This window comes from Chrysoperla carnea, chromosome 5 (genome assembly GCF_905475395.1).
Source record: "Chrysoperla carnea chromosome 5, inChrCarn1.1, whole genome shotgun sequence".
Taxonomy (NCBI): Eukaryota; Metazoa; Arthropoda; class Insecta; order Neuroptera; family Chrysopidae; genus Chrysoperla; species Chrysoperla carnea.
Window position 1 is genome coordinate 60433251 of NC_058341.1, and position 72089 is coordinate 60505339.

Genomic DNA, 72089 nt, shown 5'->3' on the forward strand with positions numbered 1-72089 from the left:
CTTTAAAAGTCAATTAAATGGCAAAAATCATTTTTTTTTTATTAACTAAATAATCCATTTCAAGCATACATTTATTTCTTTATTTTTATACTATATTCGAAGAAAAAATTTTATTGGTAGTACTTTTTAAGGCACTGAAGTTGTGACAACAGGGTATAATTTGATTCATGTAATTATTCATTTCCAACTCTACCCGCTTAGACATCAATTAAAGATAAAATAAACAATGATTAAAATTAGTTTGCAAAGCAAAAATAAAAACAATATTTAAAAAAATTTGAAACTCGGAATTTACAACCTTGGTGATTTTGAGCCATATACGGTTAGATAAATACACTGTCTTAAGTTGGCAGAATTAAAGTGTTAGCTAAGAAGTGAAATTTACAAAATTAAAAAACCCTCGGAAAATTTTTCGGGTACGGAACCATAAACTCGCACTTGAAAAATATCTTAGAACACTCTCCATCAATTTACCTTTCAAACGAAACGAACAGAATTAAAATCGGTTCATTCGTTTAGGCGCTACGATGCCACAGACAGACAGACAGACCCACACACACACATATCGGTCAAACTTATTACACCTCTTTTTTTTGGTTCGAGGGTTAAAAAAGGATCATTGGAATAAACAACTTCTGCTGCTTAATAATGATCAAAGTTCAAAATACAATATTGGCAAAAATACAATCCTCTGAAAACATATATTTGGCGTAACATTCGACTAAGAAGAAAATTGCTGGAAATAACCCAATCCCAATATATATATTATACAAGTGAAAGTAAGGTTGTTTGTTTATTTGTTTGTTACGCTTTCAAGCAAAGTTACTGAATTGATTTGAATGAAACTTTACAATAATATATCTCATAGATCAGAATAACACATGAGCTACAATTTATAAAGATAAATAAAAAATATTAAATTATTATTTTTGATATGTCACTACGCCATCTATGCCCATGATTGTCAAGCATAAAGTAAAGATTTCTGTAAAAATTATCAATGAGATACAAATTACGGCCATCTGTCCAAACGGGGTTTAGTGACAAGCTTAATGTCTATTGATACATGCTCAGAAAAGCTTATAGATTAATATTCCGGATGTTGGCCTATTGGCCCAATTTTTGTATACAACCCCCCTTCTTCATAGAAGTAGGTAAATGTCAAGTTTTTGTACCAAGTAAAGCTACCAAGGTTTTTTGGTCATTTAACTTCAAAAAGAATACTTGGGATTTTTCGTTAAGTTCACTGTTTTCGAGGTATTAACAGTCTAATGTTTGAAAAAACTCTAAACAGGCCATTTTCAAAGAAAACCAATCCTAAAAAGTTTTTAATCCTAATCTTTGAACATCTTTTAGAAAATTTCTGGAGAGTAATTACGAATTATTTCATTCTAGAGGCTCATTTTTCAATTCATACATAGATGTTTAATTCCCATTAAGAACAATTTGAAAGACACAGTTACTAAACACATATACTGTTCTTCTTTAGAATCAAAAATTCAGGCTTTAGAATTAAACAATCTGTAATTACTCTTCAGAACTTTATAAAAGATGTTCAAAGATCATTTTAGGATTTTAACAAGCTCAAAAATTTAATCTTTTAGCATTGTTTTTCAGCTTTGAAAATGACTTTTATGGAATTTTACAAACGTAAAACTGTTCATAAATTGAAAACGGTGAACTTTACTTGCTTTATAGATTTTTTGATCATGTATTTATAGAAAGAATGCGGTCCTCATATTTTGCACACTCAACTCTATCCAGCGCCTGCTCTAACAGTAGAGTTGCCTAAATTGTACTATTTTGCTAGACTTATCACAAGCAAAATAATATAGGTTAGACCAAAATTTGTTTATTTTGAAAAGACTAATTTTTATTTCTTTGTATTTTTTATCTCTTGCAGTTTGTAACACTCAAAACTTCCTATTAATCTTGTTTCATTAAAAAGATAATTAAAGAAACAAAAACCACGGCTCATGGGCTTCGATTCTCGTTGGAATTTCATATCTAGAGAATGTATCAAAATTTTTCTGACTTTTGTCTGTTAACTTTGCATTGGTAACTTTAAAGACGTTAAACAAATTTGTATAACATCTTTAAAATCAAATTGTGTTTAGAATTCACGCATGACATAACTTTACATATTGGATATTATTTGATAACAAGCCACTTGTATATGTATTTCTTTATGAACTCATTTTATTTAAATATGCTGAGAAAAGCTTTTTCTTTAACATATTTTTACATAAAATTATTTAGCTTTTGGCTTTTTAAAACATATTTTCCTTGAACTGTAAATATTTTATATTTTGAATGTTGTAGAAACGTTATGGAATTTAAAAATATAACGGTTTAAGAAATGCATAAGATATATCAAATTAGATCTTGCAATTATTGCCTCCACCCCCGACCCCATTCTTGCGGAGTATCCGCGTCGTAGTATAGTGGCCCCCCCCACACACACACTCAACATGGTTGACAACATAGTTAACAATCAAAGTGAACTTGTTTATCACACACGTACCAACCACTTAGACAACTTTAGTATCAACATAAATTTTTACAAAGATTTCGTTCTATCTTTGAATGTTAAAAGATATTTCACAGACTTTAGTCGCAGAAACAAAACACTAACAACAGTCAAAGTTCAAAAAATTTGAACAATAAGCCGGATTTAAATGCGCTTTGCGGTATTCGATTCGTTAGAGCGTCGTAAAATTTTGTGCCCTTAATTGATTTATAAGAAATTAAAAATATGAAATTTGCATAAATAATATGCATTTTAAATTAACCCTTAATAATTCCAAACTTGTTACTCGGAGGTTTTTGGGGTCGCTGAACATGAATATAACGTCATAATTGGTCTCCGAAGTACCTGGTGTTCAGGATAAACAGTATCCTCGTCGTCTCCTGGAGTTTTCCGGAAAATCGTTACATAATCGGTCCAATCTCGTTACTCAGGTGTTTTTGGGGTAGCTGAACATAAATATCTCGACAGAATCGGGCATCAGGTACATGGTGGCTTAGAAATTTTGTTCTATTGATAGAACTTTTGTTCTACCTCTAACGTTTAAACATAAGCAAAACTCATAATTTTAACATTTGTGAAAACTCCATAAATTTTTTAAGCATCATATCTCAAACACTATTCGACATACAGAGCTGTGTGTTGGTTTCAATCGTTCAAATTTAATATACTTTCAAAATGATAGTAGCAACGAAAACCAAAAGATCGTAGTTTTATAATTAAACTGCAAAAACTGAAAAAATCCCGCAAATTTTTGTTTGCTGGCAAAACGTAGTATCATACTCCCCTAAGGGCTTCAAATAACAAATAAAAAAAAGTAATTTTACATCGTGTTTTGCGATTTTAATGTAGAATTTTCATTCAATTTGAATGTTTAAGAAGCAGGTGACTTTCATAATTGATTAAAATCTATAAATTAGTGTCGTATTCTATGTTTTTATTGCACCTAATAATCAAAGACACATCTTCCAACGGACTAGTATTTTGTTTTTGCGGTCTCAATCTTTGCTGACATTCCACGAGGATTTTTTACACCTCAGCTTAATTCCTGTTTTTATACCATGTATATGATTTATACATAGTATATTAAGTTTAGTCTCAAGTTTGTAACGCTTAAAAATATTGATTCTACGAAAAAAATTTTGGTTTAGATGTTCATAGAATCACCTAATTAGTCCATTTCCGGTTGTCCGTCCGTCCGTCCGTCCGTCTGTGGACACGATAACTCAAAAACGAAAAAAGATATCGAGCTGAAATTTTTACAGCGTACTCAGGACGTAAAAAGTGAGGTCAAGTTCGTAAATGAGCAACATAGGTCAATTGGGTCTTGGGTCCGTAGGACCCATCTTGTAAACCGTTAGAGATAGAACAAATGTTTAAATGTAAAAAATGTTCCTTATCAAAAAATAAACAACTTTTGTTTGAAACATTTTTTTGTAAACATCACTGTTTACCCATGAGGGCGTGTTTACCCACGAGGGGTGAAAATTTTGTAGTATGTATTAATATGGGAATATCAGTTATGTGTGTGTGGCTATTTAAGAGTGGAAATCTTTCTTAATTTACATGACGTCAAAAAACAAACGATTGCGTCATCAAAACTATCTATACATGGTATTTCAACAATTAACTCAGTCAATTGTTTGTTTTCACTTGTTATATTTTATTTCAAATCAAATTTTGATGTGCATAAATTTTTATTTGTAAATTTTTGTTTATTAAAAATTATATGTAGGCATTTGATGGTAAAAATCACTCCGATATGACTGGATAATTTACTATTTTTATGATAACTTGTTTTACGGAAAAACGTTGCCACATCGATCTTAGATATTATGAGAGTCATTCTTCGTCTCCTAACCTTGCATCGCTTTCATGCGGTTTTAAAGAGGTCAAATAACATGGAGGCTTAAAAGCGTAGGAAACGCAATAAGTGAATTATTGACCGCTAAAAAAGTGACCGAAAAAAGGTCCATCTTCCCTCTTTGTCTCGCAACCTGTGCAAAGCACGAATATTAATATTTTGAATTATTGCGTATAAAGACACGTGCATTTCATCTGTGTATTTCATAGAGGTAATATAAGACAGACGATACGCGTACTTTTTTTAGGTCTCCCTCTATCGATCAACCGTTTGGATGGCCACATTACGGTTCTATGTTATTACTTCCATCGGTTTTCGATAGTAATCAACCATGATCATTTTTTTATGTCACGATAAGGAATTTTAGTTGTTAATCCTATCAAACTGTAAATATCAATCATGTATTATTTTTTTAATCGACTTCAAACAAAAAAGGAGGAGGTTATCAATTCGAATGTATTTTTTTTAATGTGTGTTACCTCAGAACTTTTGACTGGGTGAACCGATTTTGATGATTCTTTATTTGTTTGAAAGCTGGTGCTTCCCGTGTGGTTCTTTTCGATTTGTGACAACGGCATCCTTGAGAAAACCATAAAAGTCTTAAATTTGCATTAAGTATGCACGACAAGAGGACGAATAACTCTATATCACGCTAACCGATTTTGATGATTCTTTTTTTAGTGACAAATTAGCTAGTGTACTTCAGATTAACTAAAAATCACTTCCCGTGTGGTTCCATTTCATTTTGGTTCAGTTCTGACAACGGCATCCTTGAGAAAATCATAAAAGTCTTAAAATTGCATTAAGTATGCACGACAAGAGGACGAATAACTCAATATCACGCCAACCGATTTCGATGATTCTTTTTTTAGTGACAAATTAGTTATTGTAATTAAAGAGAATTGAAAAAAATACACTCGAACCAGGACTCGAACCCGGACTTCTTGGATTCATGTCAAGCGCCCTACCAATTAGGCTATTCGAGTTCTAGACACGAATGCAATTTTTTCAACTCAATGAATTTTTTACTTTGTTTATCCACCTTATTTATTATTATTACTTATTATTGTTGTTCACATTTAGTTATTGTACCTCAGATTAACTAAAAATCACAAAATAAAAAAACTTTTAACAAAAAGAAAACCGACTTCAAAAGAAAATTTTTTCCAAAATAAATTAATAAGCACTAAAAAGTAAAAAAATAACGATAATATAATGTAGTTAAAATTATTATTATTTTTGTAGTCGGTGTCAGCTAAGAAAAAAGTTCTGTCACAGTTTTTTCCTTGGCTGACACCGTCTCCAAAAATAACAATAATTTTAACTACATTATATTACCGTTATTTTTTTACTTTTTAATGCATATTATTTTTTTTGGAAAAGTTTTTCTTTTGAAGTCGGTTTTCTTTTTGTTAAAAGTTTTTTTTTATTGTTTTAATTGTGATCGAATTTTTCACATTTTTATTGATGTATGACATGGGCATGTTGTTAATTTTATTTAAAATGCTGAATTGATTTTTCATAATTAATTTTAAATTCACTTTTGTTTTATGTCAATCCATTTTTCGGTGTAAATGTCAAATTAATAGAATGGTTATTTTAAAAATCATCAGAATTTCAATAGAAGGGGATGGGAGGGAGCGTTAATTAGAATGTGTAAGCAGAATTCTCTTTGTTAATTTGTTTTATTTTTATTATTTTTATACAAAATGCCTTTTTAAAAAATCTGAAATACACTTTTTTCAGCCTTTTGTTTTAATCTCTATCCAAGTTCTTCTTTCAATCCAGAGAAGATTTGCTATTTGTCATACTTTCCCCGGAAATATAGACGTATGTACGACTTATAGACTTATTTTTGAATATGTCTGTTATCTATCTGCCTATACAAGGTGTCCCAAAATAGTGTGTACAATGTCTTACGGGTTCCGAAAATACACAGATATAAACTTAGGTATTATCAAAATAAAAAGAGTAAAACAATTTACTAAACAAGTCTGTGAATAAGGCCTTTAGTCCAATAACATTTGCAAAAGTCAAATTTAATGCTGAAACCCACATGTTATGATGCTGACTATTCGGAAGTGAAATTCGGTGTCATGACTCCTTACGGCTGCACTTTTTGTGCGATTACGATATCTGTGACGCCACGATTTGAGAACAGAATATTGTCAAACAAACCTAAATAAAGCGGAAATGAAGAATAAAAATTTTCGTATTTTGGCTTGGTTTTCGAGATAAAGAAGCCTAAAAATAGAAATTTTTGTCATTTAATTCGCCATTTTTTAAATTTAATTCATCATCATTCTAGCTTGTTGTCTTGGGGATAAAGAAATTTTATTTTATCAAAACCACCAAAAAATTATATTAATAAAATCAATTTAAAACGGCTATTAAATTACTACGGGAGCATTTTCTTGCCGATATTAAATTCATTGAATTCTGTAACGAGGAGCTATGGCCGAATGCCGCTACGGGGGTCAAGCGGGGAACCCTTGCGAGCAAAGTGACTTAAATAATAGTGCATTTGGAAACATTCCATTGACAAACATATCTTAAAATTATTTATTCAACACAATAGTACAATATTTAATACACTTTTTGGCAAATAAACTTCTTTATTATGCATTATATTTGAAACTTAAATTACATCTTGATGAACTACCCAAAATCTATGTCATCAATGTGCGCGAATAATACAAAATGAACTTCTATCCACAGATTATAATTTATTACATAAATAGATAGGCAACTCTGCTGTACATGAAATGTTGTCCAAAAGTGGCCCTGGAGTAAGGCACTTACAGTGAACTATTTAAAAAAAAAAATTGGCGGGAATTAGGTACTATTTGAATTATTTCTATTCAGTTTATCTTTCTTTTTTTTTTTTTATAATTTTTTTGTATTTATTTGTCTTCTAATTAATAAAATAAAGTGAAGTTTTTAAAAAAAATATAATAATAACAATTTATTGCAATATTTGAAACAAAATAGCATTTATTTTAATATGAACATTATTAATAACAATTAATTATTAGTTTGATGTAAGTTAAAAGCAATGTTAAACCATTTTATTTCGTTATTAGTCAACTATAATCACAAATAAACACTACCTAAATGTAATCAACACGATTAACAAGACCTAAGCGCTAAAATAAACATACCAAAACAAATCGGAAAATAATATAAACACACCTAAAACCACTAAATTACATTAATTAGTTAGTGAATAGGGGCATAATGAAAACGACCAAAATACTTAAATAATGTCACTATACAAATAATCCACAAAATGTTTCCACAAAAACAACCGTTGAAATGGATAAGTTATTATCAAAACTAATGGAACGAATATAACGTGTAGATCTCTCTACGCGTTAAGATCGACACGAATATAACGTGTAGAGCCTCCAGGAGAAAGGCACCTTCAGAGAACCAAAATAGTAAAAATTTTACAGGAAGTTGCAGATCTGTTTTAAATTAAAAACTATAATCTGTGCTTTTATCTTGTTTATTTGTTTAGAAAAAAAATTACAGTTTGTAACCATGCATTAACCATGGGAACCAGTGTAATATTCACTTAATGACTGAATTTGGAAATTAAACTATCATATTAGAAATGAAAAATGCTTGAAAATAAAATTCGAATAAATAGAAAACGAAAAAAATCACAAAATTGTATCCTTTATTTTCGTTTTATTAATAATTCGAAATTATTTTGTAGTTGGAATTTTTGGTGGTTTTTTAACGTTAATTATTGGTTACCACAAAAACCTACTAAATTTAAAAAAAAAAAAATGCTGTGATATGAGATTTCAAGCTGTATTTTAGGCTTCGTTTGCTCGTATACCAAGCGTTATATCGAAAATTGTTTTCTTCCTTTTCGCTTTATTAGGCTGTAAATGTCCAAATTTCACCTTCAAATTGTGGTGCTACGGATATCGTAATCGTGCCGATATTATAAACTGTCGTTCACTTCACCGTACTGGATAAAAACAAGAAAAGAGGTGATGAACTTCGAACGGCTGAGCAGATTTTCTTGAAATATAGCTAAGAACATTCTCGGTTAACTTACTTTTCAATTAAACAAAAAATCAAAATCGATTCATCAGTTAAGGAGCTACGATTAGCATAAACGTATCGATCAGACTTGATTTTGTGTGGGAGGTTTCTTAAAAGTTAAAATTTAATATTATTTCTATTAGAATAATCACAATATTCCCAAAATAATTATTAACCTTAGATGAATGAACCTGATGTCGTATTATGTAAGTACCTATTATTGGGAGGAATGTATTAACAAATATTTTAATAGATCAAGATTACAATAACAAATATATATTATCGATACACTCTGAGCAATACTTAATGTTGTGAACACTGACTGTTCTACTTAAATAAAATTAATTATGTAAAACTATTTTGTTAAACTTTCAATATAAATTATTCATGTTAAAATTTGTTTAATAACAATTAGCTATTATAGTATATCTACATATATTAAATTGTATATTTAATATTATTATACACTGAGCGACAAAAAAACCAAATCGCTGTATTTTTTTCTTTAAGAATCGATTATAAAAGGTATTATATACATGTGTTGAAGCTGCGAGTTGTATGACGCTTGGAGAGTGGGAGTTTCTTAGCCGAATAGATGAATGAATTACAACAGATAAGCCACGATACTTTTGTAATTTAATATAATACCTATAATACCTCTTACTTAGATGCATTGCTTAACGCATGTACTCTGTCATACTCGCGATATAAATATGCCTAGATGTAAATCGACCATTCTGTATAAGGCGGCTGGTATGAAAAAGATATGAAGAGTATAATCTAGTGATCGAATGACCTCGTTACGTTTGCTGTGCATAACTTCTATACTTGTTTGCTTTCAACAAAGCATTTATTTTTTAAAACTGACAATAATCTGACGGACACAGCACGCATGTGCACAACACTTAAGGAGTAAACACAATTTTTTTTTACAAGTTTTTATTTTACTTCACTATATTGTGTATACAACCTGGCAAGAGAGAGAGTTTTTATGGACGTTCTTATGTATGACACAAAGAGGGAATGTGTACTGCGTATGATGCGCCTGAAATCATTTCAGTTGATCTATAATTGTATATGTGACTCATCACTTGTACACATACGATTCATCACACATAGTACACATCCCCTCTTTGTTTTATACATAAGAACGTCCATAAAACTCATCTTCCTGCATATATTATAAATGGCTAACGAGATAGTTCCCAAGTAGCATAAGTCCTGAAGTTAAGGAATCAATATTTTACTCACTTCCACTGAAGCTTTCGGGCTGAAATTTGGAACACACTTTTGGTTCTCGTGGCAATGCAATTTATGTTATGATCTGATTTACCCATCACTTCCATCATATTTGATATACATACGTTTTTAATTTTAAATTAATAATTTAAAAAAAAATAATTTTTTAGGAATAATCTTTTATTGTACTAAAAGCTAAAAAATAATTTTTCTTATGGTTAACTGAAATACATGTCTATTTGCAAAATGCTTGAGGTGCTCCAAATCATTCTTGATATTTTTAATTGAGCGCGTCCAGTTTTTGTATGATTGACCCATAAAAAAAATTAGTTGCTAACAGGAATTTTATGTCAATCGTGTAGATTTCCGTATACGCAGATTCAAAATTTGATTATTCGAAAAGTATCGAATAGTGATTTGGTATTGTGACAACCGGTGGCTTTAATAGAACTATGATCGAGGCTGAAACTATAAGTGTCAGTAGCCGTTGAATAAATAGATGGATATTAAGAAACCATCGTAATTTACAAAAATAGTGTACAAATGTAGGAATAAATTGTCAATAAAAAAATAGCTTACTCTTTTAATAGCCTAATAATTCGTATAGCTGTCATATTGACTGCTTGTCTTCATTAGAGAATTTTCTATAAATTAAATCAAAACATTTGGTACAATAAATGAATCTGTATTGAAAATTCTTTGCTGGTTTGCAGTTTTTTTGCATTGGGTTCAGAAAATTATCCTACAAAAAGTCTATGGCTCAAAAAACTAATTTTCACAACCTTTTTCCTCGAATATCTCAGGGCGCGTACAAGTAAAATTTGTGTCTATCTATCAAAATGAACGTTTGTACAAAAATTTAAGCTAACTTATTCGGTTAGATTCCGAGGTTCACCACTTTTTACACCATGTACATATGAAATATAACAAGGTATACTAAGTTTAGTCCCAAGTTTGTAACGCTTCAAAATATTATTGCTATGAACGAAATTTTGGTATAGGTGTTCCTAAATCACCTAATTAGTTCATTTCCGGTTATCTGTCTGTCTGTCTGTCTGTCTGTCCGTCTGTCATCACGATAACTCAAAAACGAAAAAAGATGTCAAGTTGAAATTTTTACAGCGTACTCAGTTCGTACAAAGTGAATTGGAGTTCGTAAATGAGCAACATAGGTCATTAGGGTCTGGGGTCCGCAGGACCCATCTTGTAAACCGTTAGCGATAGAAAAAAAAGTGTATGTAAATGTTTCTTATAAAATAATTAACAACTTTTGTTGGAAACATTTTTTCAAAAACATCACTGTTTACCCGTGACGGCGCAAAATAGGTTCGATTATTGTATAGTATGTATTATATAAGAATATTAGTTAGGTGTGTGTGGCATGTATGTATGAGTGGCTATCTCTCTTTATTGAGATGGCGTGAAAAAACAAATTATTCCGCAATCAAAACTGTCTATGCATGGTATTTCAACAATTAACTAACTGAATTGTTTGTTTTCACTTCTTTTGACTTAGATGATCGGGTTAATAAAGGAATTATTTGTTTATCCTATTTTCTTTGTTGGTCACGTTACTAAGATAACAAAGTACAATGATGGACCCTTTGGAGTCCTTATACACAAAATGGTATGTATTTTAATTAAAAATGTATATACATAATATTAAATATAGCTCTCAAATGTAAAACAAAAGCTTTAAAGTTCGTTATGCTTTAGTTCGTTAGTGTAGAAAAGATAGTACTTGTTAAAGCTAAACTCCTCTAACTATAATAAAAAGTTGTTTTATTTGCATTAATTAGTTAGCTAGTCAGAGGACTGAAATATAATATTCAAACAGTGTTGAAACGGTTTTTTTATTTGAAAATTTTTTATATGCAATTAAAAAATTAATGCTTATTTTATTTATTTACTAGCTATACCCTGCCACGCTTCGCAAAATACATTCAGTATCTAGTAAATTTTTTTATAATTTGATAAACCTAATTGATAGAGCTTAAATGGCCGAGCGGTCTAAGGCGCTAGTTTTAGGACGTTGGACTGTTTAGACTTAGGTTGCGGGTTCGAATCCAGGCAGCGGCAGTGTGAACAATTTATAAAAAATGGGAGTGTAGAATTGATCACAGTGTCGTCGCTTGGAAAAGAACGAAGTAACCGATTCCACCCACATCAAAAATGTAATTGTAAATATGTTTGTAATTGTATAAATAAAGATTAACAAATGATGATGTGGGTGGCCTCTGTTATAAGGCATGCGTCACAAAAACGGAGGTTAAACCCCCATTATTATTTTCAATTTGATAAACCCATGATAAAAGAGTTCACAACTTTTAAAAAGCTGAATTGATTTAAATGTAATTTACAATTTTTGAATATACACATCATGCTCTTTTATTTGATACCCCACTTGGGTATATTAAAAAATATTCGATTGTTCATCCCCACTTTCGCGCCCCACCTTTCCAAACCCCCGACGGTTAAAAATAGATAAAAACAATCCTTGAATCGGATTTTACATTTTGTCTAACTTTGAGTTCAATCGACGCAGAACTTTTTAAGTTTTTAAAGCACACCCAAACGAACATAACATTTTTATATATACGGTTTTTAGTTTTATGTATTATACCTAGTGTTCCCTTTACATCTAGGCATAGGTCTACCACGAGTATGACAAAATACATGCGCTAAGCAATGTTATAGACATGTGTTGAAGCTTCGGTACGGGTTGAGATAGTTGTAAGACGCTTGGACTTGTAAGACATACTTTTGCAGTTTCATATAACATCTATAATACCTCTTCCTTAGATACATTGCTTAACGCATGTACTCTGTCATACTCGTGGTACGTCTATGCCTAGATGTAAATTGGAACAGAAAATTGAATACCAATATTGATGCTTAAAATATAAATTGGAAGATCATGTGTGTCCATAAGAGGACAGAACAATTGAGTAGATACTTTATAAAACCGTAACTATTAAGAGTTTTGTATCAAATGTTCATTCTATGATATTTGATTTTGTAAGAAAATTCTTTTATACTGTAATTTTCTTTAGAAATATGTTAAAAATTCAAGTTTCTATCTTCAATGGTTTGCCAATTTCAGCCGATTCGAACTTACATTAATAGCTTTGTACCCATTGTTTCCAATTTTTCGTACAACGATAAAATATAGTCTCAGATTTTCGATCTGATATATATATATATATATATATATATATATATATATATATATATATATATATATATATATATATATATTTTCTCTCAGGGGTCTACTGATTTTCTCTCAGGGGTCTCTACAACGCTTTTCCAGATGTACCTCAGTTTTAAATTGGTCGATTTAGCTCTTGTATCAAGTTTTTAAATTGCACCAAAATTATGTGCAATTATATGCACGTCAAGAGTATGTGAGAATAGTGAAATGATATATAATTTTTGTCTAATACTAAATCAGCGAGGATTTCACACATACAGTACTCAGTATGTGATTACTTAACAACACTTCTACTTCAGTTGTTTCTATTACGACCACTATAGCTGACTTGCCCACAAAATGTTTTCCATTTTCCCTTTCCTGAAAATTACCGTCTAAATGTGTAATTATTTTCAATTTTTCATTGAAATTGTATGTGTTGAATAATTTTCAACTTTTTTAGACTTATTTTAAACATTTAATTCTAGTAGATATCAATTAAGGATCTAATCAGATGATTTTATAAACACTTATAGCACAATTTTATTTGTAGCGTCCATATTTTTAAGCGATACAGAGTAAGTTTAATATACTGTTATATATTCGTAAAAAAGTAGTAAAAACAAGTGAAAACAAATTACTGATTGAGTTAATTGTTGAAATACCATGTATAGACTGTGTTGACTACTCTGTTACACTACACATACATACATGTCATACATATATAACTTATATACCCAAATAATACATACTATACAATTTACGCCTAATTTGCGCCCTCACTGGTAAACAGTGATGCTTACGAAAAAAAGTTTCAAACAAAAGTTGTTTTTAATTTTTGATAAGGAACATTTTTTACACTAAAACTTTTGTTCTATCTCTAATGGTTTATAAGATGGGTCCTACGGATGGGCCCTAAGACCCAATTGACCTATGTTGTTCATTAACGAACTCGACCTCACTTTTTCAGCTTGATATCTATTTTCGTTTTTGAGTAATCATAATGACAGACGGCCACAGACGACAGACAGAAGACAGACAGACAATCGGAAATGGACTAATTAGGTGATTTTAGGAACACCTATACCAAAATTTTTTTCATAGTATCAATATTTTTAAGAGTTACAAACTTGGGACTAAACTTAGTATACCTTGGTATATTTTATATACATAAAAATACGAGATTCAATACAAAACTTTTTTTTGACTAAAGTTTTACTAAGTTATTGTTCTTTTATAATTTTTATGTTAAACAACTTTTTTGGGGAATATATAATAACTTCAGATTGTTTCTCTACGTACAAAGGCCTCCACATATATGAATAAATACAATGTTAATTTCATTTTTAAATTTTATGATTCTGTTTTAGTTTTTATTTCAAGTATACATATAAAATTTATTTATTTATAAGGTATATATTTTTAAGCTTACTTTTAATTTTTTTATAACGACCTTCGTACCTCAAGATTAATTATTTTATAACGACCTGCTTACTCAGGATTAATTTTAGTGTTCAAGCTGAGCACAAATTGACATACAATGTGATGAAGTGACATACGGCATTTTATGCAGATGGAGGTCCGTGGGTTATGTAGGCTTATGCATGGTAGGTTTTTGCAGGGTTATATAGGTATATCTTTATAGTTGGTTTATTTTTGTGATTTATTTGATTTCTTTTCTCTACGAGTTGTAATTTTTTCCGGGGAAAACGCATCCCAAAAAATGCACTATTCTTGAGGCTTGTTTTTGGGGAAAAAAATTAAAACTTACACTTGCTGCTAAAATATCATAATTGAAGAAGTCCAGGCGAAGAGATTAAGCTCCAAAAAATCGCTCTACTATAATCCCTTTACCAAGAGAAAAGTTTTTTCAAAAGGTGTTTTTTACCAAAAAATTCGATATTTAGAACAATTAAAAAAAAAAACCAAAGGTTTGTGAACTTATTACTCATAACTTCGAAAAAGAAAAAAAGTTATAAGCAAATTTAAAAACGACTATTTCTCGGCACCTACGCATCCAAATCGTGCTTACAAGACGCTAATGCATAAATGAAATTTTCACAAAATAAAATCATATTTTTTGTAATGATTATTACATAAATGATGAAAACATTATGTGAAAATTCATTTTAATAATAAAATAAAAAGATATATATATCTTATATACCGATTGTAAGCTATCTCGATAGTCATATAAAATGTATGCAATAAGAAGAGATTTTATGGACGTTCTTATGTATAAAACAAAGGAAATGTGTACTGTGTGTTATGGTGTGCTATGGTTATGTGTTACTATGTGTGATAAGTATTGTATGTGTATAACTTCGAGTGATGAGCCTGACCGACTGGGCTCATGTATACACATATACATTCCTTCTGTGACTTATAAATAAGATCGTCCGTAAGAACTCTTCTTACTTCATATAATATAAATGGCTAACGATATGATTTAATAACAGAATATTTCAGCACGCAGTGTCTAAACACTGCGTATATTTCAATAAATACTTTCAACGATTCCACAAAAACTTGCATTCCCACATTGCATTTGTCTCTTTCTGAATTATTGTTGACTAAAAGTTGTATTTTGACTTACGAAAATATTCTAAATACAAATTTAATTTTCGTAAATCTCTGAAAACTAATTTGCTCACTTAATTGCTTAGAGGGCTATTGAATTTAGCTCTGAAACTTCTACTTTATTATTCCAAAGAAATAGATGATTGTCAATATATGAGCCACATCTGATAATCTTGAGGTGGTAAAAAGTTTTGGAGAAAATCTTTCAACCTTTTCAATCTCTTAATATTTTATCTGACGTGGTTTGGATGCCATTAGGCACAATAAACTTATAATTTAAAGCCACCTACCGATTGGCAACTTTTTATCACTTAGGCAATCGAAGAAACTTTCTGCAAATGAAATTGCGTACAGCGCATGGCGTTTTCGACTTCCGCATCTTAATTCTCCGACTTAATTACATTGACCTAGTCCTCCGACTTAATAACATTGACTTCTATTAATCTTTTTTTTTTCAAAAATGAGAAAAGAAGAAAAAACTATAAAATATAGATAAAAATTATCAGTAGGTATTCAGAAATTATTTAATTATAAGTCTTTTAAATAGTCATTAGGTTGTTTAGTGTCTCTAAGTTTAAAATTTTGAATAATAATAATATATTTTTCATACAATGAGTAAAGTGTATGAACATCCTTTAGCTAATAATCAAGCTATTAAAAATTTTCAAAAATATTTACAAATAAAATCAGTTCAGCCAAATCCAGACTATGGTAAGATTTTTGTTTTTTAATTGTTCGAAATAATGATTCTATTGAGCATATTTTTTTCTTATCGTTACGGCATAATTATAATTTGGTTTTAGTTTTCAATGGGAATATTTAACTGGGGAATTTCTGAAACCATTTTAACTAGTTTCGGCATTACTTGTGTACAAGTTTATGTATCTTCAAAACATCATTAGCCAAGAATGTTGAAATTTTGTTATATCTAGTTGTTAATCTCCTTTTCTATATCCTTACTAATATTATAAATGCGAAAGTAACTCTGTCTGTCTGTCTGTCTGTCTGTTACTCTTTCACGCTTAAACGGCTGAACGGATTTTGATGAAATTTGGTATGGTGATAGATGATAACCTAGAAATGGTCATAGGCTATAAATAATCACGCCATCGTTCTTAGGGGGTAGGCAGTAGGCAGATAACTAAATTGAGTTAGTGATTTTTAGTCGTTTTTGTTGGGACTTTTGCTCTTTCACGTCTAAACGGATGAACAGATTTTGATGAAATTTAGTAAGGTAATAGATGGTTGCCTAAAAACGGATATAAGATCAATACCATCAAGGATTGTTTTTATCTATTTTTAACCATCGGGGTGTAAAGATGGAGTGAGAAAGTGGGGATTAATATTCGAATATTTTCAAATATACCCCAGTGGGGGTATCAAATAAAAGAACATGACGTGTACTTTACAAAACTGTCACCCCTACGCAAGGAGAAGGGGGAGGCGGTGAAAGTAGGGATGTTGCCCAGCAAAGCGGGTAGTTCACAGCTAGTCATTTTATAAATAGAGGCATAAAAAATTTTTGATTTTCAGATTTCAATTCAAATTTATAATTGTTGACTATTCTCGAGTGCCATTTTTTCTAGTTTATAACACAAATTATAATTTATTACACAAATAGATAGGTTACTCTTCTGAACATGAAATGTTGTCCAAAAAGTTCCCTGGAGTAAGGCACTTCCAGTGAACAGTGAAATTTACAAAATTTAAGAAATCCCCGACAAATAGCGGCCAAACTTAAAACACGCTTATTTTTTAGTTCGGTGGTTAAATAATGGTGGGAATTTGGAATTATTTGAATTTTTTCTATTCAGTTTATCATTTTTTAATTTTTTTGTATTTAATTGCCTTCTAATAAAATAAAGTGAGGTTTTATTAATAAAATAACAAGAATTAATGACATAATAATTTATTGCAATATTTGAAACAAATTAGCATTTATTAACATATTTAAAATTATCTAATATATAAAATTTCCATGTCACAATGTAAGTTACCGTACTCCTCCGAAACGGCTTTACCGATTTTTACCAAATTTAATATGCGAATTCAGTAGGACTGAGAATCGGCTACTATCTATTTTCCATACCTTTAAATGTGTTGTTCACCCATAAAATTTCTTTTTTTAATTTTTTGACGAAATTGTAAATAAAGTATAGGTACTTTCATTGTTTATAACGCATTCGATTATAAGTACATCCTCGAACACTTATAGTAGATAGTTATTTTTATTGAACTAAAAAAATGTTTCCTAGAAATAATATACATGGCAAAACAACGTTTGCCGGGTCAGCTAGTATACTATAACTTAATGCAATTTCTAACCAATTTAGTTCGTTAAAAGTCAATAATAATCACAAATAAACACGACCTGAAGATAATCAACACGATTGACAAGACCTTAACATGGACTAAACCCAATTACACTAATTAGTGAATGAACAGGGGCACAATTATGACGACCTAAACACTTAAGTAAAGTCACTACACAAATGGACCAAAAAAAGTTAATCAATGCAATCAATTGAGAAGAAAAGTTTCTTAACATTAAGGGTTTATTAAATATTTTTTAGGGTCGTGTGTTGACTTTCTTACTGAACAAGCAAAAGAACTTGGTTTACCCATAAAAATTTATGAATTTGTCAAAGGAAAACCCATTGTTGTGATTTCATGGACAGGAATAAATCCCGATCTTCCCAGCATTATTTTAAATGGTCATATGGATGTTGTACCAGTTGTAGAGGTATGTTTTGTTAGTCCGCTAAATGCCATTAAAAACAATTTAAATCACTTCGGTCAACATGTTAAAAAAGGTAATTAAAAAAACAGTGCCGGAAAAATAGCGACGAAAAAAATAGACCGGCAAAAATGGACTTGTAAAAAATAGACACGGCAAAAATAGTGACGGGAAAAATAGTCACGGAAAAAATTGCGAAGGAAATATAGACCCGGAAAAATAGCGACAGAAAAAATAAACCCGGAAAAATGAACCGAAAAGAATAGATCCAAAAAAATAGATTCAAAAAAGAATCCAGAAAAAACATCTGAAAAAAGTAACTGGCAAGAATGCATTCGATATCTAGTAATGAGTGTTAAAACATTTAAAAACCGAAAAAAAGATATTTTGGGTTTTTTCGGCATAACTCTGGATTGGGACCACTTACTGTACTGAAACTTTGCAGGATGACTGTTTAGAATCACATATAATGAATTTTGAACTAGCAGACAGTTTTCAGCACCGCCACTTAGTAGCGGAGCCTTACAGGGCGACTAAGCATGACCTACTATCATATTTAAGGCTCAGTAGGCTGTAACTATGACCATCAGTTAATCATATCGCCAACTCATTAAGTTGTTTAAAAATCTAGAATTTTGTCCTTTGATTTTTATAAAACCAATTATTTATATATTTTTCTTCAGATTTCTGTTTCAAATTTTGTAATTTTCCAATGCCAATTGCCAAAAGTCTGTTCGCTATCGGATATCAAGACTACAAGGACTTTCATTCTATACAATATAAACTATATAATTTCACAATTTCATACACAGTTGTACTTTTACAGTGAACTGACTTTTACCATTTGTACTTTTAGAGTGAATGGAAGTATGACCCTTTTGCTGCAGAAATTGATAAAAATGGTAATATATATGCTCGGGGTGCTCAAGATATGAAATGTGTTAGTATCCAATATTTAGAAGCAATTCGATACTTAAAGCAAAATGGTGTGAAATTACGCCGAACTGTACATATATCATTTGTCCCAGGTAAACTAATAAAAAATAAGACAATGTGTTTCTACTGTTGCTATCGCTCTATAAGTTTTAATTCCTTTTGCAGACGAAGAAATTTTTAGCGCTGATGGAATGGCACTTTTTGCAAAATCACAAGAATTTAAAGATTTAAATGTTGGCTTTGGGTTAGATGAATGTGGACCAACACCTAACAATGAGTACGTAGTGACAAATGGTGAACGAGTTAGCTGGAGTAGGTATCGTTGATTATAAATTAGTTGTGTTTAATGTTAACAATTAATTTACAGTTAATAGTAGCTAGTCTTAGTAAAATTGTAAATTTGCAGTTAATAATAACTAGTTTTTGCAGTCAATTTTGATTGAAGTATAATTATAACTATTAAAAGCAGTCTTTTAGCTACGAGTATTCTTTAATCTTTAATTAATGTAAAATTGCTGCTATGATTATTCGAATTCCAAAATATCCAATATATAGGGCGTTCTGTTATTGACTGAAGATCGTTGGCCTACAGAATAAGCTCATAAAGACATATATTTGTGGTTAAATCTTTTGACAATATTCTGAAATAAATAACGCTTTAATATTAAGACATGGAAATTGAATAATTTAAGCATGTTTTACGTAGCATTGGAAATTGTTTGCCATGGTAATACTGGTCACGGTTTAATGCTGATACCAAATACCGCTGCAGAAAAAGTACAATACTTATTAAATAAGTTTCTTGGATACAGAGAAGAATCAAGAAAAAAAATGAAACATCATCTTTATGATTTGGGAAATGTAACCTCAGTGAATTTAACAAACATTGAAGTAAGATTTTCACAAAAGTAATTTTTTCAATTAAGAAATATATTTCTGTGGTTATTGAGTAGTTTGCAACAAAAATAACATGTACTTAAACATGAAAAAATCCCTAATTTTAAAACAATATTGAAAAAGCAAAGGTCAATTCGAAATTTTAAATTAATTTCTTTCCCAACAATATAAAAAGAACGGTTATTATATCTCACAACTGTTTATCAAAGTTAATTTTTTTTATTAAGAAATATAATTCCGACGTATTTGAGTTGTTTGTAATAAATACCATGTAAACATGTAAAAATTCCCTAATTCAAGCTAATCGAAAAGGCAAAGGAGGTTTCCAAATTTCGAATTTCTAACCATAAATACCTATTACAAAAACTACATAAATATATAATATATACATTATATTTTCAAAGGGTGGAGTTCAATCAAATGTCATACCATCAAAAATTACAATGTTATTCGATTGCCGTGTAACTCCAAATGATGCGGTGATATTTGACGCACTAGTTAAACAATGGTGTCAAGAAGCTGGTGGTGATTCAGTTACGTATAAATACATATGCAAAGATCCTGTTCTTCCAGTCACTAAAACTGATGATTCAAATCCATTTTGGAAAGCTTTTGAAAATATTTTTAAAAAAAGGTATGCTCTTATACATCTCTGATAAAAAATTAAAATTTGAAAAAGATAAAAAATTAATTATATTTTCTTATGTTTTAGAAACAATAAACTGTTTGTTGGTATTTTACCTGGAGCTTCAGATGCGCGATTTTTAAGAGAAGTTTGTATATATTTTCCATTTTATTGTTTCTAGTTATATCGAGTGTTAAATAAGTAATAAGACGGCTCTACTTTCCCGAAAAGAACTTTTTAAATGGTGCAAACAAAGGCTTCAGGGACCAAACAAAGTTTAAGGGCATATTCGATTTCCAAATTTTAAATAGAAACTTTTATAAAAACGTGATTTTTTGTCTCTATTTTGCATCTGAGGAAAGGAGAGGACCTTTAGAGGTTGTTGAAAAGGTTGCATCCTGGACCGTCAATTTGTTTAAGGGAAAAAATACATAATTTTATCTAACCGCGCACTTAAGTGGATCTTAGGTTACTATTGCAAATAACAAGTTTTGGATGTTTTTCGAACGGAATTCTGGGCTTTATCTTACGTTACTTCTGTACACAAATAGTTTTGGATATTTATCGAAAGACTTTAATTTCGAAGAATGTCAGGCTTGGAAAACCGTACTCAACTAGCGTTATCTGTAGATTGTTTTGACGTTCTTGACAACCAAAACTCAAATTTTTGCTCCTATTTCACTGGTTATCCGAATGAGCATTCTAGAAAATAGCTGTCGATCAAATTGTTTAATATTTTGATTGCACACGCCTCGACCTTTTATCTGTTTCTTCGGTAAAATAAATGTATTTTTTGTTTGTAGATTGGTATTCCAGTACTTGGTATGTCTCCTATGCCAGAAACACCATTTTTATTACATAATCATAACGAATTTCTTAACGCACAAACATTTCTAGATGGAATAGAGATTTATAAAGAACTTATATCAGCAATAGCAAACGTGGAATAAAGAGATGTTTTACATGTTTTAAATGAATCCTGAAGTATAATGCACTAAATGCTAGATTCTAAGAATATAATTCCGAAATGGTTGTGACCGTAAAATGAAAATTAATTATAAAAATGTGTAAGGTTATAAGCAGTTAAATATAAACTAAATAATGTAAATAAAACATAAAATTGTATTCTTTTAAAAATTCCTTATAAATAAATACCTTTCTGGATCTTCTGTGAAACTTGGTTAACTGGGACCTAGATAAGTGAGAAACCTCCATAACTGGAACTCATAAGGAGGTCCCAACAATTTGGCATTGAATTACCCCTGTAAGTGCGACGAAGCAAATCTATATCTGGGATTCGTTCTTTCGATTTTATCATCATAGTTACCTCTATAACTAGGACAGCGAGTGAATTTTATATGTAATAATCTGTGTAACTGAGAACTGAGATACCATCGTTTTGTTTGTTTACTTACTTACTCTTATTTTCTTTCTACCCGCAAAGTCCACACTAATTTTGAGCGTCAATGACCTTCAGTATTACTTTTGCGTTACTATCATATATTGTAAAATGCCGAAACGAAGACTCAAATCGTTATCAGTACGTGAAAAATTGAAGTTTATATCCGTTTATCAATGTGGGAAGACACGCGATGAAGTCTGTGTTGAACTTAATGTGCAAAATCTACACTTTATAGAATCATTCAGAATAAAGATAAAATTAAATCACAATGTTCTGAAGGGCAAGGGAAACTAAAACACGTACGTTTATCAGAATATTTTGAACTGAACAGTGTTTGCTAACAAGGGTCAAGCAACTTCATAGCAAAAACGTTTCAAGATTAGTATCTATAGGGCTAAATTTTTCAAATCTCTATCATTTATAGTTTTGGAGAAAATGTCCACAAAATTTTGTATTAATTTACGCCCTCACGGGTAAACAGTCACGTTTACGAAAAAATGTGTCAAACAAAAGTTGTTTATTTTTTTATAAGGAACATTTTTACATTTAAACTATTGTTCTATCTCTAACTGTTTACAAGACGCAATTGAGTTATGTTTCTCATTTACGAACTAAATTTCACTTTTACATCCTGAGCACGCTAAAAAATTCAACGACATATTTTGAAATGGACTAATTAGGTGATTTTATGAACACCTGTACCCAAATTTTGTTCGTAGCATTAATATTTGTAAGCTTTACAAACTTGGCTCTAAACTTGGTATACCTTGATAAATATTTCACACATACAGGATATAAATCAAATTTCAGTGTACTGTAAAAGTGTCCGATCAACCTTAAGTGTGCTAAAAAGAAATATGTAGGTTAGGTTAGGTTAGGTTAGGTTATATAGGCTGTCCATGAAGGACACACTTAGGCTATAGAGCCCATTGTGATACCATATATGTGTTTTACCACATTCGCTGATAATTTCATTTATCTGCTCCTCAATTTCAGAGGCTGAATGCACCTCCTTCAGGGATTTACCATGCACTACACCAGCCCATCACAACAATTAATTAAATTAATTTTGTTGCGACGGCGGGAATCGAACCCGCTACCCTAACCATACGCCTTAACCAACTAGAGCTAATAGGGCGACAAACAAATATGTAAATGACAAAAAATATTTGCAGTGATCACCAGTGGGTAGATTACCGTTCAAGTCAACCTTTTAGTCACTAGATAGAACTATTTATAGTTCTTTTAAGAACTGATAATAGAAAATAGGAATCAAAGAAAAAAAACTAGAACTGGCAGTATTTTTGTTACTACTTGAAAATAATTGTTGCGGGCGCCGATTGTGTATGCATTGTTTTTAAATAAATATTGTATCAAATGGAAAAACGCAATCAATGATTCCACAAGATCTTTTACTCCTCTATTGCAGGTATGTTTTTTCTTCCGATTTGGATTAAAAACTTGATTGTATCAAAACTCGTTTCAATGTATTAATGCAATGAATAAACCGGAAAAAAGTGTCGATAGGGGAAAAGTTGCGAAACAGCACTGATGTTAATGAAACATTTTGTAACGTGTATATAGGACTCTAATTAACATTCACCCAACTTAATCTAGTAGAGGAGGGGGAGTGGCATTTGCAGCCCAAAATTTTTTGGAAATGCTTATTTTGGCTTAAAATTATCATCTAGTAAGTATTTTTGGTCGCTGAATACGAATTTTATATTAAATTACAGGGATTCTGTCACGTGCTCCGATAATCGTGCCATTTTTGGCTAAGAATTTCACTCATTTGGCACCAAAAAAAATATTAAATATTAACTTTGGAAATATTAAATTTTACATTAACACAATTATGTTAAGGTAGTAGTGTTTCTAGAGACTATGTTCAGAAAACAAATTTAATTTTTAGTTATTGGCAAAAATGGCACAATTTACGGAAGACGTGACTAAATCCAACATGTGATTCGTAATTAGCGATTAAAAATACACTCTAGAGCACACTTTGGACGATTTTACACTTTTTGGGCCAATTGGGAATTTTCAGTCCAAAATGGCATGATTTTCGGAGTACGTGACAAAGTCCGTGTTTTCTGACATCGGATTCGTTATCAGCGACCAAAAAATACTTACTAAACAACAATTTTAAACCAAAATAAGCATTTCAGAAAAATTTTGGTTACATATGTCCTCCTATGACTAGGTTAAGTTGGTTGAATGTTCCTCGGGTTTCTATAAGCACGTTATAAAAAATTTCCTTAATACGTAGATTCCAAAAAATATACATAAAAATAAAGCCGATAATATTAAGAAGATAAAAGGGTGGTAAAAATTTTTCAAGAAAATATTTTATCTCTCTAATATTCTTTATTTTATCAGAGGTAGTGTATGACATAAGGCATAATAAACCAACAACTTAAAGCCAGCTTCTGATTGTTCTATTTACTTTTTATCTATAATAGTTTCGACGAAAACCTCTGATAACATGAACTGCGTTCGGATCATGGTATTTTCTATAATTCTACACATTTTGAAATTTAAAACCGCAATCTTTCAAGAGTACAAAATTTTCTTTCTTAATTACATTAACTAACACTTATTATTTTTTATAAAAATGAGAAAAGAAGGCAAAACTAAATAAAGATAAAAATTATCAGTTTATATTTGAATATTATTTAATTATAAATGTTATGAATAGTCATTTATTTGTTTCTATGTAATTTTAGTGTCTCTAATTTTAAAATTTGAATAATAAAAATAATTTATTTTCCATACAATGAGTAAAGTGCATGAACATCCTTTAGCTAATAATCCAGCTATTAAAAATTTTCGAAAATACTTACAAATCAAATCAGTTCAACCAAATCCTGACTATGGTAAGATTTTTTTGTTTTTTACTTAACTACAACAATAAAAAACAGAATTACGTATTAAGCAGACCTTATGTGTTTATGGACGTGTTCTCAAATTGTGCCTAAACGACTTCATTAATTTTAATGTTTTTTTGAATCGCTGAATTTTTCTCGATAGCGCGGACGTTATACAGTAGGTTTTATTTTAAAAACAATACGGCTTTCGTGTGAAAGATAAATCTAATTAAAAAATGAGCAAAATATGTCATATTTTGTTACAAACGAAAGGTGTCTGGGGAATGTCTGGCAGTATAGTGTAACGTTTGTGCGATCGTTATGGAAGTTATCTGGCAAACGACATGTTCAGTTTTTACTCACTTTAAACTGTCTTACAGCAGTTTTCGGAAGTTCGCCCAAGATTGATTCCAAATTACCATCAGTCTGCTTCTATTTTTCCATTAAAGTACATGTTGATAAAGAAACTGTCTGCCACTATTTTTCCCGGTTTATAAAAAATGAATACTCTGACTTACCGTCGCTTCCAGACGATTAGGGCTCACTTTTTTCCCAGATATCTACACCACCCCCTATCTTGAAAATGGCCGTTCTCCCATGTATGGCCCATGAGAGAAAATATTTCATGCCCCAGGAGCTTATTTACCGTGCGGCATAAAATTATAGTTCATGGATTTTTTTGACGGGCCATATCCAAGAATATCTTGAAGAGTATATACAAATAATAATCCCGTGTCACGATATTCGTTCAGACGATATCAAGTTCCGAAACCACTCGACCGATTTCAATGAAATTTTGTAGATGTGTCTTTTGGGCCAAACTTAAAAGATAGGGTAGTTTTTATCTGGATTAGTGAATGCAATTTTTTTGTATTGAGAACTGATGGTTTTTTATAGAGAAAAGGTTGAATTCACTCCTAAGTTCTATAATTTTTCAACAGATGGCGTTGAGTGTTATACAATTTCTCTCGTTTTTTTTTTTTTTTTTTAGTTTTGTGTATGCATTTAATAGACAACACTATGTTACAATTTCAAAGATTTTTGGCCAAAACGGTTTTTTTTAAATGGAGGCACTTTTCCCGTTTAATTTTTGTAAGAATTTTGTGTTTTTACATTCAGTACGTGATATTGAACATATTTTAATAAAAAAATAACTCCAGAAATAATGCAGAAAAAAATATCTCTGCAGTCTGAATTATGTTAATGATTAACGTATTTGTGGCACTGTGACGGAATTTATGTCAAATCCACCAAGCTTATGAAGAAACTATTAGAAAAAAATCTGTTGATTTTTATAAAACGAATATTTTTAAATTTGCACTTTTCTTCTATTTGCTTCGGTTTAAAAGATATATTTTTAGCTTTCTGATTCGAGTTTTCTGGTCAAACACATATTAATTATTAATTAAGTCCATGTGCAATTTGTTATCAAATATGAATTATCTTAGAAACGAAAATGTTAATTTGTGTTCTTATCAATACATAGTATAAAATGTACCTATCATGTTCATATGTATGCTTAGATTTTTAAAACCACCCCACGGATTGTAATGCAATTTTTCTAATAGATAGAGTGATTTAAGAGGAAGGTTTTATTATACATATAATACATGCATAATATAGTAGAGTAAGGAGTTGAAAGAGATGTGCTCATGGATTGTTTTTATCTATTTTAACCTTCGGGGGATGGAAGAATAATCGAATATTTTCAAATATACTCAAGTGGGGTATCAAATAAAAGAACATGATGCCTACATTCCAAAACTGTAACCTCAACGCAAGGTGATATGGAGGGAGAGGTGAAAGTTGGGATGTTGCCTAGCAAAGCGGGCAGTTCACAGCTAGTTTATAAATGTAAAGATAAAAAAGTTTCAGCCTCATATTGAAAGATAAAAATGATTTATGTTTGAAACTGAGCGTAAGCAAAAGGCTCATAATGTGAGTGTTAATTGACGCGTTAATTGAAATATGTAATTCTTGGATATCCCTGAATCCATTTTGTCTAGTTGATAGCGCCCAAGGAAGCTATGCGGTTTTAATTTTTTACTATTACTATAAAGTAATAGTTAAAATAAAGTTATTGTTTTTTAAAAGTTAAGTTTCAAATATTTTTGAGGTATTAAATATTTTTTAGGTTCGTGTGTTGTGTTTTTTACCGAACAAGCAAAAGAACTTGGTTTACCAATAAAAGTCTATGAATTTGTCAAAGGAAAACCCATTATTGTGATTTCATGGATAGGAATAAATCCCAATTTACCCAGCATTCTTTTAAATGGTCATATGGATGTTGTACCAGTTGTAGAGGTATGTTTTGTTAGTCCGCTATATGCCATTAAATAAATTTAACGAAGTAATTCACTTCTACTTCTTCTATCAATTCCAATGGTCGCAATGGATGCATTTTATCGTTAATCGATTTTATAATTCAAAGGTGTTTTTTTTGCAAGTGTCGAAATACAATATTTCGTTACCCGTATATTTAGCGATTCTGATCTATGTTATTTAAAAAATTTATAAAACAACTATGCTATTCATAAAACATATAGGGTGATTCGTAAATTATTACAATTAATGAGTATATTATTGAACTAATTTTATGGCATAAAGTTCATATAAACATATGTTCGCAAACTATCATTGCTAATTTCAAATACCACCAGGAAAAAAAGTGCTGGTACATCAAAAAATGCCTCTAGATATATATACACTTGGATGCATCAATGCGTCAAGATGAATATAAATAGCAAATTTTACAGAAACATTTAGCGGTATATCACAGATAAAAACGGCTTTTTGCTGAAAACTTTACCATCTTGCATCTTGGAAACAAAGTGATACCAGCGGACATAAGTTCATAAAAATGGCTTAAGTCTTCCTTTCTCTTCTATATCATCTTTTAAAAATATAGTGAAAGTCAATTTATTTATGGAATATAACGGACTATTTGCATGTTTAAAAAATTACCAATATATCGACCTGTGCATTTCAACAAACTGCTATGCAAAAATCCACATGTAACTATTTCCCTCACCTAGGCTTCGTTAGAATAATCTAGACAACTTGCATGTGTCTTGATACTATAACCTTATGAGGTACAATTTCAACCTAAGAGAGCCTTAAACAAAAGGCCCTTCTGAGAATATTTCAAAAAATTAAGAACCTCGAACATGATCCACGCTACACACTATTTTGACCATCGGTCAGAACAATTTCAAAAGGTGAAATTGAATTGCTTTTATTGTAAAAATAGGCGGGGGAAGTGCCTCTATTTTAAGGAAAACCTTTTTAGGCTATATCTCCATAACCGTGCACAGGCTAAAAGTGATAATAACCTTTATTATAATTAACAATAAATAATTTGTCTACTTACATGCAAAAGCAGCGACCACTCCTTAAAATTTTTTTTAAGAAAAAAAAATTGACTAAAAAGAAATATTTTTAAATGGAGGCACTTTTCCCGCTTAATTTTTGTAAGGATTTTGTGTTTTTACATTCAGTACGTGATATTGAACGTATTTTAATAAAAAAATAACTCCTGTAGTTTAATGCAGAAAAAAATTCTCTGTAGTCTGAATATTAATGATTAACGTATTTGTGGCACTGTGACTGGGAATTTATGTCAAATCCACCAAGCTTATGAAGAAACTATTAAAAAAAAAAAGCTGTTGATTTTTATACAACGAATATTGTTAAATTGGCACTTTTCTTCTCTTTGTTTCGGTTTAAAAGATATATTTTTAGCTTTTTCTGGTCAAACACAGATTGCTCAAAATCTCTTTGCTATCGGAGACTGCAACCATAATTTTACTCAGTATAATATAAGGCATAAAATTTCAAAATCAAGAACTGATTCCATTGATATAGCCAATATTCCATGTACTGTGTGTGGAGTTCTCTCGGGGTCTCAGAAATTTTTTGTAATTTTATTATTTGTTTTAGAAATAAATCACAGCCATAGATTTTTTCTGATCATTTTTTGTTGATAGTTGATTTTTAATAAATAATATTTTAGCGAAAATAATACACGAATAGCAGCGGTGCTATTTTTGTTAATTTGATATTCATTTAATTACACACAGTTGTACTTTTACAGTGAACTGACTTTTACCATTTGTAATTTTAGAGTGAATGGAAGTACGACCCTTTTGCTGCAGAAATTGATAAAAATGGTAATATATATGCTCGGGGTGCTCAAGATATGAAATGTGTTAGTATCCAATATTTAGAAGCAATTCGATACTTAAAGCAAAATGGTGTCAAATTACGCCGAACTGTACACATATCATTTGTCCCAGGTAAATTATCAGAAAATAAGCCATTTTTCTACGGTTAATTCTCGGACTACAAGTATAGAGTTTTTTATTATTGATTTTTTTTTTGCAGACGAAGAACTTCATAGCGCTGATGGAATGGCACTTTTTGTAAAATCAAAAGAATTTAAAGATTTAAATGTTGGCTTTAGTTTAGATGAGGGTGGGCCAACACCTAACAAGGAGTATGTAGTGACAAATGGAGAACGAGTTTGTTGGAGTAGGTATCGTTGATTGTAATACTGCAGTTATAACTTGCATTATCAGTCAATTTGTTACTTTATGTTATTTAAATAATTTGCTGCTATGTCTAATCTAATCCAAAATAGCTAATGCCGAAATAATAAGCAAATACTAACAAAACTATGCAGGGTATATAAATATTATCAAATATTTTTTGTATTTTATAAATACGTATTTCGAATACCAAGTAATCATCATCAGTATGAATTATCTAATCGTAGAACCATGATAGAAACGAATTCTTACAAAGAGTGTTTTTTTCTGAGTCTTTTGTATTAAGATCAACTTAAGTAATATAAATTTGGAATAATTTAAGTATTTTTTACGCAGCATTGGAAATAGTTTGCCATGGTAATACTGGTCACGGTTTAATGCTGATACCAAATACCGCTGCAGAAAAAGTACAATACTTATTAAATAAGTTCCTGGGATACAGGGAGGAATCAAGAAAAAAAATGAAACATCCTCATCCTTTTTATGATTTGGGAAATGTAACGTCAGTGAATTTAACAAATATTAAAGTAAGATATTCACAAAGTTAATTTGTTCAATTAAGAAATATATTTCTGATGTTATTTAATTGTTTATAATGAATAACATATAAACTTAGAAGACTTGCCTAATTTTAAACCAATTGAAAAAGCAAAGGCGTATTCAAAATTTTACTATTTTCCCATCTCAATAACGGTTATCTTTAGGTATCAATTTTGTGATCCCAAGCGATTGAGAAGCTGAGATATTGATGATATGGACTTAGGAAAAAATAGACCGGAAAAAAAGGACCAGAAAAAAACCCGAAAAAAACTAATGTAATAGTGTGTCCCATTTTTGAACCCAACCGCCAAAAACTTCAGAATAACCAAATCAAACCCCTCTATAGCCAACAAACTCAACCCAACCAACTCGTAACTACAACAATACTTCGAGTCTATACAATTTTCGGTCTATTGTTTCCGATTAGGAATAATATATTTAAATAACAGAAGGACTTTATAAATCTATGACCGACAGAGTAAGTGACTCCTACCAAAATTAAATATCCAAGTATGTTATAGTACATGTTAAAAATTTGGTTCCTGTATTCAGTGACTTCACGTTTACACGAATATTGAAATTGAAATAACACGCTGAATAAACAGCATTATTGCTCGTTGAAAACTATGTTTATTAATTCTTCATATAATATTTCTAAAGGGTGGAGTTCAATCAAATGTCATACCATCAAAAATTACAATGGAATTCGATTGCCGTGTAACTCCAAATGATGCGGTCACATTTGACGCACTAGTTAAACAATGGTGTCAAGAAGCTGGTGGTGATTCAGTTACGTATAAATACATATCTAAAGATCCTGTTCTTCCAATCACTAAAACTGATGATTCAAATCCTTTTTGGAAAGCTTTTGAAAATGTTTTTAAAAAAAGGTATGCTTTTATACATCCTTGAAATAAGTAATTTAAATTTGAAAAAGATAAAAATTTATTATATTTATTTTTATTTTAGGAATGACAAATTGATTCTTAGTATTTGTCCTGCAGCTTCAGATGGGCGATTTTTAAGAGGAGTTTGTATATATTTTCTTTTCTATTGTTTTTATAGTAATATCAGGTGTTACATAAGTAACAAGACGGTTAGGCTTTTCCCGAAGAGCACTTTTTAAATTTTTGCAAACAAAGGTTCAAGAGTCAAAAAAATGTATTTAGAGGGGGACCCTGTATAAAGCTTAAAAGTCTTGGATACTACTGCACATAAAAAGTTTTGTATATTTATCGAAAGGCTATAATTTCCGAGAATGATAGCTGGCTTGGAAAATAGCTAGTTATCATTGGAATCTGCTAGTTTCGCGACCGACACGAAAACCGGGTTTCGTACCTTATCCTTCTAGCTTGATCTGAAAGCATTATGGAAAAGATATTACGAAAAACAACTGTCGGTCAAACTGTTTAGTAGTTTGATAACATATTCTATATAGTCTTCACCTCTTATCTGTTTGTTTGGTAACATAAATGTATTTTTTGTTTATAGATTGGTATTCCAGTACTTGGCACGTCTCCTATGCCAGGGACACCATTTTTATTACATGATCATAACGAATTTCTTAACGCACAAACATTCCTAGACGGAATAGAGCTTTATAAAGAACTTATACCAGCAATAGCAAACGTGGAATAAAGATATGATTTTTATTTATTTAATGAATTCTGTAAAATGAAAAATAATTATAAAAATGTTTATAATAGTAAACAGTTAAAACTAATAAAAAAATGTAAAATTGTATTCTTTTATTTATTCCTAAACCTTTCTGGATCAATTTAATTAAATTTTTGTAAATCACATTTTTCTATGAAATTTTTTTGGGGGAAGTGGAATAGATAAGCTAGAAGTATGTCTTAGACAATATTTTGCACTGCGATCAGTTTGATCTTTTATATCTCTTTTGCTTCAAAGGTGCTCCAAGAGTGGTACCAGCCCCCTCCCTTATACGATCTGGCGAATATTGTAACTTTAAATTGCCTGTATAATTCATTTGCTGTCAGCATATGAGCAAGCACCATCCCTAAAATAGGATCATTTCCGATCTAATCATAAGTTTTTAAGTACCAACTACGCATGTTTCAAATTTTAGTCGGAAAGTTCCAACCTTTGCATCAATTGCAATGTATTTATGTAGCGGGGGCAAGTTGAGAAGTGCCTCAATTGTCATGGTTTCTATGCGATATATACAAATTGTATTACTGCTACACGCTAGTTTTTGTATTGTAGTCAGTTTTGTCTTGCTTATTTTTTTGAGAAGGTAGATACAAGACCTAGTAAAACAAAAATGTAAGAGTAGATGAGGTCATTGTTTTTCGAAATATTTCGTTCCACAATCAATATCCAACTACAATAATTTTTAAATATGAAGAAGATAAATAATTAAAGATAGGCCTTCTTTTATTTGATTAACTGGGCCTCCTGAAAGAGAAATATACTAATGAATATCTGAACGGAAGTTAAACAATCAAAGCCACTGCCTAATTTGATAAAGAAAGTAACTTCAAAAATTTAAGATACAAAGTTTTTTACGGGAAAGTCTCTTTTTAAGTTTTCGAAAAAAATTATGTCTTATATTTTTACCAGGGCCGAAAGTAGAGCTGAAAAGCCTGTAGGACAAAAGCAAATTTAGGGATCCCATCCAAAAATCATTGGTTACAATAATATTGTGGGAATTGCAAATTAAAAATATAAGAATTTAATCGATAGAAAAATATTTCTTCACATCGTTTATTAAATTGTGTCAACCCTAGTTGCTCAGTTGGTTAAAGCGTAATCAATTCCGTACTAGGTTTGTCTAGGGTAGCGGGTTCGATTCCCGCTGTCATAACAAAAAATTATTTTCATTTATGGTTGTGTTGGGCTTGTGTAGTGCATGGTATATGCCACGGTCATATATACAGGTCTGTTAACTTCATATACCATTACATAGAGTGGAGCGTATAGTTGAACCGTAAAGTAGTTCCCGCGTGGAACACTGGTGGCGCATGAGTAGTCGTTTGCATTTGGTATACTTTATTTCGTATTGATAACGCAAACTTCGACAAGCACGCCATCTGCAGTCTAGATCAAGAAGCTCCAGTAGCGATACGCGTATCGGTCACAGGTTTGGGCAACGAGTTGTTAGACCTGTATATACGACCGTGGTATATGCAAACGCTAGGGGCGCTAAATTTAAATTTAATCTACAGTATCGATGGCAAATAATTATGTCCACCAAAATACAAAAATTAAAATAATTATTTTGAAATTTTTTTTTAAAATTATTTTGTTATAACTAGACTGTTGTTTTGGCTTTGATTTTTACAAATATTTAGAAATAATATAAATCATCTGGCAAGAGATAGTAACAGTAACAATGTCCGGGGTTTTAACATTCATTCTTTAAACTGTTCAAAAAAATTTCCCTGCAAAATACAATAATCTAGAACAGGACGAACGAAAGAGCATTAGAGTTTTATGGCATGAATATTTCTGAGATCCCTAGTATTTCCCAGAATGAATCATAATGTTTTTGAAGCTTTTATAGTGTGATGCGAATGAAAGCTTGGTATCAAATATAACATTCAAATCTTTTACTGTAGACGTTCTGTTTAATGCTGAGTTTTGATGGTATCTATGGAACATGATAGAGGAGTTTTTATACATGTGTAAATAAAAACGTATTCAAATTTCAGCTTTGCACAAGCACATTAATTTCACTACTTGTTTCACATTTTCGAAAGTTTACGGAGAGATGACGCATCAGCACAATGTCCGCCAAATTGCGATTTTCTTAATAAGGTCGTACTAAAATGTGTATTTAGAAAATTTTTGGCCTTATTCACAGATTGCAGTATGTACTTAATTGCTACGTTCTCTTGAGGTGGAATCCATAAGGACTAAGGTAAATTCGGCAATGTCTCTCAGACTACAATTGTTTTCATACATAAACAAACAAAAAACAGATATTATCCAATGACAAGTATATAAAACTGTGGACGCTTTTTTAATGGAAAAAATAACATCTTATAAATTAATGAATTACATACTTAAGTAAATCAAAATTTAAAAAATGGATTGTAAGAAGCTATCCGTATTTTACGTTAATTATACAAATTTTTATGATTCGTATTATTTTGTTGATTAGCATCTCACATGTGTGGAGCTATTAAATATAGAATATGTACAAGAAAGCCACCAAAAATTTATGGTGTGCGTACTCGAGTTCCAGTTCGAAATGTCTTAATGGTATGCAAAGCATTAAATTTAGAAATAGAATTTATTGAAATGGATTTATTCGCTGGAGACCATAATAAACCTGAATTTGTAAAGGTGGGTTCTTAAAAACAATGGTTTACCATGTTTTTATTAGCTCCCTTCTTTTATATATGTCCCGTGGAATTTTGTAATTGATTTTAAACTAGCTTTTATAACGGACTAAAAAGTATAAAATAATTAGCCCGTGATAAAAAATAGCTATTTTTGTTTTAGATGAATCCACAGCGTACAGTTCCAACGATGGACGATGATGGATTTTATCTATGGGATAGCCATGCAATAGTCACATATCTTGTTAGTAAATATGGTAAAGATGATTCTTTATATCCGAAAGACTTAAAGAAAAGAGCAACAGTTGATCGTTTACTTCATTTTGATTCTGGAATTTTACTTCCAAGAGCACGAAATATATTCGTAAGAAAAGCTATTTTTATGTATATTTAGTTTTTTTTTTCTATTTTGGAGCGGTATCGTCTGAAAAAGATACCTAGATACCTATTAACATAGAGAACGCGATCCAAATTTAATTAAAAGTTGCATCAATCTGTATTAACTTATAACCGATTTATTTGTAGCATCCTATTATGTTGGAAAACGCCAAAACTATTCCAGAAAAAAATAAGGAACGAGTATATGAAGCCTATGATTTTTTAGAGGTATTTTTCGATGAATCGTCGTCTTGGATTGCCGGAAAAGATTTAACTGTTGCAGATTTATGCATAATACCAGTTGTAACCACATTAAAAGCTTTCCTGCCAATTGACGAATCTAAATATCCAAAAATATTAGCTTGGATTGAAAAATGTAAAGGTCTGCCATATTACGTGGAGATTAATAAACGCGGTAATGATGCTTTTGTTGAAAGAATTAATAAAATGCTTCTTTCGTCCTAAATGTACTCGTCAACAAAAAAAAAAAAAAATATCCAACTGAAAAAATCATCCACAGTTTTATATGCTTCAGTTAAAATTTGGGCTTATAGTTTGTATCCAAAGAATACTTAACAAATAAGATAGATATACATATATCACACCAATCAACGGGAGTATCTAACTGGATAATAGTGGGAATGCATAGATATGAGAAGTTGATTCTTGGGCTGGCGAAAATAATTTAGGAATCTTTGGTATGAGGTACAACGAAAAGAAAAATTTTTGCCATGTAGAAATTGTTAATTAACTAATAAACATAGGTTTCTAATAAATGAGATAGTATTTTGTAAGACGTCAAACACATTAAACGTTTATGTATAGCTACGCATATATTTTATGTCTTATTTTATTGATAAATGGCAAGTAATTTGGTGGCCTGAATTCGAACTACGGAAAAAGCGGTTCAGTTTCAGTTTAATTGGTACGGATTTTTATCGCCAGCTGGCAGAATTTATCTGATTCGAATTTGAATATTTTGATTAGCCTTTAAAAAGACACTTTTTGTTGTAATTAGTACGAATTATTATCGCCAGTTGGCGGGGTGCAACTACCAGTTACCAATTCATCCATCTACCGATTTCCCATTAGACCAATGTTAAATATGCCTACTTTTGAAGTCATTTATTTATTTAAATAATCTGGAAATCCCCTCTTAAAATTTTTAGAATTGATTTAGACATAGTCCAACTTCATATAAAAAAAAATTAAACCTTTTATCCAAAATTGCCCTGGCGCTCGTACATCCTTAAATATTTAAAAAAAAAAATTTCAGATACAAAAAAGCAGGCTATATTAACGTAATTTCTATTATAGTTTCCACACAGTTAGGAATAAAACTGTTCATTGACTCCAATATTAATTTACAAACTGTTTTATTTTATGAATTATTACAATTTTTATAAACTTTTATAAAAAGTAAGACATAAAACTTAACATATAAACAGTAGGTACATAGGATTTTGATGGCGTGTTTAAAGGTTTAATAATGTACGGTATATTAACCTTATTAAATAACACCATGTCAAGGGTTAGAGAATAAAATTTTTTTATGGCTCTTTATTATTAAACATTTTTAATATTCCTCCTTCGTTATAAGTAATTTCTGTTTTTTATATGATAACATAATTAGAATCGACCATATTGGCATAGAATTTAACGAATTTGAAAGACTGGGATTGGTTAAATAAGCGAAATTATATTAAGTTTACAACATGATAAAAATTAATGTAAATTGGTCCAATTTTTCCAAAAGCAAAACCTAGAAAAATTGAATGTTGCACAAATACATTCACATAATGGAAGTAGTGATTTCCAAAAAGTTCAAAAATTGAATTGTATCTATGCTTAGTTCAAAAACTGGATTTTATCTCATAAAATGATAAAGTGTAAATGATTCTCTTTCAAAAAATTTGTAGTTTTAATAAAGTAACATAAAAAACAGTCTATAAATTAAATGGACAATGCTATAGTTTTGACTTTATTCGCACCGTGCTTGAGTTTTATTTCAGGCGTTTCCATGGTAACGATACTACTATAAAAATAATTTTATGAATGTATATATGTCTATGGTTTACATTGAAGATTAAATACTATTTTCTAACAAATTTTAATCAGTAATTAGGTTAATTTACATTTTAAAAATATCATTTTTGCAATGTTATTAATACAGTAAACTTGTCGTTTGCAAGTAGGAGATAGTCTGCATCAAATCCGGGAGTTCCAATTTTTTGCAGACTTGTTTATGGTGTTGTTTTAATGAATAATCCAAGTTTGTGACCTCGAGCGCTGAACGCAACATTGTCAAAAATCGAAAAATACGTGAAAGTTTTGGATTTTGACGATTATAACCCTAAAGGAATATTTGTTTGATGAAACCTTTGCAGAACGTTTTTAAAAAAGACTAAATTTGCCACAATTTGAGATGAGAGAAAGTTTTTCATTTTTTCGAATTTCGAAATTTTTTGCAATATTATGTCGTTTTGAAATAATTTTGACCCAGAAGAACTCCACCACACTACGTCAGAAGTAAATGGAAATACCTTCAGCTAGTTCGAGTGATATATTGCAATATTGAATAGTCTGAAATATTGCAAAAAATTTCAAAATTAGAATAAATGATAAATTTTGAATAGCTTTTTCTCGGAAACTATTGAGTCTACTGAGACGATTCTCATATTGTAGCAAATTTATTCTACTATAAAAACATCTTGTATACGTACTTCTAGACCTTCATGGTATTATTCGACAAAATCTGAAGAGAAAAAACTGAAATTGAAATTTTTTCTTCGAGTTTTTTCGACTTTTTGACAAAGTTGTGTTCGTCGCCCGAGGTCACAAACTTAAAAATTAGCTAGGTACATGTCGCACGAAGAACAAAATTGGAAAGGAAATACTTATCCAGTATTAGTAAAGATAAACTGAGGCATTTTTTGAGTAAAAGAAAATGTTATATAAACATGAATTCCTCATGAGGACATTCCGAAAAAATGTTTCGAAGCAAGTATAAAATTAAGTATCCAGACATTTACCTCATCTACACCCGGTTTGTCTTCTGCCTTACGATGCATGCCAAGTTCATTAATGTGGTTATAACAGTTGTACCAATATTGTAATGTTTTAACGCCGTTAAAAATTTTATATATTACACATTCTAACTAAAAATTTTGATGTCATTTTAAATGGTGTTTAATTATTTTGTTACTGTGAAAAAATTTATATTCTCATATGAATTTTTTTATGTTTAGAATGTCAGTTACTAAATATTTTACATCGAAAATGTTTATGGTTTTAAATTTTAATTAAAGCCTAGAATTGTGTGGTTTTCTATTTTAGGTAGGTATATAAATATTATACGGCGATTTTTAAAATAATATTTCTCCAAATCTTTTTTCCCCGACTATACAATGGCGAGAGTTATGTGTTTGACCCATATGTATGTTCGGACCTAGCTTCTAAACTACATAGCATAATTTGAAAAATGAGGTATAGTTAGAAGTGTCTTGATCGTCCGCTGGTTATAGGCTATGTGGAGTTACCTTTAATTGAATACGGCGAACTTTCGAGGACATAAAATGATCGAAAAAAAATTTTGATTTAATGATAGCGTGTTTGGAATCAAATTAAAGGGCGTAATTAGCATAACATATATATTTTCAAAAATATATATGTCGTTATACTTAATCACGAAATTATAACCGTAAAATAGTTTAAAATGTATGTATTTTCGTCTAGACAGATAAGATCAAACCCTCAATGAGTAAATACATCATTCTGATTCAATATATAAATTTTTCTTATTGCCTAACAGGAATGAATAGATCAATTCATGTCAGTAACGTCAGTATGACGTCACCATTACATCAGCCTCATGTCCGGAATGTCATAATGAAGTCAATTTTAAGTCATATGTACGTAGGTGATTTGGGGAAAAAAATTTGATATCACTTTGACATCATTGTTATGTCAGCCTGACGTCAGTTAGGTCACAGTTATGTCAATATTATGTCAAACTTATGTCACATTTATTACGTAAAAATCTTACGTCAGGAAGTGTGAAATAATGACTCATATATGACTCTTATGTGACCGATTTCTTACGTAAATCCTGACATAACGTGACGTCATTCTTACATCAATTTGACGTAAATGTGTTCACTGGGCTATTCCCACCTAGCTGCTAAACTGCTTATCACAATTTGGAAAAGAAAGTATTGTTAGAGGCATTGTGATTGTCCGATGGTAAAAGGCTATGTGGCTTACTATTAAATTAAATATGGCGCCGTCTAGTGGACATAAAGCTATGATAGCACTTTTCAAATATATATATGTTGTTATACTTTCTCACGAAATTATAGCTCAAAAATGGTTTGATTAAAATAACGTTCGAAAACTAAAACCCCGAAAATTACAGAAACGCGCTCTTAAAAGTATGAAAACAAGAAAATATTTTTATCTGAAATTGTTATGATAAGTAAAATCGTCATTACAGTCGGGGGACCTCTTTTCGGTCCTGTGGAAAACAGTTTCATCTTAGAGGTCCCTCAACTGTAATGACGATTTTACTTATCATAACAATTTCAGATGAAAAGATGTTTTTGTTTTCATACTTTTAAGAGCGCATTTCTATAATTGTCGGAGTTTTAGTTTTCGAACTTTATTTTATTGTTAACGGTTGTAAAAAGTTCTAACTATTAAAGTTGACAATATAGCGCATATTTCATTGTAAACTTCCAATAGTAGATGTATCTTTGTAAATGACATACTTGAACAGTGTGGATCTTACCTATAGGCAGAGTAGGCAGCTGCCTATAGGCCTCCACCCAGAGAAGGCCTCCACCATTTGCACAAAAATTGAAAAAATTTATAAGAATGTAGAAATATTATTAAGAATTTATCACACATTTTAACAACTAATTCTAGTAGCGAACGAGCATTTTCAAAGATGAACCGAATTAAAGATGGTCTACGTATAGATACATCCATGACTGAAGAAGATTTAAATCATAGATCCATCTTAATCTCATCATGTGATATTTTAGATAATTTAAATATAACAGATATTATTGAGAAATTTACAAAATTGAAAGACAGGATAAAGTTCCACTGTAATTAAATCCGTATAGTAAAATTATATTTGCAGCGTCACGCTATAATTACGATTGCACATTCAAGAAATTGTACAAGCTTAGTCGTTTCAGTCAGTTGCAAATTGAATGATAAAGAAAATTTCACAAGCTCGGTCGCTTTGTTTACTTAGATTTACATATTCAAAAATCAAAAATTTGCACGACCTGAGTTAATTCGGTTACTTATGTTCATTATTCAAATATCAAACAAATTGTATTAGCTGGGTTAGTTCGGTTACTTACGATTCTTAAGATACTTCACGAATAATTTCATTACAATCAAACTTTGTGAGGACCCTGGACTGGAAAAATGGAAAAAACGCTGACCTTACAAAAGCTTCCACCACGTTTTGCCTAAAGGGGCGCAAGTTCGGCCCTACTTGAGTGTATCTTTGTAAATGATTACCCATCTAAGTATAATAATATGTGGACATATTTCCTCGAAAATATAGACTCAGGCACACAGGTAAGCAAACAATTGACTGAGTTAATTGTTGAAATACCTTGTATACAAAGTGTTGAATGTCACTGCTTGCATTATTTTTTTATAAATTAGAAGAGTTTAAAAAACCAAGGAAATTATGGCAACCTTTCAGCCGCCTTACCTAATAAAAAAGGTTTAATATTTAATTTTATGGCAAGAAAGCGTGTTTATTTTGTCGAAATAAATTTTTTTGAGTCTTTTTATTTGGAAAATAAACATTTAGAAGTACTTTTTTAAACATAGTAGAATATTCTATTGTCGATAAACTTTAAATGTATTTTCTTTCGATTAAATTTAATAATGACACATTATTAAGTCGCATTTCTTCCGAAAGCTAACGTTTTTCGAAAAAATGTTTTGACAAAAATTGTTAGTTTTTTGTTATTAGTAGGATTAACTTTCCAATTTAAATTATTATAATATCTCTTACCGTTTAGAATGTAAATTAGCTATTTAAGCAACCCGAAGAACTAGGTCCAATCTGATGTCACGACATGTTGTCCTTCACCAAACTCTAAAAGTTTTGTTGAAATTATTTTTTAATAAGTGATGCCTCTGGTGAGATATTCAGATGCATAGATTAAAATGAACAACCGTGTATTTCATGTACACAGGGTATAAAAATAATACAATTAGATTAACACTAACTAACAATATATTTATTTATCCTAAAAAATTAATGAATTTTTATTAGATATTTCCTCTAGTTTTAATAAACACTGATTGAAATATGTATGCGGCTTTTATGACATTAAAAAAAAAAAATTAACTAAATAAATTATAAAATATAACATTTTATGAAATAAATTTTTAATTAAATTAAAATTTATAATTTTATTATTTATATAAAAAGTTGTTTGTTCATTTGAATGTTTTTCCTAAGTGCCATTATAAATAATTATTTTATAAATTCATCAAACAAAACATAATTTTTTTTTCAAATTCTGCATATTTTTTTCTTTGAAATAATAATTGAAGGAGTCTACTTTGTGCTTAACGTAAATGATATGAATGGATGAAAATTACGCGGGTTTACCGACACATACGGGTCAATTTAGATAAAATAATTGTAACTTTTGATTTAAGTGGAGAAATCCTTTCAAATTCGGTCTTAAAATATTCGCGAATAACTCTAGCTACAAAATAAGTAACGAAAATGGACTGAAATATTTGTGCGGATGATTGTCGGGTACGCTGAACATTTTTTTAATGTGTGAATTGTGAATATTGTTAATTTCAACGATAAAAAAAAGAAAGTTGGCTAAAATCTCACTCGAGAGTTTTGAAGGTCGTCAATTTGAAGTGAAAATTGGATAATTCAAAATTTCCAGTCCACTGTGACAGACTGCCAAAAAGACAATTAATATTTTAACGAAAAAAAAATATATAATCGGACAAAAATTTGTATCCTCTGAAAATATGTGATACATATCAAGGTATACTAAGAATAGTCCCAAGTTTGTTATACCCTGTCTATATGTTATATATATATCAAGGGATACTAAATTTTGTCCCAAGTGACTAAAATTTTCGGGTCTAAATCGAAAAATATCGATCCTAGAAAAAAATTGATAAGAACCAAAATTGTACGAAATTTAATTTCAAATAACTTGAGTCATTACCATTTTTTGTATAAAATTGATAAGAAACGAGTTATGCAACAAACAAGAATTCACGACCACCGTTTTTTAGGTCTAAATCGAAAAATATCGATTCTAGGAAAAACTACTATGAACCAAATTGTACGAAATTTAATTTCAAATAACTTTGGTTCTGACCATTTTCCGTGTAAAATAGAAAATAAACGAGTTATTCAATAAACAAAAATGCAAACTATGCCAAAACAATATTTGAAAATATGTAATTCATACTAATTGACGTCACAGCCGCCATTCATATAACTTCGTGAATTTCCGGATCGTTTTCCCCAATTTGAATTTTAATGATTTTCATTGTCTGTTTTCTCGGTCATATTGCTCCAAAACAAATCGGGGAAAAAAATTTGCCCATTAATCAAGACATTTACTTTCATTTAAAAAAAAGAAAAAAAAATGTGAAAAAGGTCCATTATGGGAATATCAGTTATGTTTGTGTGACATGTATGTATGTATAATGTGATAGAGTCATCAACATTGGCTATGCATGGTATTTCGACAATTAACTCAGTCAATTGTTTGTTTTCACTGGTTTTATGTAAAATTCACTCACAAACAAATTTTATTATAATTAAAACTTCGATAAACTTAATAGTTTATGAGATATTTAAAAAGAAAAAACCTATTTTCGCGACCTTTGACCTGGAATTTTTTTTTTGGTACATGATTTTGCAATGAGCTTTTCATAGATCATTTCTTGCATCCTTATAAAGATAGTCTCGGTGAAAATAGTTCTCTTGGATATTTTAAGTTTTTTATTGTCTTATTTCTCTGGGCTATTTATGTTGCTTTCTACCAAAAATATTAATAACAATTGAAAACAAACAATTTACTGGGTTAATTGTTTAAAAACCATGCATAGTCAGTGTTGATTTCTTTATACATAAAACATACATACATGTGACACATACATAACTGATATTCAAGTATAGAACATACTATAAAATTTCCGCCTAATTTGCGCCCTCGCGGGTAAACAGTGATATTTACGAAAAAATGCTTCAAACAAAAGTTGTTTATTTTTCTATAAGGAACATTTTATTCATTTAAACTTTTGTTATATCTCTAACGGTTTACAAGATGGGTCCTACGGACCCATAGGTCCAAGCCCAATTGACCTATGTTGCTCATTTACGAACTCGACCTCACTTTTTACGTCCTGAGTACGTTGTAAAATTTTAGCTCGATATCTTTTTTCGTTTTTGAGTTATCGTGCCCACAGACGGACGGACGGACGGACAACCGGAAATGGACTAATTAGGTGATTCTATGAACACCTTTACCAAAATTTTGTGGGTAGCATCAATATTTTTAAGCGTTACAAAGTTGGGACTAAACTTAGTATACCTTGCATATTACATATATACATGGTATAAATATATGGCAAACGCATACGTTATGAAAAATATATAATTTATGCGGCGTTAATAAAATTAAACAGGTAATGAAAAATTTACTTATTGATATTTGGTGAAGCATATTCATCATCAGTAGGACGAAGTTTATAAAAAATGCAAGCAAATAATGTTTGAAAAGTTTTTTGCTACATTATACAATTAAAAAGTAACAAAATGAAATTAAATTATACACATAGGGAAATTATTTTCAAAAACACACAACAAACAGAAGAGAAGATGTTTTCACACAACAAATTTTATAAACTTCAATTATATCATAATTAAAGAGTAGAAATATGATAAAATAACACAGAAGATTTAATTATAACAACGACAAAAACGGAATTATTTTAACAACAAAACCAACACCAACCAACAGCGGGACGAGATGGCATTCATTACCATTATAAATGTAATATTGTAAGGTTCTTCGATTTTAAATCAAAGATTGATGATCTATTGTAATTTGGATACCTGTTCAGTTTTTATACCATGCATATATGTAATATGCAAGGTATACTAAGTTTAGTCCCAAGTGTGTAACGCTTAAAAATATTAATGCTATGAACAAAATTTTGGTATGGGTGTTCATAAAATCATCTAATTAGTCCAGTTTCAGTTGTCTGTCCGTCTGTCGAAAAAAGATATCAAGCTGAAATGTTTACAGCGTACTCAGGACGTAAAACGTGAGGTCAAGTTCGTCAATGAGCAACATAGGTCAATTGCGTCTTGACTTATGGGTCCGTAAGACCCATCTTGTAAACCGTTACAGATAGAACAAAAGTTTAAATGTAAAAAATCATCCTTATCAAAAAATAAACAGCTATTGTTTGAAACATTTTTTCGTAAACATCACTGTTTACCCGTGAGGGCGCGAATTAGGCGTAAATTGTATAGTTTGTATTATATGGGGATATCAGTTACGTATGTGTGACATGTATGTATGTGTAATGTGATAGAGTAATCAACATTGTCTATGAAATTGGCATTTCAACCATTAACTCAGTCAATTGTTTGTTTTCACTTGTTTGAAGATATAATGAGTCATTTCGATGGTTTCTAGCTAAGTTGGCTACATATGAAAAACGTTTTTATTATAAGGTTTTCGAAAAAAATTTATTCTTTATAAAAAGCTCTGATTTCAAAAATATTAACATTCAGCTATTCACTTCGACATCGAATATACAGGATGACCACAAATTCAGACAGTTCGAAAGGAATGTTAATGATCATAACACTCCCGAGATATGTAAGAGTGTATTTAAACAATTTTTAAAAGAACAATTATATGTATGAAACATGGATGCGTTGAGGAAAAAACGAATTGAAGATAACTATTTAGAAATGAATTGTTAACGAAGGGAATGTTTTGACCATTTCAATTTTAAAATTAAATTTTGCAAATCCTACTTATAAAAGACGTTATCTGTTAAACAAATTAACCAGTCTTCGTACTTAAAATGTTTATTTGATAATTTGAAACATTTATAACAAAACAATTAATACAGAACAATTATTTTTCATTCATTACGCCACAATTATTATTGTTGATGTAAGTAAAAGCGGTTATCTTCAGTTCGATTTTGCCACAACGTATCCACCTTCTTGTGCCATACATGTAATTGTCATTTTACAAAATTGTTTAACCGTTCTTGAACCGTTTCCCTTATTGTACGTTCAAAATGGTCTACATTTCTAAACGACCATCAACATTCCTATCAAACTTTCTCAATTCGTGGCACCCTTTATATTCGAAGTCCAAAGTGAATAGCTAAATGTTAATATTTTTGAAAGCAGAACTTTTTTTAAAGAATAAATTTTTTTTGTAAACCATATAATAAACAAGTGAAAACAAACAATGGACTGAATTAATTGTTGTAATACCATGCATAGCCAGTGTTGATTTCTTTATCACATAACACATACATACATGTGACACATACATAACTGATATTCAAGTATGGTACATACTATAAAACTTTCGCCTAATTGGTGCCCTCACGGGTAAACACTGACGTTTACGAAAAAATGTTCCAAGCAAAAGTTGTTTATTTTTTGATAAGGAACATTTCTTATATTTAAACTTTCTATTTCTAACGGTTTACAAGATGGATCCTACGGACCCAAGACCCAATTGACCTATGGTGCTCATTTACGAACTCGATCTCACTTTTTACGTCCTGAGTACGCTCTAAAAATTTCAGCTCGATATCTTTTTTCGTTTTTTGAGTTATCGTGTCCACAGCCGGACGGACGGACAACTAATTAGAATCACCTAAATGGACTAATTAGGTGATTCTATGAACACCTATAGCAAAATTTTGTGCGTGGCATCAATATTTTTAAGCGTTACAAACTTGGGACTTAACTTAGTATACCTTGCATATTACATATTTGCATGGTATAAAAAGTTTCCCATATGCAGCAAAATTTTTAACATATGGTTTCAACGTTTCATGGTTTGGACAAGGCATTAACACCAATTTGGAGAAGAAGTGCTAATGGTTTTTTTTTTTTGCAAAACCTGATTATGAGACGAAACATGACAAAACAAAAAAACCGTTGGCACTATTCCGAAAGTACATAAAAAACTTGCAATTTAAAAAACAGGTAAAAATTCGATTATTTGCTTGAACTGTATGAGCTGTCGAAATTTTTTCATAAAAAATAGTTTTTGTCAAAATTGAGATAATGTTAAAATTTGTCACACTTTTTATGATCATAAGTTATTTATGATCATCTTTTTCGAGAATACCTCACTTCCTTCTTTAACTCACTTCCTTCATTGAAAGTTGAAAATATAAGGTTCGTATGCAGTTTTCTTAAGATTTTGAGATTATTTTGCTATGTTCAGAGTTCGATAACATGCAGAATGCAGATGCAGAAATTCATAACATACAATTTTGTTTTATTCGCCTCAATCCAATCAATTGAAGCAGAGATATTCAAGAAAACGAGACCAATAAGAAAACAATGTAGAGATAAATTGGCACAAAACCGCTTGCAGAACGTCCCGGAGCCGGAAAACTGCTTTTCTCTATGTTTCACAACGTAATAAATCTATTTAAAAAAAATTAACCTTCTGTATCTTATGTCGTCTACTGTACTATTTCTGAAGTCTACCGTACTATTTTGCAAACATGACGTGTTATAACTATTTAATTTTTTTTTTGAAACTCAGCGCATTTTAATTGCTACGAAGAAACACTCTTCATTTAAAGGACAAAAATCATGGTAATTACTAGTATTATGATTAACAAGCGATTTTGGAACACGAATTGTGAAAATTTTACTTATTTTTCTGTAGATTGTAAGCAAATCGAATATCCTTAAAAATGTATATAAGAAAACCAAAAAACCACTCACAATAATAGGTAAGGAAGGATTGGTAAAGGAAGAAATTTTCAAAAAACGGAAAGAGGCAACCATGGTGATTTTATTAAATCCTCTTGACACAAACAAACGTTTTCGTTACAATGTTTTAAGAGGAATGTTTACTTCTTACTGCAGAAAATTTTACATACAATTTTATTTGCACAACAACATTCTTTGAGAAGGAAAGTTTTTATAGTAAAGAGTGGAGTATTTGATGTGTTTTGTAGTATGATATAATGCTTTTAATAATACATGTTCCTCAATCCTCTGGAGAGTATTAGTAGCCCAACAGCAAGCTACAACACACATATTTGTAGCTGTGAGGTGACTGTTAAAGCTAATCTTGTTATTGTGGTGAAAAATACTTCTGTTTTGTTATATTTGTTGTGTGTATGTGGTAGTGATTTTCATTAATTCCTTCAGCTGCTTGGTTTGAATAAATAATATAAATATTTTTATAGAAAGTTTTTAAAATATTGAAGGTTACACATGCAGGAGAAAAACATGACGTGCACTGTAAGACTTCCTTGTACGCTTATAAACGAATCAAAATAGATCCGAGGAAAGTAAAATTTTAAATGACATCTGGTATAGACGAAGAAACAAAGGAATAAAATTCGAAAAATTTGAGCAGCAAGTCGGATTTGAATGCGATTTTCGGCATTCGATTCGTGAGAGCGTCATGAAATTTTATGACCTCTTTAGATTTATAAGAAATGAAAAATATGCAATTTGCATAAATAATATGCATTTTATAATTGCATTTTAAATTAACCGTAAATATTAAATTTCTAATTCGGTTAATAGTGATGAAACGGGGGTTTTAGGGGTCGCTGAACACGAATATCGTGAAAAAATTGATCTCAGAGGTCTCTTTTGTCCAGGATGAACGGTATGTCCGTCGCTTTCTGGAGTTTTCGAGAAATTCGTTACATAATCAGACCAAACTCGTTTTTGGGAGTGCTGAACACGAATGTCGCGACAGAATTTGTCTCAGAGGTATGGTGCCCAGGGAGAACGGTATCAACTCAACTTACTCGTAATTCTGGGTACCAGGTACCTCTGAGAGCAATTCTGTCACGATATTCATGCTCAGCAACCCCAAAAACCACTGAGTAACGAGTTTGGGCCGATTGTATAACGAATTTCCCGAACGAGACAAATTTTGTCGCGATATTCGTATTCAGCGACTCCAAAAACCCCCGTATAACAAGTTGGAAATCATTTTCATCACTATTAACCGAATTTAAAATTTAATATTTACGGTTAATTTAAAATGCAATTAAAAAATGTATTAGTACGAGATACGGTATTCGAAATATACACCCTCATCTGTTATTTGATTGGTTAAATAATATAAATTTTAACTAAGTTTTTTTGATCAACTTCCTCGATTTGTTAATGATAATGTTAAGGAGAATTGAGCATTAGCCGAGAGAATATTACACGAGAAATTGGAAAAATATAGGTTATTACCTTTTATCGAATTTCCGAAGGAAAGGAGCTGTTGCTTTTGTACTGATGATGGAATATTGAGAAAAATTTCTTCTAATGTTCATCGATCCAACCTAATAGATGTCAAAAATGACCATAGATAAAATTTATATATATAGCGATCACATTTTAAGTCCGATTTGTATAAAATTTGGTATCAAGAAGGGTTTTGGTATTGGAAAGGTCAAGCTCGTTAATGAGAAAAATCGACAGATAACCAGGATATGGAAGGGAGTGGGGATTGCGCAAAGTACAAAATTTTGAATTTTTTCAAAATAAAAAATCTTTTTTTGTATCTTTTAATCAGTTTTAAGCAAAAAACAACTCTTTTGATTTTTTCTCTAGACTCTTGTGATTTTTCTCTCTTGTGATTCTAAAGTGATTATTTGCGAGAAAAAAAATTTCTTTTTGTTCTTTATCGTGTGATTAAGATTATTGTGTTAAAAATTCAAAGGTTGTGAAAAGTTTGCTTTTCTAGAAATAGAAGAAAATCTTACACCAAAAAAAAAAAAAGAACTTAGCCGCAAATTATATTAGTAGAAATAAAGACCATTATGAATACTAAGTCGCTTACCGTTTTCTGCCTCTTTGTCAGAATGTATGCTTAGATATTTAAAACTACGCAACGGATTTTAATGCAGGTTTTTTAATAAATAGAGTGGTTCAAGAGGAAGCTTTATGTATAATACATGCGTAATATTGTAGAGATAAACTGATAATTTTAGAGGTTGATAAACGAAATTGTGAACAAAAAGAGGATAAGTGACGGCATATGAAGTGAAGGTTATAACACTTTAATCTTTGTATTTAAAATTTAAAGTTACCCAGCGAGGTGGATAGTTCTCAGCTAGTCTGTAATTATTTGAAAATGAATCCCCACTTTTACAAAATGTCACGGTAAATATTTTCAAACTCTCTTTATATGAAAGAATCACTTTATAAAATATAATAATATAAACATACGTAATGCAATATATTTTTAAAGTATTGGATGTGTTAAAAATTTAGTGTAAGTACAAAGTCAGAACGAGCATAAACGAATAATTCAGTAACCTGTAAGAAATTTACTTTTAATAAGTACCCTACCCATGCCTGTATGTCAGGCATAGTTTATAATTTTATATGCATACTCTCTATGTCATTCAAATCGCTACAGTTAAACATGCTATTTGATGTTACTATAACATTGTATGCGATATGTAAATCTACAGTTTTTAAAAACAAATTTTTTTCAAGCTTTTCAGATATTGTGAGAATTTCTGTCTTAACGAGAATAAAGGTGCAAGAAAAAGAGATTAACTTCGTAAATTTTATATGGGCTTGTTCGTGTACTTTTGTTAGTTAAATATAAGTCGTGCTCAGTAAATTAAAAAAAACTTATTATAGAAATATGGTAAAATTAGTTAAAATGGATTTAATTTTTTACATTATTTCTCTGCTATAATGTATTCACTATCAATTTTTCATTTTTAATTAGCTGCTGCATTAAAAATAAATTTATATAAAATTATGTAGAGGTAACGATTTACAAAGTTAATAATTTTTAATGCGCGAAATATTTGACAAATGTGCAGAACGTGTGAGCAAATCTCATCACGCGACTAAAGATAATTGAACGGTTGACGTGAGTGCTGACAGGTTAAGTCTTACCCACATTAACTGCCCTCGAGTTAAAGATCTAGATAGACCTCTCTCCGCTCTAGCTGTAGAAAAAATCTAGCAAAAGTGTATGGGTGCATTTAATCGATGGTTCTCGGCCCATATTTATATCCAAATAAAAGAAAAAAAAAAAAAAAAAAAACTATTTTTTTTTATAGAATAATCAGCAAGTGAAGAGTGTGCAAGGCCTGTAACATTTGCTACTTTTGCTGGCTAATCCGCCACTGGACTATTATGATTCAATGAAATGAAATTAATTATTGTTAATAATTAATATTGCAGCCTTAATGTGTACGAAATTGTTGTGACATGTTGTATGCCCAAATGTAAAAGCCACATATATTTTACAAAACTCATAAGTATTTTCTTTCAAACAGAGAAGAGACAAAACGGATTATTTTGTTTCATTTTACATTATTTCATTCAATTCTCGTACACTTTTCGCATGTACAATTTCTTCAATTGTAGGTAGATATATACATTCAGGGTTGAGCAATTAGTACAAGCATAATATGTAGTAAATAATTTACGTCAACAAAATAACTTAAAATATCTAAACAGACCGCATATACAAGATGTTGTATAATTGTCTGTAGAACTCTTGACTTCCTACATAAGCTTATAAAGACGAATGAAAAATTTATTTACCAAATTTCGATCTGAGACCTAATTGCCGAGATAATTAACCAAATCAATAAAAAAATTTATCCAATGATAGAGCACTTAGAAAGGATGGCTTTATCGTTACGTTAAATTATGATATTTTCTATCGCAATTTTTTAAATTTTTATTAAATACAATTCAGTAACCGGTGTGAACTATTACATAACCTGTTAATTACTGGGTGGGTTTTTTAAATTTTTTTTAAATCCCAACCAGTCACGATAAAGACATCGTTCTTTTTCTAAGTGCTTTGTCATTGGATAAATTTATGAATTGATTTGGTAAATTATCTCGAAAAGGCCTCAGATCGAATTAATTTGTTTTTAATTAAACCATCAAATGATTCATTTAGTGAATCATTGGTTTATTTAAAGAATCATTGATTCATTTAGGGAATGTATCTTATCCCCTCTATATACCACCCCTGCCGAACTCTTTAAAAAGTAATTTTCTCTACCTACTTTTGTCAAATTTTGGATTCATAGTCTATGATTTAACGTTGTGCGAGCGCCAAGGCAAGTTTGGACTCGTGGTTGAAATTATTTGTACCTTATTTTCAACTTTGTATATAAATATCGTTTTTAAATGACAAAATTTTCAATTTTCGATATTTTGAAAATTACTTCAGATAACAAAAAATATAATCTTACTTTTCGTCTTATATTGTCAAGTTATAACATAATTCACCATCAAAATTGAAAATGTATATATTTTTTAATTTGTGTCCCTACTACCGTGCTCATACATCCTTAATAATTCGAAAACAACGGGTACTTTTTTTTCAATAAATTATTAAGGTTTTAACTTTAATTTCAATACTTTTTTTTTAATTTTCCTCGAACTAGTTTTGAAGAAATCTATGAAAACATATCATCTATCTACCAATTTCCCATAATACCAATGTTAAATATGCCTACTTTTGAAGTAATTTGTTTATTTAAATAATCAAGCAATACCCCCTAAAATTTTCAGAATTAATTTAAATTTAGTCCAAATTCATATAAAAAAATCAAAGTCTTTTTACCAAAATTGCCGTGGCGCTCGTATATCCTTAAAATTGGTGGTAAGATTGCAGGCAAATACTCGCCTCAACAGAACAAATTCTCTTTTCCTAATAGATACCTACCACTAAAAATATAGTTTATCTTCCCAACCCTAAATGTTATCTCATATATTGCAGAGTACATAACATACAATACGTTCCATAAAAATATGTTCTTAAATTATTATACCATGTATATGAAATATATCAAGGTATACTAAGTTAAGTCCCAAGTTTGTAAAGCTTAAAAATATTGATACTATGAACAAAATTTTGGTAGAGGTGTTTATAAAATCATCTAATTAGTCCATTCCCGGTCGTCTGTCTGTCCGTCTGTCATCACGATTACTTAAAAACGAAAAGAGATATCAAGCTGAAATTTTTATAGAGTGCTCAGGACGTAAAAAGTGAGGCCGAGTTCTAAAATGAGTTCGAATAAAAGTTTACATGTAAAAAATGTTCCTTATATAAAAAATAAACAACTTTTGTATGAAAGATTTTATCGTAAACATCACTGTTTAACCTTGAGAGCGCAAATTATGCGCAAATTGTATAGTATGTATTATATGGAAATATCAGTTATATATGTGTGGCATGTATGTTTGTGTAATGTGACACAGTAAACAACACTGTCTATACATGCTATTTGAACAATTAACTCAGTCCATTGTTGTTTTCACTTGCTATACAGTTGTGTTTATAAAATATAAAATACTTGTGTTGATGAACCAATTTTTTGTGAATATTAGTATATGTGACTTGATTAAAAATTGCCAAGAAAATATGCAAATTTGCTAAAATAAAAACAATTTTCAGGGATTTTCATATTTGTGTGTGGAATCCATGTATTAATTTTGTTTTCCCCTGAATATTTTTTCACGTTTTTACTATTACCAGGATTATATATACATATATCCATGAATATTTTTTGAAGTATTTATATTTGTTTAAAATTTTAGTTTTAAAGTAGCTTGGCGTCGAAATACTCTTACCCGAGGTTTGGTCGTGAATACAAAATATGTGTAAATTAAAATTCTTAAAAATATTATTTTGGTTTCCGATAATCGAAAACAAAATCGAGCATATTTGAGATAGCTAAATTTTTTACATTTCTTTTCTTATTGAACGCTGAGTATGTTAGAAGGTTAATGAAAACAGAAATTTGGCTTGCCGTATCGCGGAAATATTTAACTATAATGTTAAGAACCTAGAAACTAAAGTTAAAAAAGATCGAGAAGTGTCGTAAGACACCCGGTGTGAACTATATTACTTTCGTACCTTGGTACATTATAAATGTAGCGCTTACTTTTTTTATTTGCAAGATTTTTTTCTGAAAATTAAAGGTATTAATTTTAGAAGTCAAATACTTGTTTGATTCTTTAAAGAATTTAATTTAATATCTACTTTTGGTTTTTACTGTATGCAACAGTTATAGTATTAGTTTAAAAAAGACATAATTCTGATTTAGTAATCAACCCCATATGTGCGTACATTACGCTTGATTTTATTAGGATATTTATTATGACATAAAATAAAAAATTGTATTGTACCTACTTTAAATTGTCTCTGTTTTCTTTAACTTCTGATTACTTTAACAACTCATTTTTTTTTAACTTATGAAACATAAAATTTTGATTAAAAAAAGTGACAGTTATACAAAAATTTTTGCATTTTCTCAAAGTTCATGCCAACCTGAATCGATTGAAAAAGTTCCAGTTTCCTAGGTAAACTAGATGTCGGTTTTTGGTGTTTGTTGCAGTTGTTTTGGTTTAAACTCCCAACCAGTAAACAAATATCGAGTGATAAGGAACATAATTCCAAAAGTGAATTTTTAAGAGGGGTACGTAAGGTTATTTTTTAAGGGTTTATAACACACAATATTTATTATGCGTTTCATTGTCATTATTAAGCGAGAAAAAATTTGTTTTTGCCATTCCAAAATAGTATGTACCTACACAATAATAGAGTACTTTCGGTAGTGAAAAATAAATTATGAAATTTGATGCAAATTAAATTTGATGTAGAAATATACTTAAATATTCTCAATTTGAGTCATAAAAGCACATTATTATTTTATTATATTAAAATTAAAAATCGTAATTTTTTTACTGTTTATCACGTGATCTAAAACAGGAACGAGGCTTGATGTGATGTCTTATATAGACAATAACCAAAAACCGACAGTTCAGTGTAGACAGCTAGGTGTAATATATCTGTCAAATTTAATTGTATTCTTTCGACACTGTATTTCATTTGTACCTATTTATTTATTAAAATGCAAATAATAATCACTAAGGACATGATAAAAACAAGGTAAAAACTAATGAAGGAAAAGTATTGATACAGTGACAAGTGTGGTAGAAGATTTTTTGACAGAATTACTAATATCAATATTTAAAACATGAAAATGACTTTGATTTCAAAAAATGAATATGCTCCCATTACATCGGACAAGACTTTATTATATTATAAAATTGATATATTATTCTTGTAATATTTTGTTTGAAAGCAGCCAAATGTAAGTGTGGGCCTTCTCGAATTTTCCCGGGTATGTGGGTTATACCAATCCTAGAAACACCTTAAGGTCTACCCATGTGCCAGTTTAATCGAAATCGTTAGAGCCGTCTTTGAGAAAACCTAAAAAAAGTTTTTCCCAAGAGAGTGAGCCTTCTCGAATTTTCCCGGATATGTGTCTTATAAAAATTCTAGGAACACCTTAAGGTCTAGCCTTGTGCCTAGTTTAATCGAATTCGTTTGAGCCGTTTTTGAGAAAACTCCAAAAAAAAGTTTTTCCCAAGGATGTGGGCTTCTCGAATTTTCCCGGATATGTGGCTTATACCAATCTTAGGAATACCTTAAGGTCTAGCCTTGTGCCCAGTTTAATCGAAACCGCTAGAGCCGTTTTTGAGAAAATCCCAAAAAACCTGTTTTAACCTAGAGGGAAGTATCCTTAAAAAATAGGCCTAGGGGAAAAATGAAAAAATCGTCATGAATTATGACCAAACTGAACCTATGTACCGAGTTTGAGAAAAATCGGTTGAAAGACATACCGACATACCGACATACCGACGGACGCAACATTTTTAAAACCACTTTTTTGGAATCAGGGACCCTCAAAACGTGTATTTCCGTTGAAACCCCAATATCGATTTTTTTTTTCGATTATTATATTTATAATATAATAAAGTAAAAAGTTTTAAAATTTAATTTAATTTTATGGCAAGAAAGAGTTTTAATTTTGCCAGAATATAATTTTGTGTGGCTTTTTATTAGGCAAATCAACATTTTGAAGTACTTTTTTTTCAAACATAGTAGAATATCCTATTAATCGTTTATGTAATAATATTGCATATATTTTTTTAAATAAATGGGAATAAACTTTATAAGCTGTGGAGTTAGTAAATTTGCTTGCTCTGAATAATATTTGAATAATTGAATTCCTTAAAATAATGTTTTAATTTACACGTATTCATCATGACACTTTCTATAAAAAATTAAATGTAATTCTTTTCTCTTTATTTCAATATTCTTGTCATAAAATTATATGAAAAGAAAGAATATATAAAAAAAAATTGTCTCTCTTGACTCTTTTTTCTACATATTATCTGTCGCTGGTGCTAATGTTGAACGTCAATTTATTTACAGGTGTGAAATTTCCCTTGAGAAATACCCACCTCCTGGTTGTACAGTAGCAACAACTACCTATAATCAAGGAAATGAAACCGAAAAAACAGCCTGGCCCTGGAATCAACTGCGTGTCAGTAGATTTTTATATGGGTCGGTGAAAAATGTTTATCTGTGTGTCTTGTAAAAAAAATAAAATTATGCGGAGTTTTAAAAAAACAATGGATTTTAAGTATTTTTTGATCATTGACATTTTTTACTTAACCTCGCAATTTTCATGATAAAAGTATTTTAAAAACACACTTGAGTTTTCGCTGAACACTTGATGCTTCAATACGCGTTTTTTTTCTATTGCTTATACAGTGTGTCACATTTAAGATGAAGACACCCTCATATTTTCATTATTTATAAGAATATAGATTTGAAATTTTGCACAGTTTTCCAGGATGACTGGTGATGGCTCACATTTTTTAAGATACTTAACCGAAATGTGAACTTTAAAATCAGTCTACTACAAATTCATAAATAGGGCCAATTCTTAATATTTTGTCTAGCGTCAAAGATGGTTAGAGATCTCGAAAAAAAATTATAAGAAAAAGTTGCTTAAAATATTTTTTATTGCCCTACTGGATTTGCATGACAAAATTGACATTTTTTATTTTTCATTATTTGGGTCCGAACCTTAATATAATCACACTCATAATTATTACAAGTTTATTGAAATATTTGAATACATACCACTATTAAATTATTAATTTATTCAGTTTTTACATTGTTTAGCATAATAGTTACAAAATTACAAAATAAAATTTTATAATTAGTGTGCTATGGAATGTTAAAACTGCACAAATTGATAATTTAATAGTGTTATGTATTCAAATATTTCAATAAACTTAAAAATTCGAATCTTGTCATGAAAAATGCATGCGTATATGAATCGTATATCGAATAAAAATCATCGGTATGGGTATACAAAAATATTCTAAGCAACTTTTTCTAATAATTTTTTTCGATATGTGAAACCATCTCTGATGCTAGGCAAAATATTAAGAATCGATCCAATTTGTCAATTTGTAGTGGGGTGAGTTTAAAGTTTTGATTTCGGTTAAGGGGGAGAGTACGATAACTGTGGCGCCACGATTTGGTGATGGAATATGGTTAAACAAAGTAAATCAAATCGATATGTATATAAATAACGGAAATATGACGGTGTTTTTATCATATATGCGACACAATATGTAGCGAAAACGGTGAGGTAAGGCAAAAAATGCCAATAGCCAAAAAGTGCCTAGAATGGTTAAAAATTTAACGCTTATGTATACAAAACTGTGAGGTTCAATGAAAATTTTCAAGTGACAAAAAATTGCTTTAAATCGTCCAAAATATAATATTTAATGGCTTTCAACTTAATTTTTTGGCCGTAAGCACAAAATAAACTTTTTTCGTCAATAACTGGCCAATATCTCGAAAACGGTGAGGCTAGGCCAAAAATGACATGGATTCAAAAATGCTTAGAATCATAAAAAATTTTAAATCCATTAGTCTTTTTATTCCCCGAACCAAAACAAGTGGTGTTATAAGTTTGACCGATATGTGTGCCTGTGTGTCTGTCTGTGGCATCGTAACGCCTAAACTAAAACACCTAAAGTTTGGAGAAGGCTCTAAGGAAAAAGGTAATTTAATTTAAAGTGTTCATAGATACGTTTCAAGTTCGAGTTTTGTGTTCCGTACCCGAAACATTTCTCGGAGGTTTTTTAAATTTTGTAAATTATACTTGGTGAATGTTAAGGAAAACACATGTGGTTTCTGGTGATAAGATACTTCTGTCCCACTTTATGGACGTAAATCGAAAAAACTCTAGCTCGCATGAATATTTTTTGTTGGGTACACTCTAACAAAAATTACACTCAGACAAAAATTTACTCCGACTCACATAAAAATCTACATTCGCGGAGTCGATTCCTGGGTCAAATGCCTTATTTCCTCGATTACCAGCGCTGAGAGAGTTTTATACACATTATCTTCATATACATTACATGTTTCATATAATAAATCAGATTCTGTCAAAGTCGAGGTAAGTGGTGTTGGAATTCGTTATTGTATGTGTGCTTGTTGTTTGTTCGCTACCAATTCCTAGAGACAGACGCGAGAGACAACATAACTACTTGTTAACGTTCCATTTATGTTCGTTACCTACTGTGTAAATACTTTTTTTTAATCAATTTGTTCGTGTTGTTACTGTTAGTCGCAGTAAAAGATTTTCTACCTGTAACTAAGTACTTCAGGTACCAAGGTATATTTTAAAATTTATAAATTGAAATTGGGAACGCTAGGATTCAAAACTCACAGCTTTTGTCCAATCAAATCTCAGATATCGTTTTCAGGTAATTTTTTCATAAAAAAATTTGAATATCGAAAAACGATAAAATCGAGGTTTTCGTATTTTCGAGGGAATGAAAAAAATTCGTCTAGTTTTAGTCTCCAAAAGCCACTTCGGGTCATAAAAGGGGCAACTGGGTTTTTTTTAACTGGTACTACATACTTATTGTAGCAGACTCTGGAGTGACCAAACTGCGGAAGCACTTTATCAATCCGGAACTGATATTCTCTACATTTTAGTTAGTATTCGGAGTAAATGTTCAGCAATGCCTTAAATGGAACAAGGGCGGATATAATAACAAACGATTCAGTGATTATATCTGACAATCTTGCAGGCATGCAAGATATGATCAAGTCACTTGCATAAATTAGCGAAAGTTATGTATAAATCAGTTAGCACGAGTTGCAGATCAACAGCTGGAAATTTATGATAGAAAACAACATTCTAGGGCAACAGCTTCTATGCGCCAGTCGACCTACAATAGTAAGAACCAGGCACCCTAGGCATAACGCAGAATTTCAGAACAGAATTTCTTACGCTTTAAAAAACTGAGCTACTAGGGTTGACACGATAGCTACAGGAAAATGGTTTGGCGTGAAGTTATCATGGGCAGTAGAGGACATTCGCCTGTGTCCGTGCTTTTGATCTGAAATTCTAGTTCAAGGTCATTTTAAACATAAAAAGATACAGTTCCATGTAAAATATTCGGAGCCCCGGTTTCGTGGCAAAATTCTATTTGATTGAAGTAAGTACAGCGGAGGTGAAGCCACGTTTTCATGTCTTTTTATACCATGTATATATGTAATATATACCAAGGTATCCTAAGTTTAGTCCCAAGTTTATAACGCTTAAAAATATTGATGCTACAAACAACATATTGGTATAAGTGTTCACAAAATCACCTAATTATTCCATTTCCGGTTGTCAGTCTGTCTGTTTGTCCGTTTGTGATCACGATAACTCAAAAACGAAAAGAGATATCAAGTTGATTTTTTTATAGCGTGCTTAGGACGTAAAAAGTGAGTTCGAGTTCGTAAATGAGTATGGGAATATCAGTTATATATGTGTGACATGTATGTATGTGTAATGTGACGATGTAATCAACACTATCTATACATGGTATTTCAACAATTAACTCAGTCAACTGTTTGTTTTCACTTGTTAAACATGAATTGTGGCTCTGTTTGTATTTTAATGCGTACAAAAGGTATTTATTTTATAGTATGTGTCACCTGAGAGAACAGAGAGAACAGTACGTTTTTTGTCTTGTACAATATCTTTCAGAAAATTGTTTTCCCACAACCATTTATATTTTTGCTTTCTTTACATACTGACATACACACAACAAGATATAATAGAAATCTGTTTTTATTCAACATATTCTTCACATAAAGTGTTATACGTTACTTAACGCATGTGTGTGAGAGAAAATATTATTAAAGGATCGGAAACGAAAAAGGATACTTGAAAATGATATGTGAACGTTTTGAAAATGGCATGTGAAAACATTTCAAGAAAATGTAAGTTATCAATACCTACGCATTTTGTTATGTTTACAAGAATCAAAATATATTTTAACCACAACACAAGAAACGATTGGTACAAAGAATAACGCACGCAATATATTTCTTTTTAAATTCAATCAAATACAGTGTGCGCATTTAAGATGAAAAATAAATATGACTGATTTGAAATTTTGTACAGTCAAATAAGGTAAAGTAGGGCGCTTGACATGAATCCAAGAAGTCCGGGTTCGAGCCCCAATATACAGTTTACTTTCAATAATTTTATTTAAGTCTTTTACTTAAATAACAAATTCAAGCTTTCGTTTTTTCCACGAAAGTGTTGATAATATCATTGATTTCCAGATGTTTAGCAAAGCAAGCCCGAATAAGTTTTCCTGTCCCATTGTCCGCATGCTTCAATGAGATGAGCTACCGACTCTGGCATGGCGAAATTATTTTTACATTTCATTTTCCATTTAGCCATCCAGAATCATTATTCATTTATAATAGTTGATTCTCTATCGTAAATGAATATATCGTACCTACATTTGAATCACTTTTTTCACTGTCTGGATATCGATATTCATTTCCTTGACACCAACATTTGGTTGATTGATAACGGAATCTAATATAGGGGTATATAAATTTATTTCCGAAAGTACTGTTCTATCGCAATCGATAGAATTTTTTTCGATTTTTGGGACCTACGTGCTTTGAAACAAATTTTTAAACAAAACAAAAAATGTTCCCCCCAAAAATTATCAGATAGGGGCTTTATTATGAGATTAGGAACAATAGACTAACTATTTAAAGCGATTTATTTATTTATTTATTTTTTTAAATTATTTTTGTTAAGTCATAGGTCTATTTAGATGATGCACATGCCCATCACCTAAACATGCCCATATGGGTGGATCCGCAACTGGGTGTTAAAGTGCGGTAATTCTGAAAAACTGCCAAATATATTTCAGGTCTTATACATAACGGAAGTGTGAAAACAACTAATGGTTATGTAAAAATCAACACTAGGAATTAAGGCTTCTCTCCTCTTTTTTAAAACACAGAAAATTTAGAATAAGAAAGGATAACATTGAATCGTTAATAATTCAACGGACTTGTGGTATCGTTGCATGAATAAATCTTCAAAGATATTTTAGAAACAAAAATAATGAATATTTTTCTTTACCTTTTTATACAGAAAATAAATCGTTTTGTCAAACATAACGACTATAGGAAAAATCAGTAACTATGAGTGTATGTAATGCATCCAGCTTGTATGTATGTTCTATAAGATTGGACGGTTGATGGGTGGGTGTTCATTGTAACGGTACATTAAATATACTGCATCGCTGATTATTATCGTCAAAAACGATAGATGATGCACTGTATAAAATACTCACATATTTCTGTTGACTGAATTTATGAATGATATAATAATAATAATATTAGTCGCATCAATGAATGTTTTTGCTCGGGAGTCCTTAATAAAAGCTCCGTTTTTAATGATCTTTTTTTAAATGTTTCTGTTTGTGTATCATTCAAAATCAGAAATTTCTCAGAGGGGTGAAATAATTTGTTGGAGAGAAACGCAGTGTCCCGACTGATACATTGACGTCGAGCTTCAATCGCTTATGATAGAAGTTTGAAATTTCGAGAGAATATTGATTTTATACTTTAGGTGTCATTTAATAAAGGATTTTTCAAAATCCATCTCCTAATGGGTTGAAATAAGGGATGAACGTTTGTATGAAAATATATACAAACGGACATTTTTGAGTTCACTATACTTAGCCAATATTAAAAATTCCTTCTCCTATAGAAAGCTCCATTATCAGCAAGTAAGGTGGATTGTATTATATTTTCAAAAACATTAAGAAATCTCACCAAAATTATCAATCCATTAAATAGTGAAACCGTCATTTTTGAGTTCACTATGTAACTGATTTTTAAAATTGAAGGCAAGTGACATAGCCGTATTTTATTTTCAAAAAATTAGGGATTCGTACTAAAAGTTAAAATCCAAGAATTAGTAAACAAAAGTGAAGGAAAGGGTATTGAAGACTACGACGTATCTAACTGCTAGTTATTTATATTGTTTAAACAATATTTGTGCAACTTATTTGAATTTTAACTTTTGGTGCGGAACATTGACCTTTTTGAAAATAAAAACAATACATGTTAGTTGGTGATTATGTAGCTTTCTATAGGTGAAATAATTTTTAAAATCGCTTAAGTGGTGAACTCAAAAATGACGGTTTGTATATATTTTCATACAAACTTTCATCCCTTTTTCACCCTTTTAGGGGATAATTTTCGAATTCCTCTCTTAAATGACACCTACAGTAAAAAATCAATATCCTCTCCAAATTCCAAACTTCAATCATTAGCGATTTAGGCCTCCTCCCCTAAAAGGTTTCTGATTTTAAACAATATACATATATAAAGAAACATAAAAAAATCATCAAAATTAGAGCTGTTATTGCGGACTCCCTTAGAATGGCTATTTTATGTATTCCTTTTTGCGACTATAACTGAGTATGATGCATTTCATAACTCTAAACTGCGACTTTCAACATTCTACTGGAAAATTTCATAAGAGAAATGAAAAATTTTGTATGTATTTTGTGAAATTAGATGGTTCATAAAAATGTTGTAGATCTACTTAATTGGAACCAAAATCCCCAAATACAAAAATTTTTTGCTGCGGTTCTTTTTGTATGTCAATTCCGACGTTATTTATGAAAATTATTAAAACCGAAAATTTCCGTAGCAATTAATGCAATTTGGTCGTAATAGCTACTTTGAAAAAATTAATTCATTAGAAGAATTATTTCACTTGCAATTTCATTGATATTGGCGTCTATGATTAGATCTGGTGCAAAAATGGATCTATTTTGAGACTGATTTCTAGATAATGCTTGATAAATTTACAATCACATGAACGTTAATCGAACACGTCTGTCTATAACGCTTCTCACTTGCAGTAGACACCATCAATAACAATAAAGGTTTTAAACGAAAATAATTTACTACGTACTAGATTAGGTGCGATTGCAACCTTGTTAAGCACATGATACCTATGAACAACCAATTTCGCTTTACCTTGGATTGAGACTCACTAGCTGGTTGCACAAATTTTAAGGAATGTAGTTGAGCTGTATTCTATCTACTAAAATTTCTGAGCAGCTTTGCCTTAAGGTATTTCCAGCATTAATGCACTTGTCGACGGATAAGGGCCATGTTTGCAGAGAGGAAGTTGCAGAGTTTTTTCTCGTTTGGATCACGAGGTAATCAGTTGCAAACATCTCGATTTTCCTATTCAAAGCATGTAAAACTCACTGTCCTTCCAGCTATTTTTTACGATATTAAAAAATTCTATCGACAGAATTGAAAGAAAAAAGTAGGAATGTTGAAAGGAAATCGAAGTTACTTTTAGAATACTAATATAATAGAATAGAATAATAATAAAAAAAAATTTTAGTAATAAATTTTCATTTTCCAGATTTTAATTTTGACGAAAATTGGTCAAAATTGGGAACGTAGGCATAATTATGTTTAAGACGGGCAAAATTTCTGAAAGTTTGGGATTTTTATATTAAACCCTATTAAGTTCTTAAAATAAACCCTATTAAGTTCTTAAAAATTTCTCGTTAAATTCTGTCGATTAAAAATTTTACCATAGCTTTAGCATAGGAACTGCAAATACCATGCTCGAAATACCTTAAGCGCATGGAATTTAAGTGGATGGTGAAGATTCAACACTTCAACGCTTAGCGTCGATGGTATCCTTCTGGACAGCTAGCCCAAGATGATTCGCGGTTATCTACTACTACTTAACCACTGCTTCGATCTATAAAGCAAATGTAGTAAGTTTCAAGATAAAACTGGAGTGTGCCTACTTGTCGAATAACATGATTGGTAGATATTGAAATCAGAGGCATTTCGAGGGTATGTTTATCTTCGGCTATTTAGAGCTCTCGGATAGAAATCCTACCGACGTTAAACATCTTTAATAGTTTCTGATCTTTTTCATATTGTTTGAGGCAGCATTTAGAGCAGGGTCAATCTCGGAAGGAATAAAACTGAAATTTTCAGCACTAATAATAACATTCAAATAATTATCTTATATATTTAAACGAGCAATTCTTGTATATATATAAATATATATATATATAAATATATATATATATAAATATATATATATATATATATATATATATATATATATATATATATATATATATATATATATATATCAACGATCTTGGAAATGGCTCCAACGATTTTCATGAAAATGAGTATGTAGGGGTTTTTTGGGGCGATAAATCGATCTAGCTAGGTTTCATTTATCAGAAATGTCGTTTTATCCGTCTTTTCATGAAAAATTCATCAGACATCTATTGGTGTATAACGTAGTTAATGAAATACAATGCAAATTATAACATAACAAAAAGGAGGCGTTTGAGTAGTCTAAAGTGAAAAATATGACTCTGGCTGACATCTATTGGCGAATAACCGAGCAAAGCTCGGTCATCCAGATATTGTTAGTAATACATGAATTTGAAAAATATATCAACAGCAGATGTCGCTTGATGTGGTTGTTATCCATAGCGGTTTTAATGGTAGTAGAATTATATATAATACTGGTTTTTGGAACATAAAATATTAACCACTATGTAGTGCTTATATTATTGCTGTCAGTTCAGCGTTTATAGTTTATGAGTCACAGAAATTTGTGAATTATATGTCAATCATACTGTTGGCTAACACTAAGATACACTCACGTTCAATATATTTGTTCCTAGCATCACTAGGAAACTATTTTAATTTAATTTAAGATAGTACAAGCGTCAAGGAAATTTTAGACTCTAGATTGATTTTCAATATTATGAAAATTACTCCCGATAACGAAAAATTGTATTCTTACTTTTCGTCTTATTTTTGTCAAGTTATAACATAATTCACCATCAAAATAGAAAAAATATTTTTTTTAAATTTGTGTCCCCACTACATCGCGAATCAGTAGGGCACAATTGGTTTTTTGGTTTTTAATCATTTTTTAAGATTTTAACTTTAATTTCAAAAGTTTTATTTTAATTTCCACCGACTAGTTTTGGAGATATTTATGAAAACATATCATCCATCTATCGTTTTACCATAACACCAATGTTGAAAATGCCTAATTTTGAAACCTCCCCCCCCCTAAATCAAGCCTTTTGTTCAAAATTGCCCTGGTGCTCGTATATCCTTAACAAATAAAAACCTTACATTCTGCGATCTTTCAAATCTTCCTTTTTCAGGAATTGCGGTATTGATTCTCAGTTTTTACTAACCTTAGTCATTTACGACTCTTAATCACCTAAATCTTACTAGCAAATTTTGCACGTAGTACGAAGGTAGATTAAATAAAAGATCTTTGACCTTAAGTTTTTTTGTATACATGAATATAATCGCTGTACCTATACTAGATCGCTGAAAAATCTTAATTCTTAAACAGTCGCTTGTGTATTTAATAAGAAAAGTAATACATTGTATTATGTACTAGGAATTATTACTAGTCGAGATGCCGGCTGGGGCCAGCAACCATTCGCGGCTCCAAGAAACTATGGTTGACACTTTCTTGGCGGTTAAAGAGGATATAAATCTATATCTTTCACAACTCTAGTTCGTAATCCAGATCGTAGAAATTCCCTTTTTATGTCATTTAATTATACAGGATGTCCCTCACTAAAAGGTTTTTACAACGCTCTGGCACATATAGCTTAACTCAAAATACGTTACGCTTCTTTCATAACTGTATATCGAAGTTACGCTTCTTTCATAACTGTATAAAGGATAAGGTGATTTTAATAAAATTTGGTATGATAACACTGTTTTTTCATAGGAAACAGCCTTTTTATAAATAATATCAATTCATGGGTTTAAAATAGAGGATTTTTGGTATCTAAAACTCCCCGTTGAGAATTTTACCACATGAAGTTAATGGATTTTAAGTATAAAATTTAAATAAAGTTTAATTTAAATAAAATTGAAATAAAAAAGGTTCTCTCCATAAACATCGACTACTCTCATGGTTTACTCAAAATTTGCAATTTTAATCTTTAGTAAGACTTAAACAACAGTAATTTTTCACAGCGGCGCTTTCTTTATGGTTTTTGAGGGCTTTTTAACATTTTTAGATTTTTTTTTAAATTTTCAGGTGCAATCTGTTACTCAATCCAAACTTTAATATAAAACACGCATGTAAATAAACAAAGTTATCATAATAATTGTTAAAAAGAGCAACTTTCAACTAGCGTTTTCACTCCGGAGAACCTATCTAGCATTTTGAATGGTTATCGGTAATGAAACAAATAACAATAAAATACGATAAAGTACATTTTCCCGTACTGAATTAACTTTCCCGTACTATTATTTGTTCATTGCCAGGTAAGTATTGTTAAAAAATTTTAGAAAAAAACTTTGCCATAAAAAATATTTTATCATATATTCAAAACAGCTTACCAATTTTTTTATTTTCACTTTTGAGTATTTCCAAAGCTTTATAAATGTGTGTTGAAAAAGCAAACTTTTCTTTATTCTTTGGTTATCATCAACACTCACCTGGAAAAAAAGAAAAATTATATTAGTAAAAGAAAATCCATTTAAGCCAACATTTTGATTAAGTTTGCATTGTTTTAGCACGATCAACAGGGTCCACTTTTGATCTTAGAGATAGGGACAACACAAAGTAAAAAATTAGTTGAGATTGTTTTCCGGTACTAGTACTTTCTACTACGACCTCTTAAAATTCAAGAGGATAATGCGCTTGTTAGGAGTGAAAGTAAAATCTTAACAGGTCCAATTTTTACTATCTCTTAAGGTATTTCCAGCATGAGTGCGCACTTGTCAACAATATTTGGCCCATTTTTTTCACAGTCTAAGAATAATATTAGCTGTGAGATTCCGAAGTTGTAAAATTTTTGATCGTTTAGATCGCGAGAAAATCAACTGCAAAGTTAGCGATTACAAGGGTCAAAAAAGGAATGTTTTAGGAAAAGAAAATAACTCCACGACGTTTTGTTTTCCAGATATTCATTCGGACGTTAATTGTCAAAATTGGGAACTAAGGCATTAATTATCTCGAGTTTTGAACGGTCATAATTTCTTACACGTTGGGATTTAATAGTAAGCCTTATGGTTAGTCTTTGAAAAAAAATTTAAATTCCGCCGAAAATGGGTTTTACAATAGCTTTAGCTCAGTAACTACAAATTCGATCCTGGAAATACAATAAACCTGCTAGAACATCATAACCTATGCGATCGCAGCTGCAATAAGAATAGAAACTTTGATTTTAAGTTGAAAATTGTGACACTTCTGTTTTTCTTGAATTGCTTGTGATATCTTAAAGGTCACTCTACAAGTTAGGTAACACAAAGAGCCATAATGTCTAAGTGCTGTCCTATTCGAGTAATATACCTAAATTGAAAATTAGAAAAAAAGTTTTGCTTCCATTTTTTAAATATGTTTTTAAAATTATTCTGTTTGTAATACAAAAAAAATGCAAAAGAAATTTTTCTCAGGTTTGATATAATTATTATAACACGCATTGTGGACACAAGAATGGATTAGGTCATTCATGTGTTTCTTTATGGAACGATGAAAATTTATGAAATTTATGGTAAGTAATAAGTTCTTTTTCTCGGATACTATGTTTTAAATAGTTGGATATTATTTTTATAATTTAATTATGCATAAAATAAAATTTTACGTTCTAATTCCTTATTCCTACACTTTACATATTTGCTTATTATGTTTTCAAATTACAATCACTATGTCTATATTTTATACAGAATGTTTCCTTATAATATATCCCCTGCATTATCAATTCTCAATCAATAAATAAATAGAACGAAAGTTGTTGGGCTTGAAGGAGAGAAAAGCCGATTCTAGATTCTGGATAGATTCGTCAGAAATTTATTAATTTATTTTGTCTCATCTTAATCTATCACCGCCGAAATTTTGTAAGGAAACTTCTAAGCTAAAAATAGCCTACATTAAAGTTGCGAGTATCAAAGAGTAGTATATTTAGGTATGTACTTAGAACCTTTGTGGCACTTTGCAAAGACTAACTTCACGAAAAAATTTGATGGAGAGAATTATAAACGCCCATGCTAGAGCTAGCTTAGTGGTAATGGTGCTAGGTTTGAATATTTACAGCAACAATAGTGTCGCTAAACCTATTTAAATTGTTTGCAAACACTTTATACCGCCAATGTAACATTGAAGACCTGCAGTTTCGCGTACTGTTTATCTAACTGAGATTTGGACGTAATTCAATAACACCATCAATTCTTGTAGCTAAATAACTTACACAAAGGTCATTTTTTAAAAGAGTTTTTCTGGTTTATGGTAGATTAAAATGAAACAAAATGGAATAATAGCTGCCTTTCTGCTATTAAATGCCTTGCAAGAATTAAGAAAGAATACCTACCAAATCTATTCAGTTTTCAAAAATATTTCAAACTTAAAATTGTTTATTTTTTAGGAACAACTTTCATTCAAGTTTGCCTTTGTATAAGAACTTACCTAATGAAATTTCAGTAATGATATAGGATAATGAGACAAAAAAATCAATGCATATAGAAAAACGAGACAAAAAAATTGATGCATTTCTTGCAAATTTATTCCATTTAAAAAAAAAAAAAAGTTAAAAAAAAATTTTAACAATAGCACTCTGTATATTGAATTTTATGCTTGTCTATTATACTTTTTTTACAAGTATGTACGAGTGTGGCAACCCTTAATAGGTTGAAATACGTAACAGAGAAGTTGCATGTTTTTGAATTTTATTTTTTTCGAAAGTTGAATATTACCAAAAGAAATTTTTTTAAATTGATTTTTCATGAAATTTTACAATTGAAAATGGATTTTCTCAACTATAATTTCAAACACCAGAGTCGTAAATATACCGTCAGTAACGCCATTTTTTTGTATTCAAAAATTTACTATTTTTTATTAATAATTAATAAAAAAAATGGAAATATTATTTAACAAAAAAAACTTAAATATACTTTACACAAAGACTTTTAAATTATCTTTAAATTTAAAGAAAAATTAAACCTATAAAGTGACCGCTTTTGTATTAATAACATTTCTCTGAAAAATTTGTATAATCCGATTCCAGAAAGTTATCTTTCAGTATTTTTTTTGTTTTTATTGTATGCCAGTATAAATAACAGCAAAGAAACATTAAAGTTGATAAACAATCAATTTACTCTCTCTGAATTTTCTTTGACCTTTTCTTCATAGGAATAGCCTCCTTCTAGCAAACATATCAATAACTTATCACTTTTTACAAACATGAAATATTAACGCGGAAATAAAATTTTTTGTTTCATCATAAAAATGATATTAAATCAAAAATGTATGTATAAAGCCTGTTTCTTAAATACTTAACCACCCTTTTACGAGAAATTTTGTTTGTTTAGTTGAAGCCTGTGTGGAGACTAGCTTAGCTTTGACGAAGGCTTGAGCAAGGTTTGGCAAACCAATACTTGATTTATAAGCAGCACTTGCTTAGTAAAGTGCTGGAAAGCAAAGATCTGATTCATTATCCATTTCATGGACATTGACCAAGGCATGAAACTCGGTATATTATCCTTAGACTTTTGTGAAAGGGTTGCTAAACTAAGGTTTGGTTTGAGAAATTTGGTTGAGACTTGGAATAACAAGATTACCCAATACTGGCTCAGCCTTGATTCTATTGTCAAGCTTGACATTTACTTCTTAAGAAGTTATTAACAAAAAAATATTTTGAACAAAAAAGTTGTAGAATCGAAAAGAGACAAGGGACCTGCCAGTAATCCTAAATTTGAGTTTGACCTTCGTGGGCTCTTAATAGCCAATTCGAGTTGGTGACTCATAAATGATAGTAGATCATTTTAAATTAGAAATTATAAAAATAGTTTAAGCAAATTTTTCGGAAAAAGGTTTTATTGTACTAAAAAGTAGAAAATAATTCCCGAGTCATGACTATCTGTGCAAACTGGGCACGCTTAATAAAAAATATAAAGGATGATTCAGAGCGCCTCGAGCTTTTACAAAGGTCATATATGAGTGATCTATAAGAAAAATTATTTTCTACTTTTTAGTACAATTGTCCCTAAAAACAATATTTTTTATTTTAATTTTTAGTACTTTTTATTTGAACCAAAAAACGTATTATTAAGTAAGTAAGTTATATCAAATATTGTGGAAGAGATGGGAAAATCAGGTAGTAACTATAAATTGCATAGTCACGAGAACCAAACGTGTGTGTCAAATTTCAGCTCGATAGCTTCCGTGAAAGTGGGTGAAATATCTATTGCAAAATTCCAGGATATACATCCAAGTGAAGTTAAATAAAAGCTTTAAAAACAGTCCAACTTTTTAGGAATTTTTTTTCGTAAATAAAGATTCCGAAGAATTTAAATTTAAAACTAACGTCAAAATATTATTTTTTCTTTCCATTTCTAACAACGGAAAGATGTAGAGGCCACATTTAAAATTACAAAATTAGTGTATATTTTAAAAATAATACTACAAGCTCATGCTAAAATTTTTCGGTGAAATGACTCAACAGGAATCATGTTGAAATGGGAGGGATAAAAGCGCAAATTGAATGTCACGGATGCAAATGGGAAGTTACGGAGAAATATCTTTGTACGACTTTTTACCGTGAGTAACAATGCTATACAAAAATGATGGTAAACCTAGTGCTGTACAAAAGCAGCAATACCGGAAGTTAAAAATATTTTTTGATTTTCCGAAGCTCTGCGGGTTCAGAAACAATTTTTCTGTATTTACTTATAATATTTACCATTTGAAGAAAAGCAATGAACTTTGAGCCAGACTATATATTCTGAAAGTGCAGTCTATTGTCTCAGCATCGGATTGAATAATACAGTACCTTAGTAGTGTTGAGTATAGTGGATTTGATTTCCCCAATTTTCTAACAATGGTGCTTTTAGTAAAACACATTTTTTTCTCTAGAGTCGTAAAAATAATAAAATATATGAAATAAAAACACTAAAATGTTATTAAGAACTAAAATATTGATGGTCAAGCGTAAAATAATCAGATACTACTAAGGTGAAGTATAATTTATATCTATTTAATGGTTCGTACAGGGTACATATTATATCATGGTGGTACTATTCAATTCAGAATATACGCAGTTGATTAGACGTACTTTCTTTTTACAAACACTTTTTACCTTTGAAAATTCACTACTGGAATTGCCAACAGAGTGAGAACCACGTCTCAAAGTAGATTGACAAGGATAGTAAATGTCGAAGCCTGGTCATAATACGCATGTTTTAATATAAAACATAATATCCTGGCGCGTATTTAAAACAAGATTATACCACTTTTAAATAAAGTTAAAACAGTATATTTTGAACAAATTACCATTTTACCATTTTTAAAAATTTTTTTCATAGAATTAACACAAAATTATCTAACAATATTACTCGTTTGAAAGTTAAAACAAAATAAAATTTTATTTATTTATTTTAAGCACATGTGAATTTGAAATATAAACACATCATTGAAGCAGCTGATTCCGGCTATACGATCATGCGCATTGAATACCAGGCCTCCAAAATGGTGTTTCTCTGTCAGCTGTTTGAATATTGTATTTTCATCTTTGTTAATCTACTCTGTGACGCCAAAATATATATACTTGGTATACACTGGGCTTATCTATTTAAAATATATGATCTAAGCTTTTTACACTTGTAAGCATGAAGCTTATAAGAAGGAGAACGATCGCTATAGAAAATATTGTCCCCGAAATATGGATAAAATAAGTGAGGCGCTGCGACCGCTAAGTAGTATCAATAAAAGCGGGCTGTTGTGCGCTAATTTGAAATGATATATCAATTTGTACATTATGCTAACAACAACAGCTAACTTCGCAGATACTACTTCTTGATGACAGCGCGGCTGGTGGCTTAAAAATGAACTATAAATTCTACAAATTTTCAGGGACAGGTGCGCTAATGCTTTAGTACATAGCGATTTTTCTCCTTCTTTATAACATTCATGCTTGTAAGTAGAACAGGATAACCTTATAATAGATTAGATAAGAACTATATACTCTTTTTTAACTTACACCGAGTGTAAATACAAAGAAAATTTTTGAAAAATCAAAAAATTTCATATTATACCCGAATAACCATAGCTTAGGTAAGGTTTGAGCGCTGTTTAAGAACAACAGAAGTGCTTTGACGTCAACTGACTTAAGGTCGGAGCGCTTGTCAAAGACAGGCCGACTCAAATAAGTCAATCTTCTATGACAAGAGCTGAATACTGACACTTTCGCTGTGACAGCTCCTGCAATAATAGAGATGCACTGTCAGGCCCAGACGTTCAGCGTGCTTGCCACCTAGCCAGTGTCCTGTAATAGTCGCAACGATTTTGTTTATAGAGTCCCTTTGAAGCAATATAAGATCTTCGGAACACCTGCGATTGTACTCAGATCATATCTGTATTGTAGTACCATAACTCCGTCCCTCCTCTTTATCTAAGATTGGTCTTTTTTTAAGATATTCTCATTCGGGAGCAGCTTGCAGTTTGCAAGAAAATAAAATAAAATTTCAAAAAATTTTCCGACGCTCTAACGAATCGAATGCAGAAAACCGCATTCAAATTTGTCTTACTGCTCAAATTTTCGAACTTCAGTGCTTTCTGCAACTAAATCTTTACATCTGGCAAGTTTAGTACTTAATTTCCGACTTGACAACCTAAGTTAGACTACTTACTACAGTTAAATCTTTTACGATTTTTTTTTTTTTTTTGTAATGATGAATTTGGTGCTGAATCCGATTATCTTCATAGTATGTCTATTTTATTATACACAAGACTATCGTGTTATTTATGACGTTGTCATCAATTTAATGTCATTATTGTCTCTGAAAATTCTATCTCTTTTATAGTATGTGGATGCGATCATCATA

The 72089-nt window shown here is 30.5% G+C and overlaps 3 protein-coding genes across 3 annotated transcripts; all 3 read left to right on the forward strand.

Moving 5' to 3' along the window:
* The first annotated feature begins 16017 nt into the window (after positions 1–16017).
* Positions 16018–21719, forward strand: LOC123299800 (aminoacylase-1-like). Its single transcript, XM_044882162.1, has 8 exons — positions 16018–16173; positions 18036–18205; positions 19056–19227; positions 19301–19447; positions 19842–20026; positions 20437–20666; positions 20745–20805; positions 21461–21719. Exons 1-8 carry the CDS (start codon positions 16074–16076, stop codon positions 21605–21607), a joined length of 1212 nt encoding a protein of 403 aa, XP_044738097.1. The 5' UTR covers positions 16018–16073; the 3' UTR covers positions 21608–21719.
* Positions 21720–24786: 3067 nt separating this feature from the next.
* LOC123299799 (aminoacylase-1-like) lies at positions 24787–31695 on the forward strand. Its single transcript, XM_044882161.1, has 8 exons — positions 24787–24935; positions 27061–27230; positions 29050–29221; positions 29310–29456; positions 29810–30000; positions 30674–30903; positions 30983–31043; positions 31505–31695. The coding sequence occupies exons 1-8, from the start codon at positions 24836–24838 to the stop codon at positions 31649–31651; spliced, it is 1218 nt and encodes a 405-aa protein (XP_044738096.1). The 5' UTR covers positions 24787–24835; the 3' UTR covers positions 31652–31695.
* Positions 31696–33976: 2281 nt separating this feature from the next.
* Positions 33977–35371, forward strand: LOC123299850 (glutathione S-transferase 1-like). The gene is made up of 4 exons (XM_044882242.1): positions 33977–34074; positions 34143–34327; positions 34487–34687; positions 34849–35371. The coding sequence occupies exons 1-4, from the start codon at positions 34068–34070 to the stop codon at positions 35164–35166; spliced, it is 711 nt and encodes a 236-aa protein (XP_044738177.1). The 5' UTR covers positions 33977–34067; the 3' UTR covers positions 35167–35371.
* Positions 35372–72089: the final 36718 nt, after the last annotated feature.

Coding starts and splice junctions, on each gene's coding strand:
- LOC123299799 (XM_044882161.1), top strand. CDS start 24,836: ATGAGTAAAGTGCATGAACATCCTTTAGCTAATAATCCAGCTATTAAA. Junction 29,457..29,809: donor TGGAGAACGAGTTTGTTGGA/GTAGGTATCGTT, acceptor TTTTTTACGCAG/CATTGGAAATAGTTTGCCAT. Junction 30,904..30,982: donor GAAAATGTTTTTAAAAAAAG/GTATGCTTTTAT, acceptor TTTTTATTTTAG/GAATGACAAATTGATTCTTA.
- LOC123299800 (XM_044882162.1), top strand. CDS start 16,074: ATGAGTAAAGTGTATGAACATCCTTTAGCTAATAATCAAGCTATTAAA. Junction 18,206..19,055: donor ATGTTGTACCAGTTGTAGAG/GTATGTTTTGTT, acceptor TTGTACTTTTAG/AGTGAATGGAAGTATGACCC. Junction 19,448..19,841: donor TGGTGAACGAGTTAGCTGGA/GTAGGTATCGTT, acceptor TGTTTTACGTAG/CATTGGAAATTGTTTGCCAT.
- LOC123299850 (XM_044882242.1), top strand. Junction 34,328..34,486: donor ATAAACCTGAATTTGTAAAG/GTGGGTTCTTAA, acceptor TTTTTGTTTTAG/ATGAATCCACAGCGTACAGT. Junction 34,688..34,848: donor CAAGAGCACGAAATATATTC/GTAAGAAAAGCT, acceptor ATTTATTTGTAG/CATCCTATTATGTTGGAAAA.